A 58357-nucleotide genomic window follows, 5' to 3' on the forward strand; every position below is an offset into this window, starting at 1 on the left:
GCATCTGTTCTATGATACATTCACCTTTGGAGACAGTAATGACTTTAAAATTGCTTACAAAGGGAGGTCCAACTCCTGTGTATTTCTCATCTCTATCCATTGAAACTACTCACAAACTAGAGCTGTAGCTCCTTCCCTCCCCATGCACACACTGTCAAGTCTCTGATACACCTCTAGTATTATTTTCACCTGCAGTAATCTGTCCCTTTCAACACAGCTTCAGTCAGGAGTGCAGAGGGAAAGAACATGATAGCAGGAGGAAACCTTCTGTTCCAACTTTTTTTCAGGCACCAACTGCACTTCTCTTGCTTTTGATTGCTATTGAATCAAGGTCCCAACAACCAGCCACAGCAGGATACAACTGCTAATTAAAAAAAACATTCAAAAGAATGTTTTTTGACAGAGCTCCTAACCTTGGCTTTTCCATAAACTGTTTCAAAAATGTAAAATACCCTTTCAGTTCAAATAATGGCTTTTTTGCTTGTTTGTTTGCTTCTTTCACTGGTACTGAGGGACCAGCTTGCTTCTCTTTTTCAATCCACCTATTTCAGCCTTTTGATATATTTTACCTGCTTTTTTTTCTGGACAGAATTATTTCAAGCACTGCACAGTTAGCTGCTTCTATAGGCAAAGGTGACCTCTTATAATTAACCCACAAGAAGAATGTTTCCATGTCCTTCAAACGCACAGCGAGATCATCTTTCCTTCAGGAACTTTGCATCCATGATACAAAGACGATAAGTTAAAAAAAACAAGAAAAACCTTATGTGACTTATGTTACCACTGCATCCCCTGACCTCTGAGTTCAAACTTCCCACAAGGGGACCAGTGATCTTTTCTACCTGTACATATTTACCCTGGCCACAGCAAAGGTAATGCCAGTTCAAAGTCAGAAGCCTAACATAGGGCTTTTGCTGAGTTTGCTGTAAATGCAAACAGAACTCCTGATTACAAGTAGGACCCTTGATCTTTAATTCTTTTTTTCCAGCGACAGGAACTATCAAGATAGTAATAAAAGCCACAGAAACCTCTTACAATGCACACCACAGCTCAGAGGTATCACCTCATTTTTATCAGTTGCTGATTTCAGGAACATGCAGTGCAGAAAGTAAAGTTGAGTTAATAACAATAAATGAAATTATGCCAAAGAATTGAACCTGAAAAGCCGCTCCCTGCTACTCCAAGCCAAGCTGCAAGGCAATGAAGGGCTGATTTAAAAAAAAAGGTAGAAAAAGTAGTATTTCCAACCATGTCAGATTCTGTAAAATGAGAGCGAGCACTCACATGACTGCTCTTTCTCTCCAGATCTAGGCTACCAGTATCTTGGATGCAAGCATAGACTGGTCCAACAAGCTTTGGATTTATTTCAGCAACCACACAGTTTAAAAATGGGAGGTAGCCTGATGGATATGAGTCTCATAGGACCTGATTCTCCCCACAGGAAATGTACTTCAGGCTCCCCATTTTTTGCCAAGAAAATAACGAACAGCAAACATATACGGCCCTTAGGTTTTATTTGCTTTAAAGTGGATTGCAATGCAATCATAAATTAGATGCAAAATCCACAGCTTTGCAGCATGCCCACAATTGTACTCGTACAGCATCTTGATTTGGTGGGTACCATCTGAATTTTAGTAAGCGCTCAGGCAACAACTATTCCAGAAGCTTAGCACAGTAAGAATTGTATAAGCTCTGGTCATAGCACAGTGTTGCAACTCATCATCTCCTCAGATTCATTACGGTGTACACTTTGGACTTTAAGGGTTAAAAGCAAGGCTGTCAGCACCATGATGCTGACTTACTAAAATTCTATCAAAGTTTATCAATGGAACTGTATTAGATTAATATGAACTAGACTTCAATCTAATCCAAAATACATAAGTAAACTTTAAATATCGCACCTAAGCTTTTTCCACCAAAAAAACCTGATCTCACTCAATTTCAGCAAACTAAAGCACAGAAATATAGCAGAGTTTAGTCTCAGTCAAATTCCCTTTTATTTCACAGATGTTAATTGCTAACAAAACTAAACTAATTCGACATTCAAATTGAGCCACTGAAGCTTGTTCCACAGACCTGGAGGAACAGACTTCTAAGAATTTTTTGTCACTTCAACCTTTATTATTTTCTTTGCCTGGAAACACGAGATGCAACAGTGAAAATAGATTTTCACATTTTAACTTGTTTGACATAATTTTAACATCCTTGTTATAAATCCTCAGCATGAATACCAATAAATATGTTAGTATGAAAACAGAATAGAAAATCTGATTAATCTAGAAATACCACTAGCAAGAACCATTTTTTTCAAACTTAGATGATTCTTCTTAGTGACCCACTTGGAAAATTTTCTCAGATTACCACATTTTGCACTGATTACACACCATTCTTGGATTCAGTCCAGATTTGAAGAGAACTAATTCACCTCTTGTATGAAATAATGCATTTTAAACATACACCTCTGAAAATGGAAAGCAGCCTTAGGAGTTAAATGTTTTTTATGCAGCCAAATGAGACATACCAGAAGTAAATTAAGTTTGGTGCTGAACAGCATTTTAAAGCATACTAGCAATCACACAGGAAGCTGGATGTAGTCATCATGAAGCTTTCAATCCAACCCTATCTTTGGAAAAGTCAGATTTAATATGACATTAGCTCACAATTTTTTAATATATTTGGTAACTCTACTGGAATACAGATCCTGCTTATTGCTTTGAAATACACATTATCATTTAAACCTAGGTGCTTGTCTAGAGTTCTGTGTAGGCAAAATTAAAAAGATCAAATAGAGGACAGTAGGAACAAAGGCACATGGTTAATTTATAAAAATATTTACAAGGTACTTGAACATTTATTTCTGTTTACTAGAAACTAATTCATCTTGAATACAAAAAGACTACTGGAACATGTTAAAGGAGATCATCCTCAACAGACGTTCTCAAGCGATATGAGCAGAAAATCTTATATGCCATTAAATTACTTCCAGAATAAAGTGTCTCATTTTGAATATGGAATTTCCAAATATGAAAGTTCATACATTTATTATTAATCTAAGCAGTGTGATATTTTAGTGCAATCCTCTTCAAAGGTTGAAGCTGGCGCAGTTAAGGCAGTCCACAAACAGTATTTTAAAATTCAGTACACAGTGTTTAATCACTGAGGTGCCTGGTGGTCCTCTCTTTGGAGAGCTGTCTTCTGGAACCTTCATCCATAGTGTCATCCTTCTAGCTGATCCAGTCTTAAACACAGCATGTTTCAACACCTCATTTCTCACAAGGTTGTGTGTTTTTTGGGAGGTGAGAAAAGACAAGTCTAAACTTTCCATTTGCTCCATAAGCAATTCTGCAGGATGGTTACACCCAGGAGTTGATGTGTGGCTTTACTGCACATTGTGCCAACCTTTACGGGCTGCCAACAAGATGCTACTAAAACAACACTTGTTACATTCAAACCTGTAAGTACTCTATAGACCCTTGTACTGCACTCCACTGATAGCGTTTCCAAAGTCTGTTCCCAAAAGAAAACCAATTTTCCTACAGTGTTTTTTTCCCCCATGGAAGTTCACTGATGTACAAACAAGAATAAAAACACAACAAACCCCCTCTGAATAAATCAACTAAACTTTTAAAGAGGACTTAATTCTGATTTTTTTTCCAACAGACTTGAACTAGTGATTTTGAAACTGTTATGCTCAATGACAGCAAAAGTTTTAACCCTAATAGTATGGAAATGGTTCTCATTAGACTTTTATAAGGCTATGCCTTCTTAAAAGGTGACTAGTGCTGCCTATCTACAGCTGATAGGTTTGGGCACCAGAACCAACCATTACTTGAAGTGTTATAAAATTCCACAGAATAAAAAAAATAATAAAAAAATAACTGCATAGTATGTGATCCCTTTTATTCATCAAAGCTGCTCGTATATATCCAACGTGGAAGATAGCAGAACAGCTGCTCAGCCTTCAGATGCAGGTGTATTTAGCACTTCCTATAACATCTTCCCATCTTGCTGGTTGACACATGTCTTCAAAGAACAAGTACAGAAAGAAGAAGGCAAAAATAAGAGAAAATAGAATGGCGTTTTCAGACAGATCAATATTCCTCACATTTTTCATTTGAAATATTAAATTTATTTATAATGAAAGTCATCAGAAGACAATTCTCCTGGATTTAAAATATTTAAGGTTTTTTCTTTGGAAAAATAAAGAAAAAAGAAAACTGATGCACATCACTAAAACCACAGATGCTGTGGCTTTCCTGCCTGCCCCTTTCTCCTTACAAATGTCCATACTGATGACAGAGCCAATTCAAAAAAAAGCCTAATCACTATCTAAATTAACAGGGTTGTAGTCAGGGTCATCCTCTTCATCCTCCAACTCTAAATCATCCATTTCTTGGAATAAAGATTCATCAACCTCCACGCTGTTTCCAGCTGCAAAGAACAGAAAAAGAACTTATTTTCATGTGAGTAGAGAAACAGAACCAGAAAAACAAATTAGACATCACCTCTTCATATTCATGCTTCGGTGTAGGTAGCTTTTAACTTACTTGGCTTTTTACATATCAAATAGCTATGGAAACGGAAACACCACATTATATCATTTTACAGCTGAAGCGAAGCTTTTTTCCCCTCATACCAAAACCCAGTCAAAAGAAATGTCACATGGGACCTCAGAATCCATTGGGAGAATGAAGTTAACATTTATAGTTCCCAGAAGGGGAGATTCTTTCTCTCAGGTACCATCGAAGTCTGAGCTCAGGAGCCCACAGCTGTAATAGTTACAACTATCACAGTCACAAAAACACAGAGGTTTTATTAAAAAAAAACAACACAAAACACAACCTTACACACCGTTCACACTTCTCTTTTCGGAATTCAATTTTAAAAGCAAGATGAAGCTTTACATGCTTTCATATTTTCTTCTGAAACAGACAATGCTGACCTAGGGACAAAATTTGAGGCCTACTATGATTTTATCTGTACCATCAGCGACACCTTCTGGTCACTGACCACGATCCTGTGCCCTCACTGGATTTGAAAGAGTCTCTATAACAATTAAAACCGAACAGATAATGCCATTATTCTGGTCAGGCTGTGAAAATTAGCAGCACTTATTACACAGCACTGTAATATTAAACTGCAGCTAGTAACCTGCTGCATTTATGATGGAATGCAAACAGCAATAAGAACAAGAGTTTTAATCACTGACAGCAACAGGATTAAAAGTCAACACTCAAATCATTCAGGTGCGGGGGCCAAATTCAGAAGCCTGTTCCTCCCTCAACATTGCTAAGTGTTCTGCTGACAACCCATCCTCATTTTAGAGATTCTGAAGGAAGACAAGATTAAGTTATGCCCTCTAACTAAAAGAAAATTAACTCCCCCATGGCTGCCATTTCACTCACCGATGCTCATAAAAACAACTTTTTTTTTAAATTGTTACATGCAGAGAAAATTGTTCTCTCTTCAACATGTGTATTTTGCAATACCAACAGATAATGCAGCTACATTAAAGAATTGTCTTAACTCAGTATCAGTTTTTTAAACTCTAAAAGGCAATACAGAAAATTAAATAGATATGTGACTGTAAGTAGATTTATTTATCTCCAACAGATTTTCCAAGTTTAATATCTTTTGCACAGACTTATAGAATTTCCAGCTGGCACTAGGTCATTTTTTTCTGTAAAATAATAGACAAATCTGCACAAAACCATGAAGAACTGGGTTGTACAGAGGCAAAAATACATTCAATTTGACATGCAAGATGTTTACTATTGGTGTTGAGGGTCAGAGAGAAGAGAGAAAACTTCAAGATCTGTGACTGAAATCAGGGGTAAGAAGGCTGGTTATTAGAAAACAAGGGAAAGCAGGGTTTTGATGGCTTTGGGTTTTTTTTGTTTTGATTGGTTTTGGTTTTGCTTTCAGTGCAAGCATGTCATAGAATCACAGAACGCTTCAAACTGGAAGGGACTCATAAGAACAGCTGAGTCCAACTCCCTGCTCCTCACAGGACTACCTAACACTAAACCGTATGACTAAGCCTTGTCTAGACACTCCTTGAACTCTGACAGGCTTGGTGCCACAACAGCTTTCCTGGGGAGCCCATTCTAGTGACTGAGCACTGTCTCAGTGGAGAACCTTTCCCTAATGTCTGATTTGACCTTCCCCTGACGCAGCTTCATTTCAGTTCCTTATCGCTGGTCACCAGAGAAAGGAGATCAGCACCTCCCCTCTGCTGCCCCAGAGACTTGGAATAGAAGTGGCAGAAATAAGATTGACTCAAGCTCAAACCTGCAAATGAATATGCTTTAGCATCTTGAAAATGTTTCATTTGTTTTTTGAAAGAAGTTACAATCACTTCTGTTCAATCTGCAGAACAGTACTTGGCATAAAGTTCTTTTGATGCAAAAGTGATACTGAGGTTAAGATGTTAAGACAGAAGTGTAAGAGATGCTGCTTAGGAATTGTGACCAATTTTAAGTCACTGTCTTTCAATTGTGGGAGCAAAAAGAAATTTACCTTCCTCCAAGAACTGGATGTCAGAGGTGTCAAGGTTGTGATCCATTTCAAACAGCTGTTTACCTAGAAATTAAAAACCAAAAAAATATATATAAGCAAGTAGAATTCTGAAATAACTACCAATCTAGGGCAACAATAGTCAGCACATGTATTTTAGGCTTTTCAAAGTAACCAATTTGCATGGTCTTTTCAGTTTTTTTTAAATTGCTCACTTCTGTAACTTCCTCATTCTCATTTTTTTGACTATTCATCCAGAATTCTTCCACAACACCAGACTTTCTCCTCTTACATCTGAAATGGGTCACTGCTTCTTATAATCACTTTAATGTTACTAAAGCTTTAATAATGGAGGTGGGAAAAATTACACTGTACTGCCCCACCGTTTTTGCTCAGTCGTTATCACATTAGTCCTCATCTTGCTTTCCGTAAGAAATCACTCTGTGGGAGCTGAAAAGGAAATTAGCTGCCTCCTCCACCTTTTTGCATACATCTTCCTCATTCACAAAGCAACTTGGATCTAGACACAAATCACCAGCTCCTACACAACACCACACAAGGCAAAGAGAAGCCTTTCTAATTGGGAGGTAGGGGAAGAAAAGCTCAGAATTCTCTCTACATAAAGTACTCATCTTCCATCTACATTTGCATTGCTTATGCAAGCTTACACCAACGATACTGGTTGATATTCACAGTAAAACATTTAAGACACTTTTAAATTCTACTGGGGTTACACCTAGAATATCTGAGAATAAGCCTGTTTTTTCATTTTGTACAGGGGAGTTTCTATAACCTCGACTTGTATAAAGAAAGACAGACACAATATGCTAACAATGATTTTAAGAACAGGAAAACTAGAAGCAGCTTGATTTATACTATTTTATATTTGCAGATTCCTAAATGCATTCCATTCAGAGGGGAATAAAGTGTGTCCCTGCTCAAATATCTTCTCATGAAACTCACCTATCTCTGTAAACTAGCCGCAAGTTTCAAAATCCTTCAAAAGGGAGGAGAAAAGGTCACAGTGACACGATTGTCACACTGGTTATGTTTTCCCAGGTAATGGGTTTAAAAAGTAGATGCAACATCACAGGAGAACCAGTTCAGAGCTAAGTGATGGACAGTGTGGAGGAGGATGCCCAGAATCTAATTCCTACCTATAGGTACTAACAAGGAAAGTAATTTCCTCTCTGTTTTGCCCATTGGATCGTGTTTGCTTTTTTCTGGACAGACTGCGATCTTCAAAACACAGAAACCACTCCTGTGAGAAGCTGTTCTCCAAAATATCAGAGCAGAGGCTACTGTCATCATAAGCTCATCACAAGCAGCAGCCTCTTCAGTCCAGCAACAGCATCCCAAACTCCTACGTGCACTTGAATAACCTGAACTCGCTGTACAATCCAGTGCAATAAAGGCCAAATCTATAAACTGTTTGTTGTAGATTCTTTCTGTTGCTTAACAAAGGTCACTTATTTCTACCAGAACAATGCTTGTCAGCAGAAGCTCCAAGTGGTATGCTGTCTGGCACAAAACTGAAGAAGCTTTAACACCCAGTCTGGAAACCTTAATTACTTCAGCAGAAATCTTAAATCTATTAGCTTTGTATTTAGCCCAAAATCAGCACTCAGAAAGATTTCATGTGACATGGAAGACAATAATTACATACTGCATTAATAGTTTGTTTACTACCACCATCTTTTGGCACAAAAATTACTTTTAGGCTTGGCATTATAATCTGGCAGAATTGCAAAAACTTCAGGACCAGTTTTAAACCATACCGCTCAATTTATTTTTGCCTGCTTGTTCTTCTTCTTTCATTTTTTTCCTTTTTATTTCTAGGAGTTCTGCATCAAACTTCGCTTTCCAGTTTAGGAAATTCTCAATTGTGACAGGAGTGCCATGAAAACGTTGCTGAAAGAACAGAAAACAAGTCTGTAAATACAACCTGCAAAGCTATGAGCAAAGATGAGTATTCTTTTAATTATTTAAATTACAACACTCTAGGAGCACTGCTTGCTGTGAAATTAATCCTAACCCTGAGAATATACAAAGAACAAATTCTTACTGGTTTTTGTCATGGGACTCTCCCTTCAGAGACTTGTACTGAGGTGGAAATTCTTACAGAAAAACCCCACATACTACTTTTGAATCTACAGTACAATAGCTAGCAACACAGTGCTAATACAAGCTGTCCATAAGAAGGCAGCGCTTCTTATCAACTCTTCAGTACAACCTACACTGAAATAACTCCCAGTAAAATACTGTAACCCTTCTATCTTGTCAAGACAGAAAGACAATTCTTTCTTTTCCAGCTATTTTTCTGCCATTTTCAGAAATGTTGAACTTTCCAAGTCCCACCATCCTCTAGCTATTTTTCAGAAAGAAAGTGATGAATCAGTAGTTGAACATATCACAGTACATCCCATGAATGAAACAACTATTCCACAGTGGCTGGTAGAAAGGACATGTGTAGGACAAACCAGTCTTGAAGACTGGTCTCACCGCTTCCACCCTACCAAGGAAGAGAGCCTTCCTCAGACCATGCAGCCTTCGTGCAGCATGCCATATTCTACCCTTTTTTGTTCCTCGTCCCCTCTTGTCTTTTCAAGGAAAAAAACTGACTACAGCGACTTAGATTTCATTTGGGAAAAATCCCTGCCCTGTCTTAAGTAGTGATACTAGAAGGGATTGTGAACGTGCAGCATGTCTCTGAAAAGACTGCTTTTGAAAATGGAGGGGAAAAAAAAATAATTAAAAAATCACTTAGGTGCACTAAAGTATCTTCTAGTCCTTAAGATTCACTTATATCAGATTTGGGATTGATGTTTCTCTCCTACTGCAACTAAGAGCTGCTCCTACATCAAACCCAGGCATTTTTAAAAAGTGGGAAATTTTTAGTTGAAAACATTATTTTACGTACTTTCTCTTCTTCTTCTGCTTCTTTTTCTTTCTGTTTCTTTTCCTCTTCTCTCCGTGTTTTTATTTGATCCACTATTTCATTTAATTTCTCCTGTACTGCTGAGACTAGAGTGAAGATCATAACCATTCCTAAATTTTCTTCTGCCTAAAACACAAAGAAGGCAATCTCAAACAGAAGGAGAATCTCAAACCTTCAGCAGCTGAATATATACATACATATGATGTGCAAAAGCAGATAACACAGCTGAAGCATTCTGCACCAGTCTCAGAAGCTCACTGCAAAATTCAAGTCAAATGGCCAGTTAATCCAGTTAAAGTTACTCCCAAATGGGTACTCAGAAAAAGACCAATGATGATGATGATCCCTGTGTTCAGGTTATCAACATATTACAGACACCAGGAAGGCTTTTTCACAAAAACACCCCATATAGCAGAAATACAACCCCAAGATGTGAATATCATAAACCCAAAGTGACAACAGTCACTCAGAACCTTTCTTCTCCTGTAATGGCTTATTCCTTAAACCCACTACATGCCCCTTTTAAGTGGGACAGTTTCCCAGGAAAAACCAAACACATCAGTTGAGAGAAGGAACGCATTAAATTGAAGAGAAATAATGTCTACTGAATATATGGCAATTTTAAGACAGGGGGGACATGTCAAGAATTCCTGAAACCAGAGAAATGTTTCCTTCTCCTTACTTTACAATGCACTCTCACTGATTGCAAGGCTGAAGAAATATTTCCCCTCCCAAAGAGTTGTGTTATTAAGAAGAATCAAGAATAAACGTAGCATTTGTTAATCTTTCCAAATAAAAGTGGCTTACTTCAAAAAATACTATATATACAGTTAAAAAATTTCACCTTAAGCAAAAGAGGGGAAGCCCTAGAGCACTGCCATGTCGTTATTGTACTTGTGGACATTGAATTAGCCCTATATTGTATCTTATTAACATAATTTATCTCAATTATGTGATTTGAAGTAAAACTTAAAAGTCAGTCTCTACTGCATGGAATATGTTTCAAATCAGTAGCACGTACTTCAGAAAACAACTGATTTGAGAGAGGAATTCTGGCTAAAGTGTGAAGTGATATCAAGCTGAATTGAGATACTCCGTTTTCCTTACCTGTTGTTCTAGAAGTTTTATTATGTCTGTGACATCACTATCATCAAGATTCTCTTGTGAGACAACTTCATGAAGTGGAGCTTCATCAGGATATTTTTCTCTATAGGTAAATTTCAGGGTTGTTTGCACAGCTACAAGATAAAAAAATATCCACATTCTTTTGGTGATAACTTTATATAACTCTAACTTCTATTGCATTAGCAGATTTTAATACACAAAACACTCTTGTCTTAAAGGAACAGTCACCTTACACAGTTGTTAAAACTATATGAACAGATTTAAATATAATGCAAGAGTTCTGAAAAGTTAAGACAGTAATGTTCACCCTTACATAAACTATTACAGGAAACTAATGTCTGAAAGGTCTTTAGAAAGACTGGAAATACGGTCTGGTGAGTAACTAGAGTAGTTAATTTCTTTTACCTCATAGCCCACTTAAAGCTGGAGAAAATGAGGAAGAGTCCTAACAACAGAGCTAATCTCAGCATATTAATGTTTCAAATTCTGTGTGCCCGACTGGAGTATCAGTCTCTGTGTTGGGTACCACGTAAATCAAACAACAAGGATGCAATGTTCAGTGTAAGTTAATGATCAGAGCATGTGTTCTAAGGAGAACATACTCAACCTGAAGCTATCTAGAGCCAGGATAACATGAAAACAAGGCAAAAAAGCAAGTTCCTTTCATGCATCCTGCCAGAACACCAGGAAGCAGCCCTCCTTCAGATCCTCAAGACTCACAGTTCTGGCAGCCCAGCAGTCTCTTCAAGACAGACACCTGCCCTGAGAAGGTCTTTCTCCATTAAAACTGAAGGAGACAGCAGCAGTTCCCTCTTTCTAATAGACCAACCCAGAACAGTGGCTCTCAAACTTACGTGGAGCAAGGCTTGCCCACAACAAGCCCATGTAACCATTGATAGCCAACAAAACCAAAAGGACTTGGGACCCACAGCTCACCCTTCTGGGATTGTTCCTTAAGGGCTGCATATTCACCACACACAGACACAGCTCTCCCATGTGGCTGGTATACATACAGTTACTAGAAAAAAAAAATAAAAATCACAAAATGGCCATAAGCTGCTATGGGGATGATGACAACCCATTATTTTTTGAGGCTATGCTGCAAAGTGCTTGAGGTTGAGCACATCAGAGGGCAGCCCCAGGGAGAGCACAGCACTTCTGCAAGCTAACACAGATCCCCACAATCCTTTAACTACACTTGCTGAGGAATGCTTGCTGGATCAGGCTCCTAAGAGGACTAAGTGGAGGTATACCTAGTTGTTGGCGATGTAATGAGGCTCACACAGAAACTCCTCCTACATATGTTTAAGACATGATCCACTTACTTTCATCATTTTCTCCTGCTTCAGACGTCACAGTGATTGTGAAAGTTGCTGGTTTTTCTGACAATACTGTTCAAAGAAAAAAAAAAAAAAAGAGACTGAGGCAGATTCCTTAAATCAGACAATTATTACTCGTCATTAAAACCCCATTCTCAAGGACTAACAAAGCCAGGAAGCTCTTCATACAGTGTTAAGGGCCTTTTTACCCTTTTAATACTTTTCAGTTAACACCTATTTTGCATATGATGTTTGGAGAGCTCTTTGCATGAGAGCATATAACATCAACAATACCAAGAAGTTTCTCTTTTGGAAGCTTCACTTTTCCTAAAAGTTCACACGTACGTACCATCAAATGACTGATGTTAGTGCACTGTATGTGTGCAGAAAGCTCCCAAAGCTCATTTGCTTTATTGTGCTAGGTATGTGTGATTAGCATCCAGCACACTCTTGACTGGACTATTTTTACAGTATGTCTGAACCTATTCCTGTATTTAGGACAGTTTAATGTAACAAACACTTCTTACAAAAATAAATTGAAATAGGGAATATATAGTGGTTTCCTTCAAGAGTGTACTACCCAAGTAAGGTACTAGAATGAAACTGCATGAGTGACACAGTTAGAAGACAGACAGCAAGCAGCACTATAGAGATGCACAAAATGCAAGCCCTGGGATCTCAAGTTTCACAGACTAGAAACCTCATCCCACAACTGTGGATTGCAGAACATATTCTCAAAAAAGGATGGCTCTGTACCACTGTTATAACCTATGCCAAATCTTGTATACACACGCTCAAGGTATTCACTGAATTTTGCCTAATTGCTAATGTACTATTACTACCCTCTTCTTTATTTCTTCCCTCCTCTTTCAGGCATTGGAACACTACATGGATGAACAGTAACTCAGAGTAAGCATCAGAATAAAGGCTGAAAGAACGTATATAACTTCTATAGCAGTGATTCAGCATCTCCAGCTACCAATATAACTTAAACATGAAACTGAAGAACCTAAAAGATCTGCAGATTAAAGCAATGGGCAAACGTCTGCATGATGAAGTTACTGCCAAGTAAGATACTGTGGGACTTCAGGCAGAGTAGGTACTGTGCTGGAAGGAAACAAAATGCAGAGGGTTTTTCTGCGCTTATAAGATTTTGTTGATACTGAGCAGCACAAATCACGTTGGGTTAGTCAGCATGGCAGCTCCCCTTAATTTTTTGATGGCAACTAGGAAGTTCTGAGAAATCTGAAGAGCAAACATCCACCATACGAAAGCTTTAGCGATGTAACATACTACACCTGGGAATTCCAGCCTGCCATAATTCCACCACAGACCTGCGATAGCATGAGGCAGGTCCTGGCAGGGCACCTAACGAGGGAACAGCCTCTGTTAAGCACCCCGAAACACCCCGTGCTTCACAGCGCTCAGAAGCTGCTACCAGAAAGGAAAACTGCTCGACACGCAACCTAGCTCCCCGATTTCCACTCAGGGGCCGCGTCCCGGGGAAGGTTTCTCGCAGGAGCACCGTGCCACCAGCCACAGCCCGGCCGGGACGCAGGCACGGGGCTCCCCGCCGCCCCGGCACACGTCGCCCCGCCGCGCCACCGAGGGCTGCCGCCTCCCCGCCCCGCGAAACCCCCGCGAAAGGCGGCAAACGCCGAACCCGCGCGGCTACCAGCGAGGAGAGGCCGCCGGGACCCCGCGCCGGCGTCGGGCCTCCCCCTCCTCCCCGAGGCCGGCCGGCCGGGCGCGGCCGTGCCCGTGCGGCGGAGCGAGGCGCGGGCCCCGCCGCCGCTCACCCGTGAAGGAGTCCGGGTAGATGGACTCCAGGGCCTCCAGCTCGTTCCGCTGCTCCTCGCTGTAGTCGGTCATGGTGGCCCGACACCGCCGCCAGCCGCAGCCGCCATGGGCCGCCCGCCCCGCGCCCAGAGCCCGCCCCGCCGCGCCGCGCCCGGCCGGGCATGCGCGCTGCCCCGGAGCGGCCGGGCCCGCCTGGCGCTGCCGCGGGGCTGAGCGGCGGCGGCCGTGGGGCGAGCCTTGCGCCCTCGCCGGTGCCGGAGTGCGGTGCCCTCTGGCTTCTTGAGCCTAGTGTTCGCTGCTTGGCCGTGTCTCCGCGGGCGGAGCGGACTGGGACGTGTTCGCTGGTACCTGACGTCCTGGAGAAACCCGGCCTTCGTGGGCACCGCGCCTGCTCGGGCTTCCGCCCCGGGCACGGCCCGGGAATGGCGTCGTGTCGAGTAGGTGAGGGAGCCAGGCTCCGCCATTTGGGCCTCCGCAGCTCTGCGGGCTCCAGGCTCAGCAGCAGGAGGGCGTTCCGTCTAGGCTGGTCGTCACTGCTGGTCATTATTTCTTTGAGCGTTTCTAGCGATCAACAGACCACATGGGATTCATGTCTGATGCCGCAGGAACAGCGTGAGGGGACCGTAGAAGCACGAAATGGGAAGGTTCGTTTAGTGCAGCTGGAAAAATGAGCTGGGAGAAGAGCCTGGAGTTAAAAAGCCCCTCCAGACGTGCCGGGGAACGTTGACAGTGATTGGAGAAGCCCTGTTGCACGGGCAGCATCGCCGTCTGAGTGCAGGGCAGGAGTCCTCCCGGGCTGGCGGTAGAGGGAGCTGCTGTACTGGGGGGTTGCCCACGGGGGTGAGTTTGAGGCTGTTGGGCTGTTGAGGGTTGACAACCGGCAGACCCCGAATGGGGACTCGGTACGCAGAGTGATTTTAAGGGGCATCAGTTTCCTGGGCTGATGGCCAGCACTTTTCCCTCAGGTGCATTTTACGAGCACAGGGTTTCCAGAAAACTTGTGCTGTCGACGTAAACAGCATAATTTCCATCCAAAGTGAGCAAGCTTCAATTTTAAATCGATTTTGAGTAAGTTGGCTCAGGTTTTAGCAGGCAGTTGGACCACTCAGTGGCCACTCACCGATTTTCCTGTAATCATGAATTTTTTTGAAAGCTGTGCCTTCACTACCAATCCCTGACGTGTTTTAGGGAGCAAAGGAAAATACACCAGATCACCTGTAGCACTACAGCAGTATCTAGGAGTATGGGTTAATATATGCTGTCAGGGTGACAGTCTATATGTATATTGGCAGGCCGACTTGATGATGGATACAGCTAGTTTTTCCACTTAATATTTTAAATTATAAACTTAAAAAACCAACACAGGACAAACGGCAATTGAGACAAAAATAAAGAAACATGAAGTTTAATTTAAGGTTAGTTTAGCAAGATGTTCAAAGACTTCACAGCTCACACTTTCTCTCAGCTACAAATATTACATAATTTTATAATGGTACTGTAAAACAAAGTGGAAAGAACCCACATGGAATAAAGACAGCAGATAGGGTTTCATCATTTGGATCCAGACATCAACATAGGGTGTTTTTTTTCTTTCCAAAACGTTCAGATACACAAGTCACACGTATTCCAGATTACACAGTAACCCATCTTAAATAAACATAACCATTTTTAAAGTAAAATTAGATTACATTTAATAGCAAAGGTATTTTCCTTCTTAAGGAGTAAATATAAACAGTGCAGTTTTGTTACCTAAAAGTTTAGAATTCAGATGAAATTTGTGAGAATTTGCAATAATTTTAGTGATATAAAATATGCATAATTGTCCAGTTTTTCAGTACATACATAGTTTGCATTTGCTAAAGTGATTGCTTTTGTTTAGAAGTTCAAATGATCACACATTTACCAAGATCTACAATTTAACCTACTTCTGGCTCCTGCATTGTCTAGTTAAATATGTATAACATTTTTGTTTTTTCCACTTCAGCACTCTGGGCTCATTTATTAACAGCAGATAGCATCCTGTAATCTGGCATATGGGTTTGTAGCACACACATGGACCTGACAAGACAATACAGGAAGCATTAGGCAAGCTGTGGTATGCACTTTCCCCCCACTAAGAGTAGGAAATGTCTGTATGGAGAGTTAGAAGGGAGATGAGTTGTAGTAACATCACATGATGCCACCGTGAATTAATGCAAAAACATCATTAAGCCTGCTTTAACTATATTCTGTAGTTTTAAATCACAGTAATATTTATGGGCATAGTAATAGGACTAAAGTGTACGTTTTTCACAGGCAAAGCAAACCTCACTGCACGGAGTGGAATTTGTTTCCCATTCTGATTTGCTATTTGTACAGTAGGCAAGCACACACTTCAAAATCTCTCAGGTGTCTGTATCTAAAAGAAATAGGAGACTGACCTTACTAGTGCTTTCAACCAAAATACGTTTTTAAAATTTTCACATATAAAGTTTCTTCATACAGCCGGAGCCTTCCATCTTGTGTCTCTCAGTGGAAGTTTTATCTCTTTACCAGAATTAAAAGTTCTCTTATCACTGTATCTAGACCTAGCCTTTGCTGCTGAAGTTTCCTTGTACATTTCTTCAGTGCTGCTGTAGCTACAGACTGGGCTTGTAGTCAGCTCAGTGTATTCTATTCAAGGTAATACAAGGGTAAAAGAAAGTGTGGAAGAGGAGAAATTAGGTATTTCTGCCACTGTTCACCAAGACTAAGTTGGATATCTGCTTTTACTCTGTACTGAATGGTCCAACTAATAGGATCCAAAGTCTAGCTATTGATTTTTAAAGACTGTTATAGTGGGAAGAAAGAAAAAGCATCTGGGAATAACTTTCTCTCCCAGTACATACTCATCCTATTAGCACAAGTATTGGAGAGCAGAGTGGTGCAGCTTGAAACAGCCCACCCTAACTTAGATATAGACCATCACATCCCACAGAAGTCAGATGCCATCAGGAAGGGCATCTGTAAGCATATGCTGAAGAACTGGATTATCAGGATGTACTTGCTCACATACTTTAAATAGCAATACAATAAGGCCTCAAAGTTCCAGAGCAGCTCAGAGCTGATGTGGAGCTAGACACATTCCTGCTTTTCTGCAAGGTGTTGCTGGGGGCTTGGACCCTCAGAGTGGATTAAAGTGTCTTCATCAGTCTTCAGGAATTTTCCATTTGCAGACTCCTTGAGTGCCCAGTCATGGAGAAGGCTGTAGTCATAGTGCTCGTCATCCACTTGTTTTAGAAAGGCCAGTCCAGAAATGGCTTGCCATTCTCTGAGAGATGGGATACGGATTTCCTTTACATTTTTACTCCCTGGGACAAAGCCAAAGAACTTCCTTACATGCTGCATGGCATAGAGCCTGGAGTGCTCCTCTGTTGCTTCATCAAAGAGCTCCTGCTCATTATGGACATAGCTGCTCCAGTATCTGAAATGTAGAAAGCTGAGTGGGGAGAAACAGCTTGCCAGGCAGTAGGACAGGAAGACAGTGATGACTACCACAGCAATGAGAAGCCAGCCAGCCACCTTACAAAGGGAAAAAAAACCCAAACTGTTACAGCTGAAAATACAGTGGTAGGTTCTGAGCAGCAGAAAATCCACATTATTATCTTTACTTGTTTTCCCTGAATAATAAGGTAAACCACATATAAGCCTAGTTGCCATCAAACCCAATCCCTGCCTACTGTAAGTAGCCATGTAGTGAAGTAATTTCTGTAAAGTTTAAGGAAATTCTGTTGTATGATTTAAGGATTTTGCCTCCACAGCTATTATTGTGAGAAGTCATATGACTCCTAGCCTATATCAGCTTATAGCCTGTTTAAAAACAGATTTCTCTGAAGTGACAACTTAATGCTTCCCCTAATATTTACCCAGTATATAAGCTTTTAGAATTCAGTCTGGTCTAAAAACAAGACTTAAATTTCGTTCACCTGGAGCTCTTACAACCTGGGCCCTTTAATCACACATTTCTTAAGCTTGAGTAAAGAAACTTCATACCCTCCTTGGTTCTTTAACTTCCATTTGTCTTACTTGATAGTACTTTCCAAGATAGTATGCAAGGAAGAATATATCCTCTAGTAGCAGGTAACAAATGGGGCAACCAGAGATAGTAATTTATATACCTAAAGTTCAGTTCCACTTACAGGAGCAAAGCAGACTTCAAAACACAGAGATTTGGCTCTAGCAGGCTTCAGAACACATAGAAATTTGTCACTCAAGGCAAAAGATACTGATTTTGTTTTATCCTAACACTTTGCCTGCGAAATTCACTCTAGTTCTCATCATTAGATGCACAGACAACAGAAACAACATAAGTTACTCACTTGTGACTGGTACCGGAGTAGGAGAATCACTTCATCTCTTGCCCGGGTCAGCTCCAAAGGAACTAACTGACTGCATGGAAATGCAGCCAATATCTTTCTGTGTTCACTGGCAGTAACATTAAGGTTAACTCCGTAGTAGTGCACAGGCACATACTCGCTGACAGCACAGACATAATATGAGCCATTTATCAGGGTGACTGCTAGCCATGTTACTGGAGCAACCAGTGCTCTCCCAGTGATGCTGCACAAGACGAAGCAGATCAGTTTGCATTGCAGCAACCGGTTAGGCATCGTCTCTTCCCAAAGAGGAGAACTTTTGCCTGTAACCAGCCTCCAAGTCTGGTTATTCAGGGCATAGCCAACAACCAGAAGGATCAGTGCAGGAACTCCTAGGAAGGCCAGCCCATAAAAAAGGTTCTGCCCAACATGACAGGGACAGCTAAATGTAAAAAAAGAGAAAAGTTGCTGCCCACCAATTGTCAATATTGCAATTATAGCATTAGCAATAATAACCTCTTTGCCTTTTAGAAACATTAACCACTTTGGAAGGAAAGTCATTTTAGATCTTATTCTTTACCAGATGCTTTTGCTTTAAGTCAATACTAGCTTTTAAGTAAGGTTAATGGCAGAACAGAACAAACTCAAACAGCTTAAAAACCAACAAAACCAAGCAAAACCCAAAAACCCCTCCTAGTCTTCTCCTACTAATTTTTAATTCTACTCCATGACAGCTAGAAGCTTGTTTGCTAGCTTTAAATATACTTGCAGACATCCAATTATGTGCTTTAATTGATTCAATAATTTATCTCAGTGGTTCTGCAACATTTAGCTTTTAGGCAATTGTGAGCTCTGCCAGCCCCTTGCTAATTGCCTGAAACAAACACTAAATTCTCCCTGCCTTTTGGATGACATGCAATGCTATCAAACTGATAACCACCCCTGTCAGGGCTAATTGGTAAGCTGTTTGCTAATCAATGGCAATTAACAGAAGTATGGAGTGGGGCTAGAAAAAGGAAAGGAAAGAGAAAAGAGATCTTTCACCTATTCTTCATAAAACAAAACCAACCAAAGCCCTGTTGAGAGGACTGATTATAAAAATTGAAGCATTTAATACTTCAAATGCTTCAACATTAAAATAAAAACAGAAAAGATTCCATAAGTTGTACAAGGTTTAGAATCCAAATTCTGTCCATATTTAAGGTCAGTTCTGCTTCTGAAGCAATTTGCTCTCCAAACAGTGGAGTCTGAGATGTTACTTGCTGGACCATAAGCATTTTGGTGTTTCACCTGTAGGTGGCAAGAAGCTAGCATGTCTCTTTTCCAGGCAGTGCTGAATGTTTCCTTTGGGAAGTTGCTGGGTTTTTTTGGTAGCGTATAACCTGCTATTCACTTGACTCATGTCAAGCCAGCTTCAGTTGTGCTCATGGTAACAGCTGGTGTTTATCTAGCCTGCTTGTGACGACAAGTTTCCAGATTTTCTGTAAGTATCTTCAGTCCCATTCTGTGAACAGAGGTAGGTAGAAATTTTCCAGGTAAGCATTTCCAGAACCAGTTTCTGAATATTGGGATGTATGATCTGGGCTCAAATTAAGCCTTAAACAGAGGGTAATTTAAAATGTTTGACCCGTGATGATTATCTCCGGGTTGCACTTCGATCACGCTACCTGATAATTCTATACAGCGCATACCCCAGGTAGATCTGAACATGCAAATACTTGTGTTTAAGTTCTGAGAGATTGAACTGCCCAAAGTACAAACATGTTATCCAAGAACAGATAAAAAATAGCCAGAAAGTCAATGAAAAAAATTGATTTCCCATTATAGATGACTATCTACAGCAGGTGTGGACTTTTATGCATGATATAATAATGTCTGCACAGGTTCTTCTCTTCCTGGACTCGATTATCTTAAAGGTCTTTTTTCAGCCTTTGTGATTCCATGATTCCCCTTATAGAGAGGTTTTCTAATAGTAACTTTCAGCTCAAAAAGTAGTTTTAGCACCCATGGTATCTGCTTGAACAGCAGACACTCTATCAGCTGTTACACATATGGATGGCATAGGCAAGACTTTGTTCCTCCAGTGCCCTGTCAGTGTAGACACCTGCTTGTCTCATCCCCAGTCATAATCTGTGAACGAGGCCCTTGCTGTTAATTGGCTCTCAAAAGTATGTGACACCACTACACAAAGTTAAAAGCAATGGAAAAACATGCTGAGACAGGCAGCAGCACTTTGCTACAGTTTTTCTGGAAGCTTTTCTTCTTGGTTGGTTGGGCAGAGTAGTAACACAACAAAATCCAAGTGCTGCTTGAACACAGTAATTCTGAAGCTTCATTTTCTTTCAGTATCATAGGATTTTCAATTTTTTTTTTTTTTTTTTTTTTTTTTTGGTAATTGTTGCCTTATATTTTGAAGACAATTACCTACTTTAAATTCAGTGGAATAAATCCATCAGGCTATTACAGAATTATTTTGAAGATATGTTTTCTAAAAGTCTCCCATTATGCCTCAGTTCATTTTAAAATCTCCAATGAATTGCTGCTGAGCTTTCTTTGGGAATCCATGTCTTACTTTGTTTATAAGGGAGGAAGGCTTTCCCAAGGATCACTTATTTACTCAAGAAACACATTAAAATTGAAACTGAAGAGATGTACATCACTGAAATACTCATAGTCATCCTGAGGCTGTCGAATGAAGCAATTTAAACAATCAATACAACAACTTTGTACTACTGCATTGTCACTTCTTTGGCATTCGCTTTCATGCTGTGCTGTAAATAATCCTGCTGGGTCATCCCATTATGGAACAAATTACTGAGTTGGATCCAATTAAGAGCTTGGGTGGCACATCAAACCTTTAAGTACCCGCCTTTGCAGAGGAGCCCAGAGTCCTGAGTTAGACATTTAGGCTTTTTGTCTGACACCCGGGAAGAGCTAGGACTGAATGCAATCCAAAATAGCTCTACCTACAGGGACAGCCAGCTCACATCTGAGGCAGAGGTGCTTATAGCTGACATCTGAGGCAAATAGTGACACATGGCCAAACCTTAGCCACTGTTTTGCTTGTCATTTTACAGGGCTCTCTTAGCTTGAATTCACTGTCAGGAACCTCATTTAAAAGAATAAGTGATTTTTTTTTTTTTTTTTTTAAGAACTGAGAGTCATTTTTGGTTAAAATATTCTTATTGGAAGATATATTATACCTTTTGATACTCCCATACACAAGTAAACAGGTTTTTATTCTCTTGTTTGCTTTTTACTGAAAGAAAAGAGCCACAGCAGAAGGGAGAGACTGCTTTAAGTTCCTTTCTTCACCTGATCTAGTCGAAACTCGTGCTCTCTTCTCTTTCTCCCAATAGCTCAGTTATTATTAGTGATGTGATGTGACTGTGGTGGGAAGAAGCTGTATTCTCCAGCTTTCCTCCCATAGTTCTACCAACTACACTTAGTTCCCCGCCCCCGAGAGGGTTTTAGCATTTATAGAATCAGCAAAAGATTGGGATTTTGTCATCTTAATTCCCAGGAAAAGGTAAAGAAAAAGAGAAAGATGGTATTCTCTTTTCCATCTGAAGGTTGCTTCCTGTAAAGTTTGGAGTTGGAGACTGAACCCTGGTCTCTCTGGTCCTGCACAAATGTTTCCATCACTGCATTGGCAGTCAAAAGGCTGACATTTTATGCCTTCTGTAGCTATATTTTGCATGGATGTCAAGCCTGCCTGTGCATGTTTAAAACAGGTGCCAGATATGTGCCCACCTCTTCTTTTTTTTTTTTTTTTTTTTTTTTTTTTTTCCACAAAACTGCAAGTCTGACGACAGTTAAGAAGGTGATTTTGTTCTGTTCCTAAAGGTGTGATTGCAGTCCATCATTTACTTGTTTCCCTCACTGGAGCCGCTGAATCCCCAGTTTATCTGGACACAGCATTTCAGCTTTGTTTTCTCAATCCTGTGCAAACCTTTCAAAATGTAGTAACTTGTACCCAATACATCATATTATATGTGTGAATTTACATGTATACATATGTGCACTTTTGTATTTTCCAAACAATAATGCGTTCTCACCACTGTCTGGTTCAGAGTGTACCTTCATTGTAGTAGTATTAATAATGCAGGCTGAAGTAATTAATCCATATATTCAAAACTGGATAAATAAAACAGTGCTCATTTATGGGTAGCTTTAAGTGCTTTGTGAAGGTTTCACTGCAGTTAAATTATGCTAATGATAATGAGCTGGTTTTTAAAATGCAGGGCAGTACACTTTCTTATGGAATATGGGATGTCTCTTGCAGCGAGAGATAGATTTACTGCTTGTTGCCAGTCGGAGACAATCTGATAAGCAAAGCCTTTTCAGACTCAATTTAGAAATGCAAGTCACTATCTAGAGAATTGTAGTGCCTGGCTTTGATAATTTATTTAAATTTAGATATGGGAAGTACCTACAATAGTTGCGCTTTTAAAATGGAGTCAGAGTTTACGGGGCCAGAAAAGTGCCTAGAAAAAAATGTATGAGGCTTATTATTTGGTAAAGTTTTCAACACCAACTTGTTCTGTGTAAAATGAAAGCTGTGAGGATTACTATGTTTTCCATAGGAAAAGCCTAAAATCCTTTTATCTATCCTATTTTTTTGTTGTTGTTGAATTGTGTCATAACTTTAAACTACCATTTTTTAAAGTAAATTAATCCTTCTTATCCCAAATTAATCACATCTGGTGCTTTCCGTGTATCTGGAGTAGTAAATACCTGTAATTTTACTCGAGCACCGAATCTATTAATTAGTTGACATTTAATAATATTATGGCATTCAGATGAGGCCATGTATTTTTACTTCCTTTCCTGAGATGACTCAATGGATATATATGAGGAGGTAAGTTTTAGAAGGAAGGACAGCTACCTAATTAATTTCTAAATTTACTAGTGATTATAGTCTAAATTTATTGCAAATCTAAACTAACAGAATAGGGTGAATTTACCTCAGGAGAAAACAGAAGAAGTAAGCTGAACCTTCCTGGATCTTCCTTGGATGGAGCAGGGGTGTTTACAAATAAGGGTTATAATAGGCTAAGAATCATAGAAGGTCTGCTAGAAACATCATTAATGAATGTGCCATTTGCACAAGCTGGCAGCTGTAGCAATTTATTCCCCTGGGTGCCTGGGTGTTCTAGATCTGTCCTGCCAGCTTTGCAGGAACATGGTGGTAGTAGAGCCTTGTAACCCATACGGCTCCTGCCTCGGCAGACGTTAACTCACCAGACTAAAGCAGTGACAGATGACAGAAGTATATTGCTCCTTCAAGTTGAAAATGATCAATTTTTAATTACCTTGTGCAGCAATATATCTTGATTCTGTTTTTATTCTTGAGAGAGGAAGCTTTTGTTAACTCTCCAAGCACCAAAACCTGACACTAACAGCAGAATGAATTTTCTGTCCCTGAAAATATAAGACCTGTGAGTCTCTTGGGGCTGTTTGGTTTGGCTTCCCATGGCTGTTTGGCGTGTGGTTTATTACAAATCCTTCTTATGGAGGGAGCGGTTATTTATGTTGTGTACAGGGGGAGATCTGTTGCCAGTCAAATGCCTCCCAAAGGGCTAGTACACATAGAGAATAGGAGGAGCATCAGCAGCATTACAGATTGCAGCAAACAGATTCCATGCAAAAGGCAGAAGAGCAGGAAGGAGAAACTTTGGTGAAGGGAAAGAAGAAACACAGTGTTTGAGAGAAAACCTTGCTGCTTGAGGAGGAAAAGACATAAATTGACAAGTACATCAGGCATTGCACAAGCAACATGTCTCGGCCACCAGGAAGAAAGCAGGAGAACCACAAAATAGTAAGACATTTTTGTAATGTGTGATTAAAATTGTGCATGGAGTACGAACAAGCTATTATTTTATTGATGTGTTTTATACAGTCAAATTTCTGAATAGCCTGAAAGTACTGAAAGGATGGGGATGAGTCTGCCAGTTTGAGAGCAAGTGCACTGGTAGCATTTATGGCTACAGTGGGACCTCCTTGTGAGTTGCCAGCAAGCTGCCAGCTATTAAGTAGTGTCATGAAAAAGCTTGCCCGAAGGTCTTGGAGTCTGAGCAGTAATACTGAGATTTGCTCTAGGAGTCTTCATGTCTCTCCAGCTACTTTGACATGAAATAATTTTCATTCTGTCCCTACCGTCAACGTGAATCCTTGAGGCCAAAGTTGTGTTCTTGCTGTAGGGAAAAGAAGGTGCACTGGCCACATCTCTCCCCCATGAACAGTTAAGGAAGAGATGGTTCACCTGGGGCTGCAGTGTACCTGGTACCCACTGTGTGCCTTTTGTACAGCAGACTATGTCTTTTGGGGGTTATGTTGCATGAGCACATGTCCTTCTCCATCCTCCTAATGTTGCATTTTTTCTATGCACATGGAATGCAAGATCTCAACATCTGGCTTCAAGGCCAAAATCTGAGTCCTGGGGAAACAATAGTAAGACTGCAACTGTTGTCTTTGAATGTTGGCTTTGGCCATTGATGACATAGCACAAAATTTGATCAAGTAGAAGTTACATAGACCAAAACTTCCTTCTTGTTCTGAACTTCATCTTAATATTCTCCTAAAGCTCCAACAGTTGCTTAAAATATACTGCATGCAGGATTTTCCCAAGAGACCACCTTAAACTGCATGGTCCCAAAAAGCAGTATTTTGTGCCATTGAAGATACCAGTTATTATTTTTGTTCTCTGGCAATGGTGGGTCTAAATATGAAAAATTCAGATAGCAAGTTTCCTCAGCATCTCTGTATGTTGTTGAAAATTTCTGACTGGTTAGGAATATTTTACCAAAAGTCCAAACAACCAAAGTCCCATAACGTGGAACTAAGGCCACAGAGGTTAAAAAACTCCACTAATTGTATTGCATCTTGAAGATATGTTTTCACCTTAAAGTATGATTATGACACATATCCATGTGTACATATGTATAACAAGGTGAAGGGAGAAGAAGTTGCTAGTAAGGAAAGGACGTTATTGTGTCAATGTCTGAAAAGGGGACAGAGATCTCCACTGAAAAAGAAATAGACGAATATAATGTAATTAAGTTAAAGTTAATATAGAGATGTTTATGGAAAAAATACTCCAATGGATTTCAAGCATGGCTATTAAAAACAATTATGTTGATATGGTCTGCTTTAAGATTCTCTAAGGTATTTGTGTAACAGACTTTTTTGTGACACTAGAACAATACAGAACCTGTATGATATCCATTTACCACATTAAAAACTTGTTAATGAGAATTTGTCAGCATGCAGCATTGTAAACAGGAGTTATCCTGATGATTTTAGCAAATGGTTCCATACTACGTAAGAGTTTGAACAGTAACTTGTTAAAATAGAAACGCTGATTAAATTCCAAGGTTTTGATGCAGTGAGAACAGGAAGAGATCTTTCCACCAAGCCATTCTTCCTTTCCTCATGTGATTTGTTCTCTTTTTTTCTCTCATTGATTTTCACTATTATTTTTCCACAGGCTATAAACAAAAAGCACCTGTAGGCTGCCCACATGCCACAGCCCAAGAATTTTAGTGACAGACAACCCAGTCTCTCTCTTAAAGGCCAGCTGCTGCTCCTGCTAAATACAGGCAATTCTGCAGTGCTTTGGAGGTGGTCTGGCAGGGCAGGGTGGGAAGAAAGCTTTCCTCTGGGTTGGTGCACAGCTAGAGATCCCAGGCTCATGCTTGTGACAGGATTTGTGCAGAGATATGCCTTTGGCCTCTGCTGTTGCTCTCCAGGCAGCTGTAATCCTCACCCACCCTCTTCATCTTGCTGCTGTGGTGGAGCCATGCCAACCACATCCTCTGTATTAAGACACAGAAAAAAATATCACAGTGAGATTTTCCAGGCATTTGGAGACCTAGTATGGATGGTGATTCAAGTTCTTTGTAAGGTCTGATAAAGAAGGGGAAATGTCAGTAGGACTGATTCTTTTTTACTCTGCTTGTCATGCTTTACAATTGGGCTGAATTATTGGTGGGTTTTTTGGGGGTGGAGCAGCTGATGATGTGAATCAGATGAACCACACCTTTGTTAAGGAAATGGAATTTCGGTGTGTATTCTGTCGTTCCTATTGTAAAAGGACTAATAGCTCATTGGCTCAATTATTCTTCCTGCAACTAACCACTTATTATTAATCTTGGATGGTACTTGACAGCATGTATCAATCCAACATACCTATGTGCTGTTGCAGGATGCAAGAATGTATCTGAGGAAAGTAGCTGTATCCCAAGAATTGGTATTTCTGACAGGCAAAACCCCCGCACAGAGACTCAAGTGATGATCAAGTCAGGCTGTCACACTTGAGTTGTGCATTTCAGTGATTACATGTCCATGGACAAGTTTCTTAATTCACATGGATGTTATTTTTGCTTGCTTTTAATGCAGTAGCAGCTCAAAAATGTGATTCTAGTTTGCTTCATTTTCCGTTTCTGGCAGAGCAGAGAACTTTTTGTACTCACATATGGGGCTTTGGTAGCCCAACTGTGCAAGGACTATGAAAACGATGAAGATGTCAACAGCTGTTTAGATAGAATGTAAGTACTACTTTAAATGCTCATCTTTGTCAAGAATAGTATTTGTCTACCTCTGTGTTACCTTTCAGCTTTGTGTCTGTTATCTTATGAGTTCCAGCACCGTGTCTAGGATTACAGAGAGCACAGGGATAAGGTTCAGTATTCTGTCAGCAGAAGTAACACTAGTTTGTGAATAAAGCTTTTGAATTCTTGGAAGAAAAGTGTCAGAGTTGTTTTGATAGCTTATGCTTGTTCTTCATTGGTCCTTTGTTCAGCTAATTAAGAATATGAACTTCTAAATTTTGTGTCCTGTTTCTGTGGATTAATTTTCAAATTCCATGTTAAGTCTCCTATTTCTTTATACCTGTTATTTCAAACTAGACAAGTATTTTGTTTCTCCCAGATGTTTTTAATTAACATGCATTGCTGTGGCCTTCCTGTGGCACCCCCTCATCTAGCTACACCCTGGCTTTGTGACTTGGACAGCTAAGAAGTAGTCACAATTCCAGGTTAAAGGGATTAATTTAGGCGAGTCAAAGGCAGCCTCCTTTTGTAATCAGTCTCCCTCCCCGAGGGTGTAATTCAGGTGTCTGACTTGCTCTGAATTGTCCTCAGTGGGTGAATGAGCCACCTGGGTTGGGGGCAGATCACCCAGCAATGAGTGCAGTAGCAAAAATGGTCACCAAGGAACGATTTTAATGTGAATAACCTCTTTGGAAAAGGAAGCTCCTATGTTTATAGGATCCTGTCATCCTGACTGAGATTCCTAGGCATTATAACAGTAAAAATAACGATAACACAGAAAATCAGCAAGAAACAAGTTTTCAGCTGGTTAACAAGAAGTTGTACTAGGATCTTAGGCAGAAGGTTTGTGCTTTCAGGCAAAATGGACATTCAGAACGGATTTACAACAATCACAGTAGACAGAATACCTGACTCTTTATTAGTATTCTGAAAGCTTGCAAACAAGCTATGGTCCAATAACTACCAATGGAAATGAATACCAATATTGTTGATTTGAAAAAGGAAAAATAATTTATTCACAAACTAAGGTAGGGCATCTGTCAGATATTTATTTCATATTAATCCCTCATTCAGCTCTGATGAAAATAATACCTTAAAAAAATAAACAGACTTCTTTGTGATGCTATGGTAGAAATTAAAAGGTAGTTTTGGAAAATATGGAGACATATTTTTCTCTTTGTGTTTTTTATTATTATAGCTGTTTATATGAAATCTCTTTTGTTTTCTTCTGATAAAGAGAAGACTTGATAAAATACTGACAGGTTTCATTACAGCAGTATGGCCACCTTTATTTCTGTGAAGATGAAAACAGCCCAGCTGGAGGAAGAAACCTTAAAGATTAGCAGAGCTGTGACAGTTGGGAATAATATTCCTAGGTCTATCTCTCTATGTAGGTACATGTATAATCTGTACTGAGGAGGGTGGTTTTCATTGTACAGTTGCCAAATAGCTGCTTGTCAATCTATTATTCATTCAACTTTGCAAATCTAAGGTATAAAAGTTGAAATGGATCTAGGTAGTCAGGTACATCACCAATAAATACCTTGCTAAGTGCTGATGACATATTTACCAATGTAATTGATATTGACATTTAGGCAATGAATACATATTTCATTGTTTTCTGATGCATTGCATATTGCAGTTTTAAACTTCACACTGGTAAAACCACTTTTTGGTCTTGTCACCACGTTAGACATCAGATCACTTTTTGGCTTCTTGTCAAAGTTGTGATATAAAATCAGGAAGAAAATCCATCAAGTTCAGGCTGCTTGAGCATGTTGGGCCTCTGATAAACAGTCAGAGACTGCCAGCTTCCACATAAAAGGAAATGAAATACTCCCTAAAAGCATTTCTGAGTTGAGTTCACATTCTTTCATAACATTTGCGTCAATCTCTCCCTTTTTCGAGAAATGCTTGGAGATGTAGCTGTTTTGCATGCTGTGTAGTTACTGACTTTTGTTAATGTCTGAGAGCTAGGAATAAATATTTGATTTATAAAAAATTCATTGAATACCATTCTTTTTATTTAATTTCTCTGAAATGGTAGTGTTTAAAATACAAAATGAAGGTGATGTTTTACTGAAACTGTATATTAACTAGCAACTTTTAGATTGTTTCTACAACTAGTAGATGAGGGAGAGAACATTTTAGGAGAACAAAACAAAACCAAACAAAAACCCAACAAATAAAGAGGGAATTGTGGAGCAAGAGCAAAAAATGAGGTGAAGGGATTAGGATAAAGAGATTAGGTGTGAGTCCATTTGCTGTGGGTTTTCCTGGCACCTGAACATTGGAATGTGGGTGAACAGCCTTTTCTGAACTCCATACCAACTCAGAGGTGAATGGTCTGACCTGCAGGGCCAGTTGCTTTCTTCTCCTTGGCAGAGACAGTGCGAGATGAACTCTGGGGATCACAGAACAATAGAGATAATTCTGTGCTAAGCTATCCTATCCTATTTTTAGGGAGAAAGCAGTATTAATCAGGTCTATTATTTGTATATTATTTATTTATTATATACGTAATATCTCACATATGTTCATATACGTAAATATAAATTTATGTATAGACAATTTGTATATAAACAAAATTAATATAATCCTTGCCAGGAGTGTCGTGTATGAGTATGATTCCTTAAATGATTATGTGAACAGCAATCCTACTGTGCTTCAAAATGTGGTGGCAAGAAGAATCTAGACCACCTAAATCCATTGTCCTCAAAGCCATTCATTTAGGAAGATGTAGCTGTTTTGCTGAGAAAGCACAAGAAACAGATTAGGGAGATGGTAGGTGGAAAGAAGTTCCCTGTTTTGTATGCTAACTTTCTTTGTTTTCTCCTTAGGGGATACGGGATTGGTGTAAGGCTGATTGATGATTTTTTGGCTCGTTCAGCTGTGAAAAAGTGCCGCAGTTATTCTGAAACAGCAGACATGATTGCACAGGTAAATAGGATTTACATTCCCTAGAGCTTCATCACCTTCAATGGTCTTAGCTTTTCCCTCCTCCTCTACAGTTTGCTCCAGAACAGTTACCTACATTTTCTGCTATATCACAATTGTCTTCTCAAAATCTTATCTCCACAATCACACCCACACTTCCATTGGGTGAAATACAGCCTTTTCCTTATCTACAACTTCATATCAACTAATAGCCCACAGGCCTTGAGAGGAGACGTCGGTTTCTACCTCTGTAGCATAGTGCTACATCAGGCTGGGAAAAAAACAACACTCAATGGAACACAAAAAAAATTGATGTTTAGTCAGATAAGAATTTTGTAGATGGACTTGATAAAACCATAGTGGTAAGTTTACCACAAAGGTTCATCAGACCCACAGAATTGGTTCATGTGGGATTTAGTTTTGTATCTGAGTTAAGGATAGACTGCACACATGGGATACCACCTGTGAAAGGCTGTCAACCCCTGACCTAAACTGACCATAAAGTGAGTTGTTAAGCTGAAATTGAAATTCTTCTATTCCTAGTAGCCTATGAGGTATTTGCCATCAGAAGAATTAAAGTTTCTTTTTGATTGTTGCAGCTTAGGCTGATTTCTTCTACTCTTGCCAGAGAATGCAGCAAACCACTAAAAAAGATAAACTTTTTTCATATATTCCATCACTTTGTTCTAAGAGCATAAGTCTTAGCCATCTCATACAAATCTTCCATTTTTGCATTCTTACTCCTGCCTTCTGAATCCCCTCAGTATTTCCAGAAACACAGAACCATAGAATGCCAGGTTGGAAAGGACCTCAAGGATCATGTGGTCCAACCTTTCTAGGTAGGAACATAGTTTAGATGAGAAATAATACTCTTAGATTTTTTTTAACCTTAAAATGGTAATATTAGGAATAAGCTGCAGGATTATCTGCAAAAGGACATCTCAATGGTAGCAGAGAAGAACTGTAAGAAAGAAAAATGAGTGGAACATTTTACTCACTACCACAAATCAAAAAAATAAAATCAGAATGGGTACTTTTGCCTTCTTTGATGGAAATTTCCCTTTTATTAAGTGTTGCCAGTGAAGATATGCCTGGCCTTTCCCAATGGCAGAAGTTAACCACATTTTGTAACAGTAGAATAAAACCAGTTAAAGTTATTGAATCAGTTAAGCAGTTCAAGTAGTTAGAGCTAAATGTCCTGTAAACATAGCTGTTATCCTGCAGTCCTTTGGAAAGCAAAGGACAAGTCTGTAAGATCAGGCTGTGGGTGTTCCCTGTGGAAATGAAAATAGATGAAGCAAAGGAAAAAACATAAAAGGAGGAGCACAAAGCCAGCTTGCCATATTAAGAAATAAATACTGAAGGGAAGGTGCACCTAAGGCAGTGACCGAGGGCTTAAAACCTCAGCCATTGGTTCAGCTTGCAAGGCCTGGGATCTACTGCTAACTTACACTGGACTGGAGAAGGGCCAACAAGTTTTGGTGACAAGCCAAAGTGAGTCCTTCTGCATTGAGTTCCCATGGTGCTCACTGACTTCTCGTGCTGGTGCTGTGACTGTGTGTGGTTACACTCAGGACTGAATAAAAAACGAGAAAACAGGCCATGTAAAAGGAGGCATTCTGCTCACTGGCAAATTGGGATAAGAAAATGGAAACCAGCTGAGGAGTGCTATTAAGAAGAAAGCTCAGTTGAACAAGTAGTGCCCAAGACTGGATTCAGAATTTGTATCTGAGTATGAATGAGGACTACTTTTGAAGTGAGGGTGATATAATCCTACAAAATAAAATCTTTACTTCAGTTCCTCCTCACAAGGCCTTGACATTGTTGATCTGCTCGAAAGAGATGCAGAAAAGAAACAATTTCTGACTTTAGATCTAATCTTAGAACTATGTTACATTCTGTAGCACTAGGACTAGCACTGGTCCACAGTGAGCTAGTGCTGACTCACAGGCTCCAGAGCTGTGTTTATAGAGTGCTATGCCTGAGGATATATCCCTTGCTGGAAGGCAGGGCTGGGAAGATGGGCTTTATTGTGGAAGCTCAGTACCCCATGAATGCAGCAAACATACATCTCTGCAGCTTCTTGTAGACAGACGCTTTGGGCAGCACCACGGCTGGGGTAATCCAACCACGTCCCCCAGGCAAGCTCAGAGTTGTAGGACATGAGATACAATTCCCCTTCCCATGGGAGGTTCTGCCACACAAGGTCCTTAGATGCTGACATACGGGCAGTTTGAAAGTCTGACAGAATCTGGCAGAACTGATTAAGCTAGTACATATTCCTTTTCAGATTGCAACAGTGAGAGGGAAATACATATAGCAGGTTGCTGTGCTAAGTAGTAAACAGTAAAGGATAAAGAAAAGTTTGTGAGTACATGAAATCAGTAACAGATGGCAAGACCTTTAAAGCATCTCGCTCTTCCCAAACACTAACCACGGAAAAGTACTTAGAATGAAAAGTATGCTAGGAAAAATGTTATTTTGGCTGCCTTTCCCCTTCTAAACAGATTAATGTTGGTCCTTCATTAATCTTCTTATTATGTCATCTGAAATTTTGGCTTCCGTTTTTTTGACTGTCTGTATTATCACTTTGCAACATTACTTACACATACAATTTTTTGTAGTGAAAAGTCCTTAGTAGTATATAAAGGGACAGACAAGTTACTGGCCTCCTAAATATTTTAGGAGTTGTAAACTGTATTTAAGCACCATCAAAATGTTAATGAATTTTATTCTTGCTGCTTGAGAGACATGGAATGCCAGCTGAGACTTCAAAAAAGGACAGTGGTACGCTTTTAATTCTGGCTGCACAGATTTATTGTTTGACATGAAGCTATATATAATCCCATAGAATTGCAAGTAACATTCCCAAATGAGAGATTTTGCTTTATATGGGTGTGATTTTGATGGTGAGCCTATGTACATGTCTAAATAGATACTATTTTTTTTCTTCCAATATAGATAGAAATGAGACAGATTTATGGATGCAACTTTCAAAATAGCGCATGGTTTTTACTGCCCTGTATTTTGGAGTCATAAAAAAAGATTCAAAAGACCTTCATTTTACCCTCTGAGAAGCTGTGTATGGAAGTTTAAGGGAATGTCTGTTCAGCCATAGCCTGGTTATAAAAAAACATCACATCTATTAATTTAATTACTTGTTTTTTTTTCTGCTGACAGGTTTTTACAACTTTCACTTTATAGCTTTGCAATTTTGCCTTAACTCAATGCTCCATCGCAAACCATCTACTGGTTTTGCATAGTTTCAGTGTAAGTTCTCTTTTACATAGGAAATTTTTTACAATAGAATTTGGACAGATTCACCATACCATAATGCAAAGTACAGCTGAAAGAAAGTTGAAAGCATAGGAGGGCCTAGCACGGGTAGCTAGTTTTTGTTCTTATAACAAAGACACAAAGTCTGACAGAGCAGAAGATGTGTAGCAGAAGAAAAGTTAAGAGAATTTAAATGAGAAAATGGAATTCTCACAGAGGAGAAGAAATAGTAAACTCTGAGACAAAGCACAACTAATTGAGTAGAAGTTTCCTGTTTATTTGTGCACTCATGTTGATGAAGAGTTGGTGCAAAATCTAAATTTTCAAGAGAAAATATTTATTCTGCTGTTTGTTTGTGGGATTTTTGTCCAGTTTGTTTTGGATAGTGTTGACCATAGCCTTTCCTTCCTGTGAGCTGCTGCACTTTAATTCAGGGACAATGTTGATACAAAACAGCTTTTGAAATAGCTGCTTGAAGAACAGAGTTAACTTTGCCAAAACCCATTGAAAACATAGGGTCAAACTGGCTTTTATTTTTGTCAGTTTTTATAAAAGTGTTCCAGCATCCATACAGGAATTGCATTAAATCACAGCGTTTTTGGTAAGACAACACAGAGTAACACAGCCCTGGGAATGAGAGTCAGTGAGAAGCTTAGGCTTAGACCAGACACATGTTGCAGCACCGAGTGTTCAGCAGCTGTTCTTGGAGGTGGAAACACTCTCAAAATGAATTACCTGTGAATGTGGAGCAGGGTAAGGATGAGGAGAGAAGAATGCACCTTGTTTTTTCCTCTTCATTATAAGGGAGCTGGGCAACACTTCTGTTTCAGATGGTCCTGGCTACTCAGGTGCAGCGCTTTGAGCTCTCTTCTGAGGAAAATGAGCATGTCAAAAGTCTGAAGTGGGATCCCTCTGTCCTCCCACGTTTCCCTCCACCAGCTATGCTTTTGCCTCTGTGTCCCAGCTCTTATATCACAGTGGAGAGCTCATCCTTACACCAACCTACTTGTTTCCTATATTCCTTGATCAGCTCATTAACCTACTTAGTGTCCCCCCCTTTGGATTCCTCATTGCTTTGATTTTCTGTTGCCTCGGTGAGGAAGGTGGAAAGACAGCTCTGGGAAGAGAAGTTTTGCCCAGACAGTGGGGACATCCTGCTAGGTAATGGCTCCTCTCCCCATGTGTGTAGTGAGCAGGTGAGATGGGGCTGGGCAATAAATGTTGGGGCATCTCTCATAAAGAAAGAGAAAAGCAGAACAAATGGGAAGAGACATCTACCCTGGAAGTAGGTAGTCGCTATACCACGAGAGGAAGCCAGAAAGAAAAATGCGTAAGTGCCAGATAAGGTGTCAGATATGCATGCTGCTGTGCCTTCCATCTTGACAGTGTTGCCTCTGTGCTTTAAGCTGCAGCAGGTACATATAACCTCTAAATCTGCTGCAAAGCGGGTCAGCTGGGTTAAAAAGCTTTTGAAACATTTGCTTAAAGACCACAGGTTCTTCAAAACACACAGAAAATTGTAAGCAGACAGTGGCATTAGCTCTTGGAATGAGCTCTTTTTATTTTTAAAAAGAGTGATGGTCTGTAAATGCAGATAGATTTTTTTTTTCTACTGAAGAAGGACAATGAGTATAAGAACAGATGGGCAGAGTACCCTGGTTTGTTGGTAAGAGCCTGATTCAAGCAGAGCAAAAATAGGGTTCATTGCAGACTCAGGGAGAACGGCAGTAAAATGCTACATAAAGGCCTGCCCAATCACCCCAGGGAAAAAAACTTGGCAGAAACTTTGTTCTCCTTTTATACAGTGTTTGCAAGACTCTAGACACCCTATAAGAGAGCCACGTGGTGAATTCCAAGTGGGTGAGGTAAAGCATGTGGCTCTGGGGTGAAACCCATTTGTCAGGAGCAGTGATTGTGCAGTCATCTGCATTGCCTGCTGGGTCCTCTTGCTCCAGACATTAACTTTCCTAAGATACTCAGAAAAATGAAAATCAGTCTGTTGTAAAAATATTGTCTTAAAATGTGGAATTTTCTTCCAGGCCTTTGTTATACACTGACTGCAAGCCCAGTACAAACAATAATGCATAGCTCTACAGGCTGCACTTAGTGTCCAAAACCCACTAAAAACAGGGGCTTTATACCTGTACAAAGAGAAATTTTCAGTGGGAGATGATAGTACCAAGTACCCTACAGAGGCAAAATATCAGTGATGCATTTCACTATTGTAACGAAGCACTAACAACAACTTATGTCTCAAAATGTCATGTTATTCCTTAACAAAAACACAAAAATGTGGAACCATTTGGCAATTTCAATTCTTGGCACTCTACACTTTAGCTGTAAGATTTGTCTAAAAGATTACCTGGCATCTCACTTTCAGTGGAGGTCACTACCCCGTGCCCCAGGCAGATGTCTCATGGACTAGATGACCAGGGCTTATGACTGTGACTGTCCATGGTGTTCTAGGTGCAACAGGACTCCAAAGACACTGAGATGCCTTTAGTGACAACTGGTGCCTCAAAACAATGATATACCTGCAAATGGCCTAGAAATTACATGGAAGCAAAACCTTCACTTTTTGTGTGCTGTCAGAAAACCACACACTTCTTCTATTATTACAGTCAAACCTTTTAAATGGTATTATTTTATGATAGTCTCTTGATTTATACAGGATGAGCATATGACAGCACCTTTTACATGGGATATTGTTACAACCTTCTTGTAGAAGTCATTATTCATCTCTTTTTCCTGTCAGCTCTTGATCTGGAGCCAGCAACATTAGTGGAGCATGAACCCTAGGTGCCAGGGAGGACTGCAGCCTTTTCACTGATATAGGGAAATAATTTCATTCCATCCTTTTGGAGCAAGTTTGTAACTGGGAGAGAATTTGAAGAAGAAGAAAGGGGCTTTGTGAAAAAAAATATAGAGATTAAACCAGCTAGAAGTATGCTATATTAGCAAGGTATAAACAATTAGAAAACATATTTTATCTATGGTATTTCCCTTCTGTCTACCACATCCAGGATTGTCTCTCTTTCCTCATTGGTTCCTTTCTGGCGTTCTTCAACTAGCCTGTGAATTGTGCTGTAATGCTGTTTGCTACTGCTGAAAGAATAGAGTTGGGAAGCATCTTCCCATGCCTGAAAAGCTGGCAGGGGAATAATTTCTGGTTCCTTGTTCTCAAAAAAACACTTCAGGTTTCTGTCGCTCAGCTTGGTGGCATACAGCTGGAAAATCTGCTCCAGTTGCTCCTTCTCCTTCTCCACATATACCCTCCAGAACTTCAGCTGGAGGTGACTGACTTTCGACTGGCAGCTGGCACAGCAAGTGATTAGCAGGGAGAGAAGAGCTGTGGTAACTATCACACACCAACCTAAAATCTGGGAAATGAAAAGAGATGAACTTAAGGTTAAAAAGGCCCAGGTGAAAATGCTACTTGAATCAAGAGTGTCTGACAGAGCAACCAGAGTGTGTACAGAGGGCCTGCTGCTCCTCTTGGGACCCCGCTGTGGGCATCTCATCCCAGTCTGCATTTGGTGCCTGGCATTAGTGTTAATGGGGCTTCCATAATGGGACCAAAGGGAAGCAGGAGACGTCAGGACTGAGGCTTCTCAGTAGGGCTCATTTTGATGTCTTTTTCTTAAGAACACAAAAGCTGGCTGATTTTTACAGTGGAAGGTAAAACTCTCAAGAAAGGTTGGCTTATATTAGAGTCTGGCTGCCTTCCCCTTCTGTTTCATAACAAAAGGAACTTGGATGACAACAGCTGAGGAGACATGTCCAGCATAACGGCAGTTTCTGTTCAGGGACAGATGATCTTAAATCAGAATTTAACTACATGACTGTATGAAGAAAAAGCTAAGAGAGGTCTAAATGATAAATCAAATAATATTATGGTTAAATAGTGCTATACAGAAAACAAATCAAACCTGAAAGCAGGAGTAATTTAGAGAGGATACTGATGAGAATTATTGAAAAACTATAACCATCTAGCATGCAGTGTATTGGAATTGCTCACTGAATTCTGTCACACCAAGGAAAAATAAAATATCACAATCACTAGGTAATAAATGGTTTTCTATCTCTTTAAAGTATTAAATAAAGTTGCCCAGCAAAAATTAGGATTGACACAATTCTGAATTGTGACAAATTACAAAAGCAAAAAGAGTAAGTAACTTTTGTCCCAGATAAATCAATGTTTAAAACTGTGACAATTTTTAGATGTCTTGTTTTCAGACTTCATTTTAATTTGAAAAACACAAGCAAACAACAACTGTAACTGTTTAATCATTAATTACTTAACAAGACTATACAAGATAGTCTGAAATTTAAGAAGCTTTCCCCAAATTCCTTTACCAGGAGGTTCACTGAAATCTGAGCTATTCTTGTGAACTTTCTTTCACTTTGATGAATCAGCTCTTTGTAATGGAAATAATTTTTATGCAAAAACTGGTTTAAAATTATCTTCTTGCCCAATCCTATGACAATACTCAGAGAAGAGGGCACAAGAAAGAAGAAATAGCAAGTGCATTGGCAGGTCTCTGTTGGCATTGGAATAGAGCCCAGTTCATCCTCACAGTGATTAGAAATAATTGCTGTATTTTCAAAGAACTTTGTTTTTCCTGAAATATGTTTGTCCAGCATCAATTCCAGCATCAATAAACTTTTTTTTTGGTAGCAACTTCAAAGTTCGAAATAATTATGTTAGGAACTTATTAAAGGAAAGAACTACTTCCAGGATTAGAGCAAGGGCAGCAGGTAGAAAAAGTGCTTGAAATGGTTATTGTGGGATGTTCTACTTTAGGGGGAGCAGAGGTGTGAACACGTTTTTTTCATGCCCAGTGCCATTGGCCTAGCCAATAGTTTTACCCACCTGCTCTACTGCAACGTGTAACATTTGAAAACAAAACAAAACAAAAAAACAAACCCAAACTTGTTTTTAGACAGTAGAACAAATTTCAGTGTGGAACAAATCTTCTAGGTTTCAGAGACCCAAATGAACTGGAACTGATTTCCCATGCTTTAATGGTGATGAAAGTTTTCTCATGTGGACTCTTGCACTGATGTTAAAAAAAACAACTGCAAATAAATATCTATATTTAGCTGGGGGAGTATAGAAAGTTTCTTCAGGGAAATATGTGAAACAGAGAAGCTCAACAATTATTTTTACTGGTATGGAATAATAGCTTCACCTTCTTTAATTTTTCCGTTTGCTTTGGCCTGACTGATTCCTATGGGTATTTGAGAAACTGATCTTTTTTGCATCTTTGAGAATGAACCCATGTATTCTCATGCTACAAGCCAGGTCACTGTTCTTTCTCTGTTTCCTTCACATACAGCTTAAAGTCTTAAGCACTGTTTGTTACTTCTTTCTAAAACTCTGAAATAAATTGCTTTGTGTGCAGTGCAGGATTTGCCTGCATTCCTCTCCCGTCTGCATGAGGACTTAAAACCGTCTGCTTGCAGAGGAAATGGTTCCATATGGATACAATTGTCTGACAAAAGCTTGCTGGCTCCACAGAGTGTTTTTCCTTCCTGCTGAGAATCATCTTTCCATCGTTTTCTGTAGCCTTTTTTTTTTTTTTCTTCCCCCTTTGTTTTGATTTTTTGCATCTGAATTTATTTTTGTTACAAGTGAGCAGAACTGCATCACACAAATACAGTTAAAAGTAGTATGATCTCAGCTTTGCACATTCTACTTGTTTTATTTTAGTGTTTCTTCCTTTCTTCAAGCGGGACAAAAACACACTCTCATCTGGCATGAACATAAAGAATGCAAGCAGAAACATCTTATGTAAGCTATCACAAATCTGTAAAAAATCTTATTTTTCAGTACTTTCTACTGTTAGTGACCCACGATTTGATTACAGTATCATGATGGTATAAAATAGGAGAGTGTGGTATGGATTTTTTTATAGGCCACACCCCTTTAGTGGGGTGACATTTGTTAATTCAGCCTTCTAAACAATCCAGTAGTTATGTCTCTCTAGAGAAATCTTCATTCAGGAAGAAAGCTTTAAGTTATCCAGTCTTATTGATCCTGCCGTCAGCGAGACCCCGCAGGAAGAATGGCACAGCTGAAACCAAAAGATGGATTGACTGGATTTTGTAAGGCTGCATCATGCCAAATCTTTGTTTGTGTGAAATCAATGGCTTTATCTTAGCATCTGACATCAGGATCTTCCACAGATAAATCACAGCAGCAGTACAAACTGTATAATGCCCTTGATTTTTCTTACCTGGGACTGTGCCTGAAGAGTTTGTTTCAGTTCGTCACTCTCTGAAAAGGGCATGGAGCTTTTGTCACAGGCTACCTTATGTAGCTCTTCAAAGCACTTTGCAGATTTGCTGTGGCAAACTGCATGTAAGTAGGCAGGATTTTTCAAGCCACTCATGGCACACTGATAAAAAGTCCCGTTGAGCAAAGCCACAGAAAGCCACATCACTGGGGCTACCAGAGCATTTAGAGTGATTTGTCCAAAGACGTAGAAGAAATGGCAGGTATTCCCTCTGGGGAATATTTTTCTGGGATTCACCCAGCAGCCTGTAAAGAGTTTCCAGGTATTGCTGTTCAGGAAATATCCAATAACTAGCAAAACAAAAGCTGGGGAGAAGAGAAATACCAAACCGTACCTGAAGTTTTCATTGCTGCAGGGGCATCTGAAAGCAACAAAAGAAAACACACGTTCCCCTCCCATTGTCAGCAGTGCCATAAAACTGTAACCTATAGCAGTTTTCTGGTTCATGAAGAATTTCAGGATTGTTTGGAAACCATCCATGTTTGATACGACAGAAGTAAAAGTTGAGACACGTTTCTCTTCAGCCGTAGCAGTCTGTCGTGGTGTAGCAGGGGAGAGCTCTCCAGAGGAAGAACAGCCTGCTGCTAGCCTGCCTGCCTGCGCACTGTCTAGATAACACTGTGATGTCATTGTCTGGAGAAACACGCTCACAGGGGACCCCTCCACCAGCAGAGCAGATGTTGCGCGTTTACAGTAACATTCATCCCTAGCAGACAGAAAGCAAGCAGTGCTCTATATCATCAAATAAGCTTGCAGTCTTGGCAGTCTCGTTCTTGGTGAATTGTTCTGGGTTGTTGTTGGTTTTTTTTTGTGACTGCAGATGGAGATGGGAGTAAAAGCACAGACTCACCAGTTGCTGGAGTTCTTGAGCTATGTTTATCTAAGTTGCAGGCAGTGTACTGAAGGACCTTATATAGATGCTAATGGCCCCAGGGGAGTGTAACACAACTGAATGCAGATGAGAGATAACAGTGAAACCACTTTGTGTAGGGTTGTAAATGTAGGAAGATCAAAGACAGAATAAGCAGCCTTTTGATGTACTTCCGTGGAGTATCACATATGTGGTGGTGCAGAACCCTCCCTATCCTGCACTGGGTCTCATAGTGATGTCAACACCAGCCAACATTGTCTTTGCTTTAGTTACAAGGGCAGTGGGCCCAACATTGTTCTTTCTTCAATGGCAAGTGCAGTAGGCTGAGACAATCCAGCACTTTCTGACCTTACCTACTGGAGCACTGAGTTGAAACAATTGGTAACCTTCTTGTCCTGGTGCAAATGCAGGGAGTTGGGACAATTAGGCAGTCCCTAACTGCACCTGGAACTCCTGTTTCCTGGGAAAAGTATTTGAAACCCCTCCTGCTTGGATCACAAGCCCTCTCTGAAAGTTGCCTGACTTGAATTGTGGCCATAATGGAAAAATACTGACCAAAGTCAATAATCTTGTCACCTTATCATCATAAAATGAGGCCCTTTGCAGCTCTCTGGGATTGCAGTAGACTGCTACCCTGTGTTCTAAAGAAGGACGTTGGTCTACCCAATGGAAAAGGGTGAGTAGCTCACTGCTTCCCATTTTGTGGCAAAAAGATTGAATTACAGTAATCTACTATAATTCAATCTTGTTGAGATCAATCAAAAGTATATTTCACTGCAACTTCTTTTCGTGCAATTCAAACATCATTATGGGCCAAACTTTAATCACATCTTAAAATGGATTAACCTCTGTATCTGTGTGTGGATGTTTATATGTAAGCAATTTAGTTTAGAAACTTTGTTAAATCTTTAATTGAACCACTGTGTAGGATTCTAACAAATTGTTGATTATTGATTAATTAAGAGTTGCTATTAATTAAGTATTGCTAAGAAATCATATAACCTAATTTCATTTTTTGTTATAATAGTGTCAGTCAGTGTCATATTGCCACTATTCCAAATCATGCCAGACCCATTATGTGTTAAAACACTACACTGAAATCCCTACACCTAAACCCTTTAGACATAAACTGTTGACCAGGTCTGGGACTAGGAGTGGGTACTGCCACATCTAGACTCCTCTGAGAAGTTTAGAAAGCAGAGGGCTCCATTCTGAATCTCATGACTCAACAGGAGGGCCTTCGTCATTCTTTTCCCTGATCCCTGTGCAAATCACTGCAACTCAATTCTGATTCAATCTCCTCTATCCCTGTGTAAATAATTTTCTCCAATCTCTGTATAAATAACTCCAATCCAATTCCAACCCCTACATGTTCCTTGCACATAGTGAGTAATAAAATGAACCTTGCTATCAAACTCTGTTAACTTGCTCTTCTAAAAATCTGAATTAAAATCACCTTTCCCTGATGTCTTTGTTGGTGATTCTTGGAGCAACGTTAAGACCTTACACTCCTGACTGTGACAAAATAGCTCCAGTTTTATGTCTCTGGCTCAAGCTATCACAGAAAAGATAAATCTAGCTTGATATCCAGCCTGTCTTGCTCTTCCCCCATTTTCCTGGGGTAAGCTGGTCTACAGATGCTAAAGTTTGTGCTCCGGTTTGCACACAAAAGATTGAAGCAGCAGGGTCTCATCCTTTTGCAGGTTGCTTTCAAGATGTACCTTGGGATTACTCCTAGTGTGAGCTGCAGTAGTGCCACAGGAAATGTATTTTCCTTAATCCTGGACAAAAACCCACTAGTGGACTTCGTAGAGGAGCTGCCAGCAGAACGAGCATCACTTTGCTACTGTAACCTCCTCTGTGGGGTGATTCGGGGTGCCTTGGAAATGGTAAGGGAGTGACGTCTGTTTTCTCTGTTCCTTGTTAATATACAGAGGCACAAGAAAGCAAATACACTTGCTCATATAAATGAATGAAATCTAGTAGTGTTTAATATCTCTCTCAGATTAAATGTCTATATGTAAATAAAAGAGGGCCAGACTGGTAGAGAAGCACACAGGTTGGCCCACCTCCACACTGTTCCTGCTTGGTTCTTTAGTGGCTGCCTCAGGTGCAAAATCCAGGCTGGACTGGGGAGCCAGCTAACATGTAATGCGGAGAGCCAGGGGGGATGTGCTGGACTCCTCTGCTGCTCCATGAGCCTGTCATACTTTGCTGCATAGCTGTAACCAGTAACAGCCATCCCTGATTTTTTCCACATACATGAAGATAAATGATATTCTGAGGTTACCACAACACTTGCTGAAAGGGAGAGCAAAGTTTGGATAAGTATAATGTTAAAGCCAAAGCATCACAAGTGTAACAGATGGCATTCTAAATTTTGTTCTGAAATTTAAGACTTTTAGAAAATAATACAAATTCACTGAATTGTAGACCTCCTGTGGCATTTTCTGGAAGATAACTTTTGGGCTGCTTTACGTTTTGGTCAATATCTAATTTGTCTTTTTTTTTTTTTTCAAGAAAACAAAAGCTGTACAAGTATTATGTATGTACGTCTGTCTCAGAATTGTGGTGTGTAATATAGAGTAATTAACAAAAATATTATATCGTAAGTAATAGTATGTAATTTGAAATTTTATGATCACAAAATCATCAAGTACACAATTTAAGTTGTCAGAAGAAAGCAAAGCACTGGAACAAAGGGTAAGGTATTATACAAATTCCAGTCTATGTAAACTTCCTTTTTACTAGCTTAGCTGGGAAAGATACTTTAAAAGAATCTAGAACTGTTTCTTATGAAACATGAGAAAGGGGGTCCCCTTGTGGTAAGAGAGAAAGAAAAAGTTCATTATACTGGAGGAGGGAAAAAAAAAAAGGGCATTTCTTTGCTTAACTGATCAGACCTGATTCTTTCTAGGTTCACTTAGCAGCAGAAGTTACCTTCCTCCAGGACAGGCTGAAGGGTGATGCTGTGACAGAAATAGGAATTACGTTTTTAAGGAAGGCTGAAGACAGAAAGCACAAAAGAAATAAATGAAATAAATATTGGGAGGAACCATTGCTGAGGGATATTTTTCATCTTTTGTTTCTGAAGAAAACATGCAGGAAGACATGGCTTCCCTGAGGCAGCTGCTCCAGTCATACATTTGAAAGGTGAAGAGAGCTGGGCAGCAAACAGGATGGGTATAGCAGTGGGAGAGAAATGTTAATCTCCAGGACACGGATATCAATATAAGAGATGAAAATGACCTGCTCTTCCTCCTCACATAACCATGCTTTTGAGCTCAATGGAAGTTTTATCTCAGTATTTAGTGCATGCTGGGTACGATATATTTATTCAGGCACTGCCTGTTTTCAGCTAAATATGACCAACCACCTTTTCCACTTTTGTTTGTTGGTAATGGTTCAAAGTATGGTTGCTAAGAGATGCTTTATTTCCCTGGCTAGGAAAGCATTTCATGGTTAGGAAAAATGAATTAATTTGCTGTGGCTGCTGTATCCAGTGTCTCCGTGTCAGGTGCCTGTTTTAATGCACGATGGTTTGTCATTCACTGTCCTCCATGCTGGTCATCCTGCTCCCTTTGAAACCAGAGAGGGATGCAGGATCGCTGAGGGTGGGAGCTGGTTCCCTATGTCTCTTTCAGGCCCCAAATGCTGGCACACCTCTTTAGCCTTACGTGTTTGTCAGGCTGCAGCACTCTAAAAACTGCAGCAAATGCTTGTGTTGCTTCAAGCTATGGGACTTTTCATGTCAGTTTTCTCTTCAAGAGCACTGATCTTATGACCACGCTGAACAAAGCATAGTGTATTTAGTGTTTAGTCACTGTGGATCTGTACTTCACCTAAGGAAACTTGAATAAAAATTCAGAGATTGCCACACAACTGGTTTGCTGGTCATTGTGTCTGTTTTACCTGACCTTTGTAACTGGCTATTGGACGTCTTCCACTTGGCAGCAGACTTCTGGTACCACAATGTGACTCAGAAGTACAGAAAAAGCAGCCTTGTGGAAACCTGATTTATATGAAAGGTTTAATGTTGTGTAACACAAGATATCTGGGTACGAGTGGGACAAAAACCCAGGTCCCAAATCCTAGCACAATACCCTACCAACAAAACCAGTTCACCCTCTTCTCACCAGTGCACTCCTTTTAAACTGAAGTACAAATCCTCAGTTCAGTGAAGCCCAGGGTTTACTCTGATTTTATCCCTGAGATTTGATACCTTCATCCGCTACCTTTCCCTTAGTCCTTTTACCTCTTAGTCTTGCTAAGTGAGGGAAACCTCTTTCCTTGGGAACAGCAGGATTCACTCCCACCAGAGCTGTATAATCCTCATTATAATCTTGCTCTCTTCATTTGTCTTAACAGTGATGTACAGTGGTGGTATGGTGTAAGTGTAATGGAGCTTTTTCACTGTTATTACATAAAGCTGCTGAGCACATAGGGCTAAAATGGCTGGAATCTTTTTGCTCATCTATTCAAGCTGGTAAGTCCTTCTGATGGACTCCTATGCTATGCACAAGTAGCTCCAAAATGCTAATAACTTCCTAGATGTTGAAAGATACAGTCCCTGCCTTCAGAAACTAATTGATTGAAAGTAAATATTTTATTGTAGAATTTGCTCTAAGCTCCCCTAAAAGCTATAAAGTCAAGTGAGAGTTAATAAACTAAGCTGAATTTCTGATAAAAATTTCCATTCCTTTTTGTCTCTTTGATACTGCCAGGTATGAAGGTTTGGTATTGTCACTCCAGCTGCCATATGCTCTTAGGGTGTTTCTTAAGAATTTGATGCAGTACGTGCTGACATCTTTGGAGATGCTTATTATTTCACATGTGACACTCTTAATGAAGGACAACATATCGAAACTCCTGTCATGACAGACATATTTATTGAGATGTACTTAAGCAAAAGTAATAAAGTGTATTTAAAAACAAATCTGCTGAGGGTTACACCTATCAGCTTTTACATACAGTTTGCTTAGATTTCAATAAGAGCACAGAATAAGGCTCTCAATACGAGTAGGGTTAAAGGCCTGCTGGTGTTACAAAGGTTTTGTTTCATTAAAACCCTGATTCATTTGTGCCTGCTTCATCCACAAATGCTAAAACAGGCGGAATCAGATCTCCGTGCTCAAACTGGATGCTCTTGCCTCTGTCTGTGTTAATGTACTTGTGTATCGTGCCGTAATACTGCTCTTGTGGATTGAACGTATATAAGAATGAAATCTTCTGCCAGTCTTCATTGCTGGGAGTCTGAAACGGTGCTGGCTCTGTGGCTTCAAAAAAGCACTTAATATTAATTTCTGCCAGCCTAGCTGCATGCTCTTTAGCCTTGATCTCAAAGACCTCCAGTTCCTTTTTTGTGTAAATTTGCCAGAACTTGAGCTGAAGATAGCTGATCGGGGAGTGACAGCGGATGCAACATGTTGCGATCAGTACCACGGTTGTGATGCTGGCTATCAGGAACCACCCTATGAGCTTAGAAAAGAGAGAGATGAATTAATGGTGTTTTGCATGGTCACATGTAGGAGCTTAACGCTGTAAGCGAAGAAACCCTGGAATGCCTGACATAGTCCGCTTGTTGTGGAAGGACAGGTTCCCATGCACACAGTTCAGTCAGCCTTACAGAGCTTCTGCACCCCTGAGCTGATCTTGTTGGATTGAGGATAAATACCAAGAAAAGATAAGGTTCTTTCCTCTTTCCAGTTATATACACCTTTCTTTAAACACAAGTTACTGGTCAGCAGTTTCTGCAGCTATGGTCAGATTTACAGTACAGAGGGTGCACACTCATCCTGTCCACGTCTGGTGCTGTGAACCAGACCTGCTGATTGATTTATTTGCTCTTGGAAAGTACCTCCTTTCCCTGATGTCTGAGCCTGCAAAAAATAGCCAGTCACCACAACATACAGAAAAAATTGTTCTGTATGTTTTGTAGGCAGGACATGGATTTGACTATTTAATATGGGAATTCATTCTTGTTTTACAAACGATTTTAACTTTCCTGGAGAAGTCTCAGAGGCCTCACCTATAACGGGTGTCCTAGAAGATGCTGGTACCTCCAGTACCCAGTGGTACTGAGCTGGAAACTCCAGGCAGAGATGATGTCAGTGTCCCCTTTCACCTCAGGCCGATTTTTTATTATTTTTTTTTTCCAAGTGAAAAACATTGAGTGCTAACAAATGTTTGTTTTATTTTTGGTTTGTGTCATTCTTGGTTCTTAATTTTGTTGACAGTAGAGATGTTAAAATATATTAAAATTATGGTCATTGCTCTCACTCCTTTTCTGTTTTTGTTATATTAGTTTGTTGTTTTAGATTTCATTGCAATATCAGTAAGTCAGTCTTCCTTGATTTTGCTCCTTTCTTATCCTCTCTGAATTCAATGGTATGGAGTTTGCCTCTTTTCAGCCTTTTTCTAGGAGTAGAAGCTTTCCTGAGAAAAAGTGATAAAACCTTATTTTTCTACTGGAGTTAAGATGCTGACCAAACAAAACTGGAAATAAAACTGGAGTGCTGCCAAGATTTGAGGGCTTCACTTCAAGCAAAAACATCCACTCACAAGTGCAATTTTTTTGATCATGCAGTTTGCCTTCAGCACAAGGACACTTTAACAAGACAGATACATATTTTAACTATTGTTCTAGAATACAAGAGTGAAATTATTAATAGGCTCAAGGGTTGAGATTTGTGATGAAACTTGTCCTTATTTGTTTCACTTGCCTTTTCTCTGCTGTAAGGAGACAACAGATTCCTTTCTGTTTGAGATCTCAGCTTTCCCTCAGCTAGTGCATGCTTACAGAAATTGGAGTATTTACAGGGCTAGAAGTAGAAAAAGAGAACTTGCACAATGCCTAAGTGAAATGAGAAGAAAACTTGCTGTGGAAAGTCTTGGTCTCCAGGCTGGTTCCCTGCTGCCTCATGGAGTTAATGATGGCAAACTAGACCACATATGTATGCAAAGCAAAACAAATGTTTTTAAAAAATTAAAATTGATAAAGGTGTGATTAAGCTAAAGGACATTTAATCAGAACATCTATTACATGGTATAAATGCTACTGCTACTATTCAGTATAACTATTATTTACTAAATCAAAAGTTCAAAGCTAGCTTGATGAGCAATTATTTATACATATTAATGTTACCTACCCATGTTGATGTAGCTCTTTCACTCAGCCTTCAGGAATAATCTTGGGGGATATTCCCACTCAAAGGAGGAATCCCAAACACTCCTATGGGGATGGAGGCAAGAATCTCTCCCGCTCAAGGATGGGACAAGGCTTTAATAGCATAAAGTGATTGGCTGCCAGTCGTTTGTTGCTAAACCAAACCTTCTAGCTCAACAAAACTCTGTTTAGCTTCACCATTCTTGTGTTCCTTTTGGGACCAACTGGTTTCACCTCCTACCCTGTGATATTTATTCTGGGGGTTGCTGAAGCACGCTAATCTCTAGTGTTTTTCAACACTAAGGACAGCAGGACCTCCCATCGTGCCTGGTACGTTTCCATCAGAAACCTCATACAAGAAGGGCAAGGTTCTCCGTTCACCTCCACCTAGGCAGAGTGTTCTGCTACAGCTGCCCAGCTTTGAAGGAGGTTTCATAAATAGCAGTGCCAAACAATTGGCATGCAAAACCAGAAAACAGCACAAATATATCCACTTACTACTTTCCTCTTAGTGTTTTGGGGTTTTTTTGCTAATCATGTACTTTTGGTAATTATATAGTGTGAGAGAAGGACTGTTTACAGTCCTCAGCAGGCAACACCATACACTGAGCAGTCAGGGTTGAAGCCATAGAGTGAAAAGAAGAGCTGTGAGGCTTTACCTGGGACTGTGCCTGGAGGCTGAGGTATTCATCTGGTAGGTTCTTCGATAGTGTCTTGTTCTTCAATAATGTGTTGTCGCAGGGTATTTTGACCAGCAGATTGTTACAGTCTGGTCCTTTACCTTTACACATGAATTTCTGTATCAGGCTGTTCCCGCTGGCTGCACACTCATAGAAGCTGGCGCTGAGCAGGGCCACCGCGATCCAGGTGAAAGGGGCCACCAAAGCTCTGGCTGTCACCGGCCCTAGCACACAGCAGCAGCGAATGCAGGTTCCCTGGAGGTTGCAGCTGCAGTCCTTTGTTGAAGGGCAGCTGCCAGTCAGCAGGCGCCATGTCCTGGCATTCATCATGTAGCCAAGAAGAAAGAGGATTAAGGCAGGTACTAGGATGAAAACGGAGCCATACAGCACGTTACTAGAATTGCAGGGACACTTGAACACCACAGAGGAGAAGATCTGCTCGCTGGCAGCTGTCAGCAGGGACACAAGGCTGTAACCCAGAACAATCTGGTAGCGGATGCAGAAATCTAGCACTCTACGTAACTTATCCATTTTCTGCCTCCTCTTATTTCAAGGAATCTCAGTCAGAAAAGCAAAACAGAAGGACAAGTGTTCTGAAGCTGTTACAGCCTAGAACTTACTAGCCTACAGCAGAACTTCCACTTTCTGTCAGTGGTGGTGATGCAGTGAGGCACAAAAGCAGTTCTCATCAGCGGAAATAGAAAAGCACAGGCTCACTGCCCAATGTTAAGGTTGACCGGAGACCACTGTGGAAACCCACACTAGTAATCAAGATCAAAACAGGAAAGATCTATCTTTTAATTTTTATTTTATTTTTTCAGTTAAAACAGTATGTATTTGCCCTTACATGCTTAGCATGGCTTAAACCTCCTCATCTTTTTAATGAAGCTTTTGAATGAGGCAAGAGATTCAAAGTGAATAAAATGTGAGAAAATCACCCAGAACTGTGTACAGTTTTTTTAATCCTGCCTCATTACTAGCAATACAATATGGCTTACCCACTTATGTAAGAAAATTCAACTATAATGTTAATTTTTCAAGCTAATTGAGTAAGATTTTTTAAGTAGTTAGAGCAAATTAGCCAGTGCATGCCCTGAGGGAGCTCAGCTAGGCTCCTAGCTAGGGTTTGTCTTGGCTAAATCTAGATTAGGTGAATTGTCGCTCAGAATTAAGGAATTTTTTGTTGCTTGCTCATAGCCATGCAGCTGAAGCTCTTTGAGGCGATTTAGGCAGTGAACAGTGCAGTAGTTTGCTGTCATCGTGTGCTTGGTGACACCCAGATGTGCAGCCAGCAGGGTACTGGTGGTCGCTGTCATCTTCTCTGCCGCAACCACTTGTCCTTTGCAACAGCAATATTAATTAAGCATAATTAGATTATGAATGCTATGATTTATACTGCACTGACTCTTCCTGGGCATATCACATCGCAGAGGTTAACCACAAAGCCAGAACTTCACCCCGGGCTCAGGGAAACATTGCCTGCAGCTGGGCCAGACTGATTTTGGTATTGGCTACCTCGGGTGAGACTGCAAGGCTTGATGCTGCTTGTATCACTCTATGCCCTATCCACAGCTGGAGGAACCAAGCACAGTGGAAATTCAATGGCTTCTTAAAACCCTGTGAGAACTTAAATTGCTTTCAATGAACCTTGGGGTCATTTAAACCTTCCAAAGGGTCCTTAGAACTCTTTCAGCAGCTGAGTAGATAGTACAGAGGCATCAGAGTAGACAGTGCTGGTGCAGGTAGCCACTGGGCTTGCACCAGACAAGCCAGGCTCAGCACTGAGCTGCCACTGCAGAGGAAAACATGTCAAAACTGCAATGCTTGCCTTGGTCTGGAGGAGACTTTGCTTTGTTATTATGCAGAAGTAAAATATAAAGATATAACTGCAAAAAGGATGTAAAACTAGCAAGAGTGACTCAAACCAAAAGCCAAGTCAGGTCACCTCTTGGTTATAGTGGATAGCTGAGAAGGAGCACAGGGTGCACCCACACCCTGTGACTCTGCATTTCAGAGATTTCCATTGCATCTAACATCTGTTGAGTCAAATCTTCTGTAAATTTGTCTGAAACCAGAAGTCACTAAGTTGGAAAAAAGTCTTGGCAGATGTCGGGATGGCAGTAAATAACAGAAGCAAGGTGAAATCATGGCACCTCATTACAGAGACAGGGACACGGGCTGCCTCTGAGAACCACTGGTTTAACAATCATAGACTCACCAAAGTGTTTTGGTTGGACCTTTTAAGATTATCAAGTCTAACCAGTAACACACACTGCCAAGTCCACCACTGAATCACATCCCTAAGTGCCACATTTACATGTCTTCGAAATGCCTCCAGGGATGGCGACTCCACCACTTCCCTGGACAGCCTGCTCAGTGCCTGCCAACCCTTTCAGTAAAGAAATTTTCACTAATATCCAATCTAAACCTTCCCTGGTGCTATTTGAGGCCATTTCCACTTCTTACTTGGGAGAAGAACCCAACCCCCACCTCACTACAACCTCCTTTCAGGTCGCTGTAGAGGGCAATTAAGGTCTCCCCTCAGACTCCTTTTCTCCAGACTAAATAACCCCAGTTGCCTCAGCTGCTCCTCATACGACTTGCTCTCCAGACCCTTCACCAGCTTCATTGCCCTTTTGTGGACACACTCCAGCACTTCAGTGTCCTTATAACAAGGGCCCCAAAACTGTACACAGGATTTGAGGTGCCTCAACAGTACTGAGTACAGTGTGACAATCACTCCCTTAATGCTGCGACAAGAGGACCTAACATCAGCAGCAGCTCCCTGGAGCAGATCATGACCACAAAAGGCAAGTACAGCCAAGAAACTTCCCTCCTTTGTTTTTTGAGCCCAATTTTAGCAACATTTTCTTCATCTGCAATAAAGTACGGTTTCTGCAACAAGCTTCCAGGAAATGGAGAGGGGAGCTCTTTGCACGAAAAGATTAACCCTCCCCTCCAAGCAAACACGGTTCTTTCCCGTAAATGCTGGGAGAGGAAGGAAAGACCGCCCTGGCTGGAAGGCGGGAAGAGGAGCTGTGCCAGGAATCCAGGGGACACAGCCCTGGCCCGGGCCAGCTCTGCCTGCAGCCAGCCCAAGGATGCGTGGGGGCTGGCGAGGGTCCCGGGGTGGGGCTGGCGAGGGTCCCAGGGAGCCAGGGGAAGGTCTGGTAGGGGTCCCAGCGTGGGAAGCTGAGGAGCAGGGCAGTGCAAAGCACTGAGGCCTGGCTACTGTCAGAGTCCTCATCCTCACCTCAGAGCATCGCTCTCCCAGGGAGGCTCTTTCTTGCCCTCTAAATTAACACCTGTGTTACTGCAACAGCTATATAGCATTAACTGGAGAGTGTTCAGAAAAACAGATTTCTGTTCAAGAACCCAGAATTCCAATTCAGTGGTTGATTTGCAGTCCGAGGGAGATTATTTGCATTTGATTTCATTTACTTTCATTTGATTTCATGCCGTTCGAGTGGGGTGAAAACAATGCCAGAATTAAAAATATAGTAATTTTTATAATAAAGTGATCAATTTTTGTTATTTGAAACACATTTTTCTTTTCAAATACACTTTATTAAAATCAAGGGGTCAGTTGAAAACAAATCGACTTGTTTAATATTGTATCAAGTTTCTCCTTCATGTTTTAATTTCTGTCCTTTAATTTACAGCTGAATGGACTTCATTTTTGAGATGGAAAGAGCTGTAGTCCAGTTCTGTGACTGTAGTAAAGGCCTAACACTGGTCTTCAATACAGCATGTGAGTGTATGTGGCTTTGCCAATACATACTAAGTAGGCCTTGTTTTAGTCATGTTAGTAAGTCCTTACAATACGTTGTGGGTTTTTCGTTTTGTTTAGTTTCATTTTTTTTCTGGGATATTTGCTGTTCTGAATAGCAAAAGACTGGTTTTATTTTTCTATAAATTATTCTCTTTCTAGCTGCTTCAACTAATGCCCGTCCTGTTCCAAATTCCTGTCATTAATCTTATCAAGCTCAACTTCCTCTTTGCATTCTTGATCTTAAGTCTTGTACATCCACAGATGCAGTGGAGCATTGCAAAAGAGCACCTCAGCACTGGTTTTCTTTTTATTAGAACTAGACTTGCAGAATGAAAGAGTTGTAAGCTGCATTTCTCAGTGCCCCATTCAGAAAGATGTATGGAAGTGTCTTTATTCTAGGAAAATGTTTGTAATGCCTTTTATCTCGTTCCAGATCAAATTAATGCTTGACTAGGGGGGATCTTGCTCATGAAAAGATCTTGCACCTACCCTCCAGGTGGACTGACCTCCCCTAGAGGCCCATTACCTCAGTTTGTGAAATTGAGGAAGTTATTCTGACTTTACGGTTGAACCAGTCTTCTTACATGTTTGTGAAGTGTCACACAGCTCAGTGGCACCACATAAATCATTAATAGTACTAATACCTAGCAGAGCAGCAGGCTGAGAAGTAGCACTGTGACTGGGCATGTACAGCTTACAAGCATTTGTGTACATTATACTGCTATTTTAAGGCATTACATTTATTAGCTCCTTTTTGGCTGAAAACAAGTTTTAGTGGGTAGGAAGGAACCAGGTTTGTAAAAGCAAGTGTAGCTCTGAAGGAGGCTCTGACAGGTAAGCTCTGGCACAGTCACTGAAGCCACTGCACTAATTTTCTCTTGCTATTATTTACTGCTGCTCTTTTAATACCACAGGTCCACTACAGGTCTAACTTCTGGATGGGAAGGGTACTGTAACCAAGCACAAGTGTTCTACAGCAATGAGCAGTGTGAGGGCTTTCCATACTAACATACAATCTATGTGTGCCACAAATAAGTCTGTGTGATTCTTAAAGTGTTGGCTGTGGATTAAGTGAAAAATATTTGCTGGGTTTATAAGAAAATATTTTTCTAGGATTAGAAAAGTAAAAGTTGTCAGGTTTAATGATGAAATTAAGGAACCTTTGTGTGGCAGATTATAGAGTTAACTCATTTGTAATCAGGTAAATCACCCTGGGTAGTCAAGTAGTCAGTTCTAAGCAAACAAAAGCTCAGTCTTTGTCATTTACTATGGAAAATGAAATGCCATGAAATTAAGCATGTTAAACTCAAAATATTCTATACTCTTACAAACTTTTGTATTCCATGTGTCCTTACATTCTTCAGCTTATGCCATCACATTTTGCTGTCTTGGACTTGCTGAATAGTTGAGATTTTATTCTGTTTCGCTCCTTCTGTGTGGGTGGCCTAATGCTGTCTGACATTATGCTACAGAATGGGCTCTGCAGTTTTTAGTTCACTAAATCCTTCTTCCTCTTTTAAACTTTAACTGATTAACCAGTTCTTTATTTCATTGTAGTATGCTCCTTTCCCCCATCTCCAGCTTCACATCTTGGGCTACTTTCCTGCCTAAATTTTGTTACTTAAAGAATTTTTTTCTAATGGGAGGGTTGTGCAAGAGCCAAGAATCTGTCCCTTTCAAAACTGTCCAAATGCTGCTGTCTTAGTCAAGCTTGTAAGTTCACAGCCTTCTCTAGGCAAAATGAGGTGAGCAAGTTATGAATGAAAAAAAAGAAACCTAATGAATTTTCCTGTGTAGGGATGTCAGTCATTTCTTCTCAGTAAGTTTAGAAGACAGGCAAATGAATCATCAATGTAGAAGGAACTGCTCAAAAATGTTAATACTCCTACCAGTGAAAAGAAATGTATGGCAACAGCTACTTCTAACATAGTCTTGAGAGAACTTCACCAGGAAGTACTACTTTGCTAAAGGAAATTGTGGTGGACTAGACCTCTCCCACCAAACAGCCTACGTGATATACCAGAGATAGCATATAATTAAAATTTCCCTCTGCCGAATGAACATTCATCCTGCTCTTCATACAGCAATGATGGTCACAAGGGAGTTCTAGAAATGGTCTCAGTCTCCTGTCACTGAGTTTTGTTTAGAGAATTGAAAAATTTCTAGCTTCTGGTTGTCATCCTCTGTTGCTCATACAGTTTTTCTAATCAATCTCATACCTTGCCTGCAGAATACCCAAGCTGTTTCAGCTTACCACAGATGTGTGAGCTGTGTCAGACTCCATGGTAGCTATGTCTGGCTTGTATTAAAGGCTGACCTCTGTTACACTCAACAGTGCTTGCGTGTGCTCTCTCAGTTCCTGCCTTTTATATGCAGCTTGTCCTGCCATTTGGGAGAATCTACAACATTGTAACTGGCAGAGGAAATATATATACATATGTGTGCATTTTATTTATTTATTTATTTATTTATTTATTTTTAAATATTAGATATTATTCAAAATTAAAGAATGATAGATGGGGCATAAGGAGAAAGCATTCCCAGTTGCCTGTATTTTATGTTAGCAATAACTTCCCAAGTCTCTGGATCTGCCCCAGTTTATTCTGTAATGCTCAAATACTCCATCATCCTTATTTTATTTGCAAGGCTTTTGCAGCTGAAAGTATTTTATAGCATTATTGAGCATCTTCTATATTCCTCTACCTTACATAAAGGTGGAGTTACTTAAGCGTCCTCCCGGGGGCTCTTATGCTAGCAATATGCAGTTGGGTCTCCCAGAGGAAATGTCACGAGGCTGACAAGACTGTGTTTTACTGGAGTTTACCATTTCTGCTATCAGAGCCACATCCTCCACACAGCCTCCTGGAGTAATGTCCTACAGAACCTTGGGTCCTATGAGGTAGAGTAAAATACATGATGTTTTAATGCTAATCCATTGCACACTGTTCACCAATCATAGGGGAAGTGGGATGTTATCATTGCCAATGGGTCAATCACAGTCACCTTCATTACTTAAAAAACTTAATAAATGAAATAATACAATTACTTTACTTGATTAAAATAAGGGTTTTACCATATAAAAAGACAAGCATGAGGTAAATTAATATAGTTCTAGACTATAATTATCCATTAAGAATTTCTGTAACTGCTTTAGCAGCTTTACTAGGTCATGAAGCAACTTGCCCTTCCTTACCATGTCCTGCAGTTCAGCTCCTCATCCTAGAGGGTTGTCCTGTTCCTTAGGGAGAAAAAGAAATGCATATGCCGATCACCTACTGTCTCCTGCCACAGGCAGAATTCAACAAGCTTACTCTCACAGCAGTGTGGCAGTCTAGGGAAGTTTCTGTGCCACATCCTCCTCAAGTTTTCTTTGTGTGCATTTCTAGTGGGCAAATCCAAGGGGCTTGTCTTCCCTGAAATCCCTAGCTTCCTGTGTTGCAACCTTAATGAGGACAAAGTGGAAACCAGGGATTTCATACTCATGATTTTAGAATCCTTCCACCTTGTAGATTGCCTTCCAGCTGGTTATAGGTATGTAGCTAGACAGTAAGTAATGTTTGGAGTGAAAATGCTTACTGGTGAAAAAATGCATGTTATTGTTTTGGGGAAAGTCATAAATTGATATATCCTTTTGTTCACGGCAGCACAGCCCTGGGACTTGGTGGGAGACAACTTTCCTCTTGATTGTCCACCGTCAGTTAGAAGTGAAACCAGTAAAATCGCTGGTGGTTTTTGGACACAAGTCAAAGGGGAAAAATGCTGCAATATCATGCTAAATGTCTTGCATAGCAATACATTTCAAATGCCAAGCAACTTTCCTCTGATTCCCTAAACTTCTGGAAAATCACCATACATGCTATGAATGCTATTTTCTTTTATCAGCCTGAGGCACTTGGCAGGAAAGGTAGCATCTGGGGGAAATGCTACATGTGCATTTAGCTGAAGGAATGGCTAAATAAACTGGGATAAAACGGCAAACAGCACTGGGAGCTTATTTCCTCACAGAGACACATGCCTGTGCCACAGCTCACTGCTCACAGCAGGCTTTTGTATGAGCAGAAGCAAGTGCCCATTGCCTTGGTTGCAATGCTCAGCTTCACTGCTGCAGTGGGATACACTGCATGTGTCACAGAGGATGTACACACTGGACCCTGTCCTGTGAAATGACTGAACGTGATATAACTCATGTGTAGCAGGCTTGACATATGTCAACCTTTCTGTGTGTGTGCTGTGCACATGAACATCAGTTTGATGCTGCGTGCCCATGTGTTAGAGATTCTAAAGAAAAAGTGAAGCTGGGAGTGGGCTGTCACCACCATGACAAGTCATGGAGACCTTGCTGGACCGGTGTCTTTCTTGAGGGTCTCTTATACACAGAGCAGGCTACCAGCTAGACAAATGGTAGTCACAGCCCATTCATCATGGCTGTCTATTCTAGGGACCCCACCCTGCTTTTCCTTTTTGTGACTGGTGAATTATTTGCAGCCCAGATGGATGGGCAGTTAGATGCTGAGCTGAAGAACTCTGAAGTCCCAGCTCACCTTATGCTACAAGACAAAGCTTACAAGAGTACAAATGAGAAGAACATAGTTTTCACAGCATCACTCAGACCCAGGGGGACTATTGGGATCCCACCATTTTACTTTCAGTATAACCAGGATTCCCACAGTAACTCTCATTGTGTTAGAGGCATTCTTGTGGAGGCCATGGACACATAAAGGCATGAGAACAGCATCCCTCCTCCTGCTTTTTTCTGCTGCTTGGAATTTAACTGAGAACGAATTTGTGGGATTTAACTGCATAGTTCTATTACCACAAGAACATCACTACCACAGTGCATGCTTTACATTGTTCTCTTGCTATTTTTATTAATATGAATTAAAGCAGAGAAGATATGGCCTTGTGGCCTATGGATTCATGTGCTCCTTAGTATCTCATGGCCACTGCAGTCACGTTCAGTTTCACTGAAAACTGAAGATGAAATCTAAATTCTCATGAAATTACTAGTTTTTCTGTTGCGTTAAATGGTTGCTGCCACTATGCAGTGTAGAGTAGCAACCAAGGCAAGTCCAAATTTCAATCAGTCACCCAACTCTATTAGTTGTTATCAGGAGAAAAACTGATGCCAACTTTGAGGAAGACCCAATACTAATCCTGTTTTTCAGAGTATATTTTAGAATGCACTTACATATTTTGTAGTTGGGTCCAGTTCTCCTGCCTGCCTCAAGCAAACAACTGCTATGTTCTTTCTTTGAAAGACTCCAGGGCTTACTCTCTGAAGTGCTTTGACATTATTTATTGCAAGGTTGAACCCATTCAGAAAGCAGTCTGTGTGCTGAAGACAGTATAGACATATCCAGCACTGGATCATGTAGGCCTCCTGCTGCACAGTGCTCCTGGAGTCAACTGCCAGGAAAGCGCAGAAAATAACATATTGGCTTCATTAGCTGGGTCTGACTGAGCAGCTTGAAGTTATCCTCCTGAATTTTAACAGAAGAACCAGAGCAAAGGGATGAAAGTTAGACAAAAGTATGTTTGATCCCAGCTAAGACTTCTGCAGACCAAATAAATGTGAATGTAATGTCCCACTGTAGAAATACAGCTATTTTCCAAACACTATATGCTTTCAAACACGGAGAAAAAACCTTTTCGTCAGTGGAAAATACACAGGCCAACAGAAGAATGTGATGTATTTCAGACATACAATCCTTCAGAATAAGCTTTGATCTTACAAGTTTTAAGAAATGAGGTAATGTGCTCCATTCTCTTTGCTTCCTTTAGTCATAATAATGTGTATAACATACATAGCCAATTTTTAGCTGGACTCAAAGTATTACGAAAGGTAAGAGCCAGACTTCTCTCTTAAATGTGCACACCGCAACCTGTGGGTTGAATTCCCATTCATTTTGTTCAGAATACACTCAACTAACTTTAGACTAATTTAGACTGCAGCCCTGAAATGAAGCACGCATGACTGAACATCAGCTATTGAAGAGAAGCTGAGTGAAGTCAACAGGGTCTCGGATGAATACGGGACCCCATCCACATACACCCACTTATAGGATAGACATCTTTTCCTGTGGCCAAACATGCAGAAAATTAACATTTTTGGAAACCAAAAAGAAGCAGAATAAGCATTAAAGCAGAGGCACGTGCCAGAAGCATTTGAGTATTGGGACTCCATTCAGAATACGGAGTGAAAGACCACTTCTGGGTCCGTGACATTTAAAACTTGTTCAGTAAACCCAATCCAGATTAAACCAGTGCTTAGTGCCTCTGCCATGGCATAGAGCTCACTAACGCTGCTTCTCTTTTGCATTTCAGACAAAGCACACAAAAGCAAGGCCAGCATAATTTCTCATGTGGAATACCAACCTTCTCCAGCCCTCCCACCACCCAGCAGTGCTATCTGGGCTGATCCCATTTCCCTGCTCTTCCACATGGCACTTCATTGTAAAGGAAGGGCAGCTCACATTTTTCAGTGTATGCTGCCATCTGAGGGCTTGAACTGTTTCTTCCTGTGACACAGACACCCAACAGCCTGAGTTGCTGATGGTATGGAACCATCTGTTCTTCCATTTACTTCAAATTCCATTAAAAACCATGATCTTTGATAAAGAATGAGAGGTTCAAGAAGAATGGAAGCAAAGAACGGAAACAAAACTTACAGCACCATTGGAGAGGGACTTTTTAAAGGCTCTGGCCTGGAAAAGAATAAGTAAGAAGGTACACAAGATTCTTTTTGTACCCAAAATATACTCAGGACAATTACA

The 58357-nt window shown here is 40.4% G+C and overlaps 5 protein-coding genes across 11 annotated transcripts; 1 reads left to right on the forward strand and 4 right to left on the reverse strand.

The window, feature by feature from the left end:
• Window positions 1-3883: 3883 nt before the first annotated feature.
• Window positions 3884-13858, reverse strand: RWDD1 (RWD domain containing 1). Of its 2 annotated transcripts, XM_051613058.1 has the most exons (7): window positions 13698-13858; window positions 11905-11970; window positions 10562-10692; window positions 9437-9580; window positions 8295-8427; window positions 6520-6582; window positions 3884-4431 (listed from the first exon to the last, which is right to left on the reverse strand). In XM_051613058.1, the coding sequence occupies exons 1-7, from the start codon at window positions 13768-13770 to the stop codon at window positions 4319-4321; spliced, it is 723 nt and encodes a 240-aa protein (XP_051469018.1). In that variant the 5' UTR covers window positions 13771-13858; the 3' UTR covers window positions 3884-4318. The 2 variants fall into 2 exon arrangements, with proteins under 2 accessions (XP_051469018.1, XP_051469019.1); XM_051613059.1 differs by lacking the exons at window positions 11905-11970; window positions 13698-13858 and adding an exon at window positions 11516-11591.
• A 27-nt stretch (window positions 13859-13885) lies between these two features.
• TRAPPC3L (trafficking protein particle complex subunit 3L) lies at window positions 13886-43849 on the forward strand. Of its 6 annotated transcripts, XM_051613063.1 has the most exons (6): window positions 13886-14135; window positions 23578-23853; window positions 26484-26581; window positions 29425-29524; window positions 41671-41856; window positions 42885-43849. In XM_051613063.1, the coding sequence occupies exons 2-6, from the start codon at window positions 23812-23814 to the stop codon at window positions 43002-43004; spliced, it is 546 nt and encodes a 181-aa protein (XP_051469023.1). In that variant the 5' UTR covers window positions 13886-14135; window positions 23578-23811; the 3' UTR covers window positions 43005-43849. The 6 variants fall into 6 exon arrangements, with proteins under 6 accessions (XP_051469023.1, XP_051469028.1, XP_051469029.1 ...); XM_051613068.1 differs by lacking the exon at window positions 23578-23853 and having other exon boundaries at window positions 13886-14139; XM_051613069.1 differs by lacking the exon at window positions 23578-23853 and having other exon boundaries at window positions 13886-14139; window positions 26489-26581.
• Window positions 16792-18635, reverse strand: CALHM4 (calcium homeostasis modulator family member 4). Its single transcript, XM_051613581.1, has 2 exons — window positions 18036-18635; window positions 16792-17238 (listed from the first exon to the last, which is right to left on the reverse strand). Exons 1-2 carry the CDS (start codon window positions 18591-18593, stop codon window positions 16792-16794), a joined length of 1005 nt encoding a protein of 334 aa, XP_051469541.1. The 5' UTR covers window positions 18594-18635.
• On the reverse strand, window positions 33320-39729 carry CALHM5 (calcium homeostasis modulator family member 5). The gene is made up of 2 exons (XM_051613060.1): window positions 39037-39729; window positions 33320-36177 (listed from the first exon to the last, which is right to left on the reverse strand). The coding sequence occupies exons 1-2, from the start codon at window positions 39724-39726 to the stop codon at window positions 35788-35790; spliced, it is 1080 nt and encodes a 359-aa protein (XP_051469020.1). The 5' UTR covers window positions 39727-39729; the 3' UTR covers window positions 33320-35787.
• Window positions 43850-44834: 985 nt separating the features above from the next.
• CALHM6 (calcium homeostasis modulator family member 6) lies at window positions 44835-48460 on the reverse strand. Its single transcript, XM_051613061.1, has 2 exons — window positions 47792-48460; window positions 44835-45445 (listed from the first exon to the last, which is right to left on the reverse strand). The coding sequence occupies exons 1-2, from the start codon at window positions 48341-48343 to the stop codon at window positions 45029-45031; spliced, it is 969 nt and encodes a 322-aa protein (XP_051469021.1). The 5' UTR covers window positions 48344-48460; the 3' UTR covers window positions 44835-45028.
• Window positions 48461-58357: the final 9897 nt, after the last annotated feature.

This window comes from Apus apus, chromosome 3, assembly GCF_020740795.1.
Source record: "Apus apus isolate bApuApu2 chromosome 3, bApuApu2.pri.cur, whole genome shotgun sequence".
Taxonomy (NCBI): Eukaryota; Metazoa; Chordata; class Aves; order Apodiformes; family Apodidae; genus Apus; species Apus apus.

Excerpts from the sequence above, each read along its gene's own strand:
- CALHM4 (XM_051613581.1), bottom strand. The coding sequence starts at position 18,593 with ATGACTTTCCTTCCAAAGTGGTTAATGTTTCTAAAAGGCAAAGAGGTT. Across the intron at positions 17,239-18,035 it reads TACTCCGGTACCAGTCACAA|GTGGCTGGCTGGCTTCTCAT; the intron begins GTGAGTAACTTA and ends TCCCTTTGTAAG.
- TRAPPC3L (XM_051613062.1), top strand. The coding sequence starts at position 14,295 with ATGCCGCAGGAACAGCGTGAGGGGACCGTAGAAGCACGAAATGGGAAG. Across the intron at positions 29,525-41,670 it reads CAGCAGACATGATTGCACAG|GTTGCTTTCAAGATGTACCT; the intron begins GTAAATAGGATT and ends ATCCTTTTGCAG. Across the intron at positions 41,857-42,884 it reads TTCGGGGTGCCTTGGAAATG|GTTCACTTAGCAGCAGAAGT; the intron begins GTAAGGGAGTGA and ends GATTCTTTCTAG.
- RWDD1 (XM_051613058.1), bottom strand. The coding sequence starts at position 13,770 with ATGACCGACTACAGCGAGGAGCAGCGGAACGAGCTGGAGGCCCTGGAG. Across the intron at positions 10,693-11,904 it reads AGCAGGAGAAAATGATGAAA|CTGTGCAAACAACCCTGAAA; the intron begins GTAAGTGGATCA and ends TTTATCTTGTAG. Across the intron at positions 9,581-10,561 it reads TAAAACTTCTAGAACAACAG|GCAGAAGAAAATTTAGGAAT; the intron begins GTAAGGAAAACG and ends TTTGTGTTTTAG.
- CALHM5 (XM_051613060.1), bottom strand. The coding sequence starts at position 39,726 with ATGACATCACAGTGTTATCTAGACAGTGCGCAGGCAGGCAGGCTAGCA. Across the intron at positions 36,178-39,036 it reads CTCTTCAGGCACAGTCCCAG|ATTTTAGGTTGGTGTGTGAT; the intron begins GTAAGAAAAATC and ends TTCATTTCCCAG.
- CALHM6 (XM_051613061.1), bottom strand. The coding sequence starts at position 48,343 with ATGGATAAGTTACGTAGAGTGCTAGATTTCTGCATCCGCTACCAGATT. Across the intron at positions 45,446-47,791 it reads GCCTCCAGGCACAGTCCCAG|CTCATAGGGTGGTTCCTGAT; the intron begins GTAAAGCCTCAC and ends CTCTTTTCTAAG.